Raw genomic sequence first — 71372 nt, 5'->3', positions numbered from 1 at the left:
CTTGATTTCTGTGGTCTGACGGTAGGAGAAGCAGCTAACGGGAGTTCTGTAAAATGAGTGTAGGAAACGCAGCTTATGGGTGTTCTGTGTCAGAGGTTTGGAAAGTAGCCGTTTACCAGAGATGCAGCTTGCGGGAGTTCCATATGCACTATGGAATGAAGCCGTTTACAATAATTCTGTAGCCTGGGAGTACGCATACGCAAGATGTGGGGTTTCTGTAGCCTGAGTGTAGCAAAAGCAGTTTACGGGTGTTCTGTAGCATGAGTTCTGTGAGAAGCAGCTTATGGGCGTTATGTATCAAAAGTGTGGAATGTAGCAGCTTATGGGAGATATGTATCATAAGTGTGGAACATAGCAGTTCACAAAGTTTCTGCAGACTAGCAGGAGGAATATGCCAGATGCCAGATTTCTGTAGCCTGAGTGTAGGAAACGCAGCTTACCGGAGTTCTGTAGCAGTAGTGTTGAGCGACACAGCTTACAGGAGCTCGGTATAGAAATATGGGACCTAGCACTTTCCACTAGTCTTCTGCCTGTGAGTAGGCAAACGCAGGATACTGGATTTTGTAGCCTGAGTGTAGCGAAAGCAGTTACAGGAGTTCCCTAACGTGAGTTCTGTGAGAAGCAGCTTAGTGGAGTTCTGTATCAGACGTGTGGAATGTAGCAGTTTACAAGAGTTCTTCAGCCTGGCAGTAGGCATACGCAAGATTCGGAATTTTTGTATCCTGAGTGTAGGAAATGCATCTTACAGGAGTTCTGTAACATGTGTTGTTGTGAGATGCAGCTGACGGGAGCTCTGTATGGAACTATGGGACATAGCAGTTTACAGTAGTTCTTCTGCCTGGGAGAAGGCATATGCAGTATGCTTGATTTCTGTGGTCTGACGGTAGGAGAAGCAGCTAACGGGAGTTCTGTAAAATGAGTGTAGGAAACGCAGCTTATGGGTGTTCTGTGTCAGAGGTTTGGAAAGTAGCCGTTTACCAGAGATGCAGCTTGCGGGAGTTCCATATGCACTATGGAATGAAGCCGTTTACAATAATTCTGTAGCCTGGGAGTACGCATACGCAAGATGTGGGGTTTCTGTAGCCTGAGTGTAGCAAAAGCAGTTTACGGGTGTTCTGTAGCATGAGTTCTGTGAGAAGCAGCTTATGGGCGTTATGTATCAGAAGTGTGGAATGTAGCAGCTTATGGGAGATATGTATCATAAGTGTGGAACATAGCAGTTCACAAAGTTTCTGCAGACTAGCAGGAGGAATATGCCAGATGCCAGATTTCTGTAGCCTGAGTGTAGGAAACGCAGCTTACCGGAGTTCTGTAGCAGTAGTGTTGAGCGACACAGCTTACAGGAGCTCGGTATAGAAATATGGGACCTAGCACTTTCCACTAGTCTTCTGCCTGTGAGTAGGCAAACGCAGGATACTGGATTTCTGTAGCCTGAGTGTAGCAAAAGCAGTTACAGGAGTTCCCTAACATGAGTTCTGTGAGAAGCAGCTTAGTGGAGTTCTGTATCAGACGTGTGGAATGTAGCAGTTTACAAGAGTTCTCCAGCCTGGCAGTAGGCATACACAAGATGTGGGATTTCGGTAGCCTGAGAGTAGGAAACACAGCTTACAGTATTTCTGTAACGTGAGCATAGTAGGACGCAGCTTATGACTATTCGTATGGAGGTATGGAATGAAGCAGTTTACGAGAGTTCTGCAGCCTGGCAGTAGGCATACGCAAGATGCGGGAATTCTGTTGCCTGAGTGTAGAAGAAATGGTTACGGGATTTCTGCAGTGTGAGTGTAGTTAGATGCAGCTTATGACTATTGTGTATGGAGGTATGGAATGAAGCAGTTTACGAGAGTTCTGCACCTGGCAGTAGGCATGCGCAAGATGCGGGATTACTGTACCCTGAGTGTAGGAAACCCAGCATATGGAGTTCTATAACGTGAGTGATGAGAGACGCAAGCTACGGGAGTTCTGTAGCGTGCTATGGAATGAAGCAGTTTACAAGAGTTCTTCAGCCTGGCGGTAGGCATAGGCAAGATGCGGAATTTCTGTAGCCTGAGTAGGAAACGCAGTTTACAGGAGTTCTGCAACATGAGTGCTGTGAGATGCAACTTACGGGAATTCTGTATGGATGTTTGGAATGAAGCAGTTGAAAAGAGTTCTTCAGCCTGGGAATAGGCAAACGCAGGATACTGGATTTTGTAGCCTGAGTGTAGCGAAAGCAGTTACAGGAGTTCCCTAACGTGAGTTCTGTGAGAAGCAGCTTAGTGGAGTTCTGTATCAGACGTGTGGAATGTAGCAGTTTACAAGAGTTCTTCAGCCTGGCAGTAGGCATACGCAAGATTCGGAATTTTTGTAATCCTGAGTGTAGGAAATGCACCTTACAGGAGTTCTGTAACATGTGTTGTTGTGAGATGCAGCTGACGGGAGCTCTGTATGGAACTATGGGACATAGCAGTTTACAGTAGTTCTTCTGCCTGGGAGAAGGCATATGCAGTATGCTTGATTTCTGTGGTCTGACGGTAGGAAAAGCAGCTAACGGGAGTTCTGTAAAATGAGTGTAGGAAACGCAGCTTATGGGTGTTCTGTGTCAGAGGTTTGGAAAGTAGCCGTTTACCAGAGATGCAGCTTGCGGGAGTTCCATATGCACTATGGAATGAAGCCGTTTACAATAATTCTGTAGCCTGGGAGTACGCATACGCAAGATGTGGGGTTTCTGTAGCCTGAGTGTAGCAAAAGCAGTTTACGGGTGTTCTGTAGCATGAGTTCTGTGAGAAGCAGCTTATGGGCGTTATGTATCAGAAGTGTGGAATGTAGCAGCTTATGGGAGATATGTATCATAAGTGTGGAACATAGCAGTTCACAAAGTTTCTGCAGACTAGCAGGAGGAATATGCCAGATGCCAGATTTCTGTAGCCTGAGTGTAGGAAACGCAGCTTACCGGAGTTCTGTAGCAGTAGTGTTGAGCGACACAGCTTACAGGAGCTCGGTATAGAAATATGGGACCTAGCACTTTCCACTAGTCTTCTGCCTGTGAGTAGGCAAACGCAGGATACTGGATTTCTGTAGCCTGAGTGTAGCAAAAGCAGTTACAGGAGTTCCCTAACATGAGTTCTGTGAGAAGCAGCTTAGTGGAGTTCTGTATCAGACGTGTGGAATGTAGCAGTTTACAAGAGTTCTCCAGCCTGGCAGTAGGCATACACAAGATGTGGGATTTCGGTAGCCTGAGAGTAGGAAACACAGCTTACAGTATTTCTGTAACGTGAGCATAGTAGGACGCAGCTTATGACTATTCGTATGGAGGTATGGAATGAAGCAGTTTACGAGAGTTCTGCAGCCTGGCAGTAGGCATACGCAAGATGCGGGAATTCTGTTGCCTGAGTGTAGAAGAAATGGTTACGGGATTTCTGCAGTGTGAGTGTAGTTAGATGCAGCTTATGACTATTGTGTATGGAGGTATGGAATGAAGCAGTTTACGAGAGTTCTGCACCTGGCAGTAGGCATGCGCAAGATGCGGGATTACTGTACCCTGAGTGTAGGAAACCCAGCATATGGAGTTCTATAACGTGAGTGATGAGAGACGCAAGCTACGGGAGTTCTGTAGCGTGCTATGGAATGAAGCAGTTTACAAGAGTTCTTCAGCCTGGCGGTAGGCATAGGCAAGATGCGGAATTTCTGTAGCCTGAGTAGGAAACGCAGTTTACAGGAGTTCTGCAACATGAGTGCTGTGAGATGCAACTTACGGGAATTCTGTATGGATGTTTGGAATGAAGCAGTTGAAAAGAGTTCTTCAGCCTGGGAATAGGCAAACGCAGGATACTGGATTTTGTAGCCTGAGTGTAGCGAAAGCAGTTACAGGAGTTCCCTAACGTGAGTTCTGTGAGAAGCAGCTTAGTGGAGTTCTGTATCAGACGTGTGGAATGTAGCAGTTTACAAGAGTTCTTCAGCCTGGCAGTAGGCATACGCAAGATTCGGAATTTTTGTAATCCTGAGTGTAGGAAATGCACCTTACAGGAGTTCTGTAACATGTGTTGTTGTGAGATGCAGCTGACGGGAGCTCTGTATGGAACTATGGGACATAGCAGTTTACAGTAGTTCTTCTGCCTGGGAGAAGGCATATGCAGTATGCTTGATTTCTGTGGTCTGACAGTAGGAAAAGCAGCTAACGGGAGTTCTGTAAAATGAGTGTAGGAAACGCAGCTTATGGGTGTTCTGTGTCAGAGGTTTGGAAAGTAGCCGTTTACCAGAGATGCAGCTTGCGGGAGTTCCATATGCACTATGGAATGAAGCCGTTTACAATAATTCTGTAGCCTGGGAGTACGCATACGCAAGATGTGGGGTTTCTGTAGCCTGAGTGTAGCAAAAGCAGTTTACGGGTGTTCTGTAGCATGAGTTCTGTGAGAAGCAGCTTATGGGCGTTATGTATCAGAAGTGTGGAATGTAGCAGCTTATGGGAGATATGTATCATAAGTGTGGAACATAGCAGTTCACAAAGTTTCTGCAGACTAGCAGGAGGAATATGCCAGATGCCAGATTTCTGTAGCCTGAGTGTAGGAAACGCAGCTTACCGGAGTTCTGTAGCAGTAGTGTTGAGCGACACAACTTACAGGAGCTCGGTATAGAAATATGGGACCTAGCACTTTCCACTAGTCTTCTGCCTGTGAGTAGGCAAACGCAGGATACTGGATTTCTGTAGCCTGAGTGTAGCAAAAGCAGTTACAGGAGTTCCCTAACATGAGTTCTGTGAGAAGCAGCTTAGTGGAGTTCTGTATCAGACGTGTGGAATGTAGCAGTTTACAAGAGTTCTCCAGCCTGGCAGTAGGCATACACAAGATGTGGGATTTCGGTAGCCTGAGAGTAGGAAACACAGCTTACAGTATTTCTGTAACGTGAGCATAGTAGGACGCAGCTTATGACTATTCGTATGGAGGTATGGAATGAAGCAGTTTACGAGAGTTCTGCAGCCTGGCAGTAGGCATACGCAAGATGCGGGAATTCTGTTGCCTGAGTGTAGAAGAAATGGTTACGGGATTTCTGCAGTGTGAGTGTAGTTAGATGCAGCTTATGACTATTGTGTATGGAGGTATGGAATGAAGCAGTTTACGAGAGTTCTGCACCTGGCAGTAGGCATGCGCAAGATGCGGGATTACTGTACCCTGAGTGTAGGAAACCCAGCATATGGAGTTCTATAACGTGAGTGATGAGAGACGCAAGCTACGGGAGTTCTGTAGCGTGCTATGGAATGAAGCAGTTTACAAGAGTTCTTCAGCCTGGCGGTAGGCATAGGCAAGATGCGGAATTTCTGTAGCCTGAGTAGGAAACGCAGTTTACAGGAGTTCTGCAACATGAGTGCTGTGAGATGCAACTTACGGGAATTCTGTATGGATGTTTGGAATGAAGCAGTTGAAAAGAGTTCTTCAGCCTGGGAATAGGCAAACGCAGGATACTGGATTTTGTAGCCTGAGTGTAGCGAAAGCAGTTACAGGAGTTCCCTAACGTGAGTTCTGTGAGAAGCAGCTTAGTGGAGTTCTGTATCAGACGTGTGGAATGTAGCAGTTTACAAGAGTTCTTCAGCCTGGCAGTAGGCATACGCAAGATTCGGAATTTTTGTAATCCTGAGTGTAGGAAATGCACCTTACAGGAGTTCTGTAACATGTGTTGTTGTGAGATGCAGCTGACGGGATCTCTGTATGGAACTATGGGACATAGCAGTTTACAGTAGTTCTTCTGCCTGGGAGAAGGCATATGCAGTATGCTTGATTTCTGTGGTCTGACGGTAGGAAAAGCAGCTAACGGGAGTTCTGTAAAATGAGTGTAGGAAACGCAGCTTATGGGTGTTCTGTGTCAGAGGTTTGGAAAGTAGCCGTTTACCAGAGATGCAGCTTGCGGGAGTTCCATATGCACTATGGAATGAAGCCGTTTACAATAATTCTGTAGCCTGGGAGTACGCATACGCAAGATGTGGGGTTTCTGTAGCCTGAGTGTAGCAAAAGCAGTTTACGGGTGTTCTGTAGCATGAGTTCTGTGAGAAGCAGCTTATGGGCGTTATGTATCAGAAGTGTGGAATGTAGCAGCTTATGGGAGATATGTATCATAAGTGTGGAACATAGCAGTTCACAAAGTTTCTGCAGACTAGCAGGAGGAATATGCCAGATGCCAGATTTCTGTAGCCTGAGTGTAGGAAACGCAGCTTACCGGAGTTCTGTAGCAGTAGTGTTGAGCGACACAGCTTACAGGAGCTCGGTATAGAAATATGGGACCTAGCACTTTCCACTAGTCTTCTGCCTGTGAGTAGGCAAACGCAGGATACTGGATTTTGTAGCCTGAGTGTAGCGAAAGCAGTTACAGGAGTTCCCTAACGTGAGTTCTGTGAGAAGCAGCTTAGTGGAGTTCTGTATCAGACGTGTGGAATGTAGCAGTTTACAAGAGTTCTTCAGCCTGGCAGTAGGCATACGCAAGATTCGGAATTTTTGTATCCTGAGTGTAGGAAATGCATCTTACAGGAGTTCTGTAACATGTGTCGTTGTGAGATGCAGCTGAAGGGAGCTCTGTATGGAACTATGGGACATAGCAGTTTACAGTAGTTCTTCTGCCTGGGAGAAGGCATATGCAGTATGCTTGATTTCTGTGGTCTGACGGTAGGAAAAGCAGCTAACGGGAGTTCTGTAAAATGAGTGTAGGAAACGCAGCTTATGGGTGTTCTGTGTCAGAGGCTTGGAAAGTAGCCGTTTACCAGAGATGCAGCTTGCGGGAGTTCCATATGCACTATGGAATGAAGCCGTTTACAATAATTCTGTAGCCTGGGAGTACGCATACGCAAGATGTGGGGTTTCTGTAGCCTGAGTGTAGCAAAAGCAGTTTACGGGTGTTCTGTAGCATGAGTTCTGTGAGAAGCAGCTTATGGGCGTTATGTATCAGAAGTGTGGAATGTAGCAGCTTATGGGAGATATGTATCATAAGTGTGGAACATAGCAGTTCACAAAGTTTCTGCAGACTAGCAGGAGGAATATGCCAGATGCCAGATTTCTGTAGCCTGAGTGTAGGAAACGCAGCTTACCGGAGTTCTGTAGCAGTAGTGTTGAGCGACACAGCTTACAGGAGCTCGGTATAGAAATATGGGACCTAGCACTTTCCACTAGTCTTCTGCCTGTGAGTAGGCAAACGCAGGATACTGGATTTCTGTAGCCTGAGTGTAGCAAAAGCAGTTACAGGAGTTCCCTAACATGAGTTCTGTGAGAAGCAGCTTAGTGGAGTTCTGTATCAGACGTGTGGAATGTAGCAGTTTACAAGAGTTCTCCAGCCTGGCAGTAGGCATACACAAGATGTGGGATTTCGGTAGCCTGAGAGTAGGAAACACAGCTTACAGTATTTCTGTAACGTGAGCATAGTAGGACGCAGCTTATGACTATTCGTATGGAGGTATGGAATGAAGCAGTTTACGAGAGTTCTGCAGCCTGGCAGTAGGCATACGCAAGATGCGGGAATTCTGTTGCCTGAGTGTAGAAGAAATGGTTACGGGATTTCTGCAGTGTGAGTGTAGTTAGATGCAGCTTATGACTATTGTGTATGGAGGTATGGAATGAAGCAGTTTACGAGAGTTCTGCACCTGGCAGTAGGCATGCGCAAGATGCGGGATTACTGTACCCTGAGTGTAGGAAACCCAGCATATGGAGTTCTATAACGTGAGTGATGAGAGACGCAAGCTACGGGAGTTCTGTAGCGTGCTATGGAATGAAGCAGTTTACAAGAGTTCTTCAGCCTGGCGGTAGGCATAGGCAAGATGCGGAATTTCTGTAGCCTGAGTAGGAAACGCAGTTTACAGGAGTTCTGCAACATGAGTGCTGTGAGATGCAACTTACGGGAATTCTGTATGGATGTTTGGAATGAAGCAGTTGAAAAGAGTTCTTCAGCCTGGGAATAGGCAAACGCAGGATACTGGATTTTGTAGCCTGAGTGTAGCGAAAGCAGTTACAGGAGTTCCCTAACGTGAGTTCTGTGAGAAGCAGCTTAGTGGAGTTCTGTATCAGACGTGTGGAATGTAGCAGTTTACAAGAGTTCTTCAGCCTGGCAGTAGGCATACGCAAGATTCGGAATTTTTGTAATCCTGAGTGTAGGAAATGCACCTTACAGGAGTTCTGTAACATGTGTTGTTGTGAGATGCAGCTGACGGGAGCTCTGTATGGAACTATGGGACATAGCAGTTTACAGTAGTTCTTCTGCCTGGGAGAAGGCATATGCAGTATGCTTGATTTCTGTGGTCTGACGGTAGGAAAAGCAGCTAACGGGAGTTCTGTAAAATGAGTGTAGGAAACGCAGCTTATGGGTGTTCTGTGTCAGAGGTTTGGAAAGTAGCCGTTTACCAGAGATGCAGCTTGCGGGAGTTCCATATGCACTATGGAATGAAGCCGTTTACAATAATTCTGTAGCCTGGGAGTACGCATACGCAAGATGTGGGGTTTCTGTAGCCTGAGTGTAGCAAAAGCAGTTTACGGGTGTTCTGTAGCATGAGTTCTGTGAGAAGCAGCTTATGGGCGTTATGTATCAGAAGTGTGGAATGTAGCAGCTTATGGGAGATATGTATCATAAGTGTGGAACATAGCAGTTCACAAAGTTTCTGCAGACTAGCAGGAGGAATATGCCAGATGCCAGATTTCTGTAGCCTGAGTGTAGGAAACGCAGCTTACCGGAGTTCTGTAGCAGTAGTGTTGAGCGACACAGCTTACAGGAGCTCGGTATAGAAATATGGGACCTAGCACTTTCCACTAGTCTTCTGCCTGTGAGTAGGCAAACGCAGGATACTGGATTTCTGTAGCCTGAGTGTAGCAAAAGCAGTTACAGGAGTTCCCTAACATGAGTTCTGTGAGAAGCAGCTTAGTGGAGTTCTGTATCAGACGTGTGGAATGTAGCAGTTTACAAGAGTTCTCCAGCCTGGCAGTAGGCATACACAAGATGTGGGATTTCGGTAGCCTGAGAGTAGGAAACACAGCTTACAGTATTTCTGTAACGTGAGCATAGTAGGACGCAGCTTATGACTATTCGTATGGAGGTATGGAATGAAGCAGTTTACGAGAGTTCTGCAGCCTGGCAGTAGGCATACGCAAGATGCGGGAATTCTGTTGCCTGAGTGTAGAAGAAATGGTTACGGGATTTCTGCAGTGTGAGTGTAGTTAGATGCAGCTTATGACTATTGTGTATGGAGGTATGGAATGAAGCAGTTTACGAGAGTTCTGCACCTGGCAGTAGGCATGCGCAAGATGCGGGATTACTGTACCCTGAGTGTAGGAAACCCAGCATATGGAGTTCTATAACGTGAGTGATGAGAGACGCAAGCTACGGGAGTTCTGTAGCGTGCTATGGAATGAAGCAGTTTACAAGAGTTCTTCAGCCTGGCGGTAGGCATAGGCAAGATGCGGAATTTCTGTAGCCTGAGTAGGAAACGCAGTTTACAGGAGTTCTGCAACATGAGTGCTGTGAGATGCAACTTACGGGAATTCTGTATGGATGTTTGGAATGAAGCAGTTGAAAAGAGTTCTTCAGCCTGGGAATAGGCAAACGCAGGATACTGGATTTTGTAGCCTGAGTGTAGCGAAAGCAGTTACAGGAGTTCCCTAACGTGAGTTCTGTGAGAAGCAGCTTAGTGGAGTTCTGTATCAGACGTGTGGAATGTAGCAGTTTACAAGAGTTCTTCAGCCTGGCAGTAGGCATACGCAAGATTCGGAATTTTTGTAATCCTGAGTGTAGGAAATGCACCTTACAGGAGTTCTGTAACATGTGTTGTTGTGAGATGCAGCTGACGGGATCTCTGTATGGAACTATGGGACATAGCAGTTTACAGTAGTTCTTCTGCCTGGGAGAAGGCATATGCAGTATGCTTGATTTCTGTGGTCTGACGGTAGGAGAAGCAGCTAACGGGAGTTCTGTAAAATGAGTGTAGGAAACGCAGCTTATGGGTGTTCTGTGTCAGAGGTTTGGAAAGTAGCCGTTTACCAGAGATGCAGCTTGCGGGAGTTCCATATGCACTATGGAATGAAGCCGTTTACAATAATTCTGTAGCCTGGGAGTACGCATACGCAAGATGTGGGGTTTCTGTAGCCTGAGTGTAGCAAAAGCAGTTTACGGGTGTTCTGTAGCATGAGTTCTGTGAGAAGCAGCTTATGGGCGTTATGTATCAGAAGTGTGGAATGTAGCAGCTTATGGGAGATATGTATCATAAGTGTGGAACATAGCAGTTCACAAAGTTTCTGCAGACTAGCAGGAGGAATATGCCAGATGCCAGATTTCTGTAGCCTGAGTGTAGGAAACGCAGCTTACCGGAGTTCTGTAGCAGTAGTGTTGAGCGACACAGCTTACAGGAGCTCGGTATAGAAATATGGGACCTAGCACTTTCCACTAGTCTTCTGCCTGTGAGTAGGCAAACGCAGGATACTGGATTTCTGTAGCCTGAGTGTAGCAAAAGCAGTTACAGGAGTTCCCTAACATGAGTTCTGTGAGAAGCAGCTTAGTGGAGTTCTGTATCAGACGTGTGGAATGTAGCAGTTTACAAGAGTTCTCCAGCCTGGCAGTAGGCATACACAAGATGTGGGATTTCGGTAGCCTGAGAGTAGGAAACACAGCTTACAGTATTTCTGTAACGTGAGCATAGTAGGACGCAGCTTATGACTATTCGTATGGAGGTATGGAATGAAGCAGTTTACGAGAGTTCTGCAGCCTGGCAGTAGGCATACGCAAGATGCGGGAATTCTGTTGCCTGAGTGTAGAAGAAATGGTTACGGGATTTCTGCAGTGTGAGTGTAGTTAGATGCAGCTTATGACTATTGTGTATGGAGGTATGGAATGAAGCAGTTTACGAGAGTTCTGCACCTGGCAGTAGGCATGCGCAAGATGCGGGATTACTGTACCCTGAGTGTAGGAAACCCAGCATATGGAGTTCTATAACGTGAGTGATGAGAGACGCAAGCTACGGGAGTTCTGTAGCGTGCTATGGAATGAAGCAGTTTACAAGAGTTCTTCAGCCTGGCGGTAGGCATAGGCAAGATGCGGAATTTCTGTAGCCTGAGTAGGAAACGCAGTTTACAGGAGTTCTGCAACATGAGTGCTGTGAGATGCAACTTACGGGAATTCTGTATGGATGTTTGGAATGAAGCAGTTGAAAAGAGTTCTTCAGCCTGGGAATAGGCAAACGCAGGATACTGGATTTTGTAGCCTGAGTGTAGCGAAAGCAGTTACAGGAGTTCCCTAACGTGAGTTCTGTGAGAAGCAGCTTAGTGGAGTTCTGTATCAGACGTGTGGAATGTAGCAGTTTACAAGAGTTCTTCAGCCTGGCAGTAGGCATACGCAAGATTCGGAATTTTTGTAATCCTGAGTGTAGGAAATGCACCTTACAGGAGTTCTGTAACATGTGTTGTTGTGAGATGCAGCTGACGGGATCTCTGTATGGAACTATGGGACATAGCAGTTTACAGTAGTTCTTCTGCCTGGGAGAAGGCATATGCAGTATGCTTGATTTCTGTGGTCTGACGGTAGGAGAAGCAGCTAACGGGAGTTCTGTAAAATGAGTGTAGGAAACGCAGCTTATGGGTGTTCTGTGTCAGAGGTTTGGAAAGTAGCCGTTTACCAGAGATGCAGCTTGCGGGAGTTCCATATGCACTATGGAATGAAGCCGTTTACAATAATTCTGTAGCCTGGGAGTACGCATACGCAAGATGTGGGGTTTCTGTAGCCTGAGTGTAGCAAAAGCAGTTTACGGGTGTTCTGTAGCATGAGTTCTGTGAGAAGCAGCTTATGGGCGTTATGTATCAGAAGTGTGGAATGTAGCAGCTTATGGGAGATATGTATCATAAGTGTGGAACATAGCAGTTCACAAAGTTTCTGCAGACTAGCAGGAGGAATATGCCAGATGCCAGATTTCTGTAGCCTGAGTGTAGGAAACGCAGCTTACCGGAGTTCTGTAGCAGTAGTGTTGAGCGACACAGCTTACAGGAGCTCGGTATAGAAATATGGGACCTAGCACTTTCCACTAGTCTTCTGCCTGTGAGTAGGCAAACGCAGGATACTGGATTTTGTAGCCTGAGTGTAGCGAAAGCAGTTACAGGAGTTCCCTAACGTGAGTTCTGTGAGAAGCAGCTTAGTGGAGTTCTGTATCAGACGTGTGGAATGTAGCAGTTTACAAGAGTTCTTCAGCCTGGCAGTAGGCATACGCAAGATTCGGAATTTTTGTATCCTGAGTGTAGGAAATGCACCTTACAGGAGTTCTGTAACATGTGTTGTTGTGAGATGCAGCTGACGGGAGCTCTGTATGGAACTATGGGACATAGCAGTTTACAGTAGTTCTTCTGCCTGGGAGAAGGCATATGCAGTATGCTTGATTTCTGTGGTCTGACGGTAGGAAAAGCAGCTAACGGGAGTTCTGTAAAATGAGTGTAGGAAACGCAGCTTATGGGTGTTCTGTGTCAGAGGTTTGGAAAGTAGCCGTTTACCAGAGATGCAGCTTGCGGGAGTTCCATATGCACTATGGAATGAAGCCGTTTACAATAATTCTGTAGCCTGGGAGTACGCATACGCAAGATGTGGGGTTTCTGTAGCCTGAGTGTAGCAAAAGCAGTTTACGGGTGTTCTGTAGCATGAGTTCTGTGAGAAGCAGCTTATGGGCGTTATGTATCAGAAGTGTGGAATGTAGCAGCTTATGGAAGATATGTATCATAAGTGTGGAACATAGCAGTTCACAAAGTTTCTGCAGACTAGCAGGAGGAATATGCCAGATGCCAGATTTCTGTAGCCTGAGTGTAGGAAACGCAGCTTACCGGAGTTCTGTAGCAGTAGTGTTGAGCGACACAGCTTACAGGAGCTCGGTATCGAAATATGGGACCTAGCACTTTCCACTAGTCTTCTGCCTGTGAGTAGGCAAACGCAAGATACTGGATTTCTGTAGCCTGAGTGTAGCAAAAGCAGTTACAGGAGTTCCCTAACATAAGTTCTGTGAGAAGCAGCTTAGTGGAGTTCTGTATCAGACGTGTGGAATGTAGCAGTTTACAAGAGTTCTCCAGCCTGGCAGTAGGCATACACAAGATGTGGGATTTCGGTAGCCTGAGAGTAGGAAACACAGCTTACAGTATTTCTGTAACGTGAGCATAGTAGGACGCAGCTTATGACTATTCGTATGGAGGTATGGAATGAAGCAGTTTACGAGAGTTCTGCAGCCTGGCAGTAGGCATACGCAAGATGCGGGAATTCTGTTGCCTGAGTGTAGAAGAAATGGTTACGGGATTTCTGCAGTGTGAGTGTAGTTAGATGCAGCTTATGACTATTGTGTATGGAGGTATGGAATGAAGCAGTTTACGAGAGTTCTGCACCTGGCAGTAGGCATGCGCAAGATGCGGGATTACTGTACCCTGAGTGTAGGAAACCCAGCATATGGAGTTCTATAACGTGAGTGATGAGAGACGCAAGCTACGGGAGTTCTGTAGCGTGCTATGGAATGAAGCAGTTTACAAGAGTTCTCCAGCCTGGCAGTAGGCATACACAAGATGTGGGATTTCGGTAGCCTGAGAGTAGGAAACACAGCTTACAGTATTTCTGTAATGTGAGCATAGTAGGACGCAGCTTAAGACTATTCGTATGGAGGTATGGAATGAAGCAGTTTACGAGAGTTCTGCAGCCTGGCAGTAGGCATACGCAAGATGCGGGAATTCTGTTGCCTGAGTGTAGAAGAAATGGTTACGGGATTTCTGCAGTGTGAGTGTAGTTAGATGCAGCTTATGACTATTGTGTATGGAGGTATGGAATGAAGCAGTTTACGAGAGTTCTGCACCTGGCAGTAGGCATGCGCAAGATGCGGGATTACTGTACCCTGAGTGTAGGAAACCCAGCATATGGAGTTCTATAACGTGAGTGATGAGAGACGCAAGCTACGGGAGTTCTGTAGCGTGCTATGGAATGAAGCAGTTTACAAGAGTTCTTCAGCCTGGCGGTAGGCATAGGCAAGATGCGGAATTTCTGTAGCCTGAGTAGGAAACGCAGTTTACAGGAGTTCTGCAACATGAGTGCTGTGAGATGCAACTTACGGGAATTCTGTATGGATGTTTGGAATGAAGCAGTTGAAAAGAGTTCTTCAGCCTGGGAATAGGCAAACGCAGGATACTGGATTTTGTAGCCTGAGTGTAGCGAAAGCAGTTACAGGAGTTCCCTAACGTGAGTTCTGTGAGAAGCAGCTTAGTGGAGTTCTGTATCAGACGTGTGGAATGTAGCAGTTTACAAGAGTTCTTCAGCCTGGCAGTAGGCATACGCAAGATTCGGAATTTTTGTAATCCTGAGTGTAGGAAATGCACCTTACAGGAGTTCTGTAACATGTGTTGTTGTGAGATGCAGCTGACGGGAGCTCTGTATGGAACTATGGGACATAGCAGTTTACAGTAGTTCTTCTGCCTGGGAGAAGGCATATGCAGTATGCTTGATTTCTGTGGTCTGACGGTAGGAAAAGCAGCTAACGGGAGTTCTGTAAAATGAGTGTAGGAAACGCAGCTTATGGGTGTTCTGTGTCAGAGGTTTGGAAAGTAGCCGTTTACCAGAGATGCAGCTTGCGGGAGTTCCATATGCACTATGGAATGAAGCCGTTTACAATAATTCTGTAGCCTGGGAGTACGCATACGCAAGATGTGGGGTTTCTGTAGCCTGAGTGTAGCAAAAGCAGTTTACGGGTGTTCTGTAGCATGAGTTCTGTGAGAAGCAGCTTATGGGCGTTATGTATCAGAAGTGTGGAATGTAGCAGCTTATGGGAGATATGTATCATAAGTGTGGAACATAGCAGTTCACAAAGTTTCTGCAGACTAGCAGGAGGAATATGCCAGATGCCAGATTTCTGTAGCCTGAGTGTAGGAAACGCAGCTTACCGGAGTTCTGTAGCAGTAGTGTTGAGCGACACAGCTTACAGGAGCTCGGTATAGAAATATGGGACCTAGCACTTTCCACTAGTCTTCTGCCTGTGAGTAGGCAAACGCAGGATACTGGATTTCTGTAGCCTGAGTGTAGCAAAAGCAGTTACAGGAGTTCCCTAACATGAGTTCTGTGAGAAGCAGCTTAGTGGAGTTCTGTATCAGACGTGTGGAATGTAGCAGTTTACAAGAGTTCTCCAGCCTGGCAGTAGGCATACACAAGATGTGGGATTTCGGTAGCCTGAGAGTAGGAAACACAGCTTACAGTATTTCTGTAACGTGAGCATAGTAGGACGCAGCTTATGACTATTCGTATGGAGGTATGGAATGAAGCAGTTTACGAGAGTTCTGCAGCCTGGCAGTAGGCATACGCAAGATGCGGGAATTCTGTTGCCTGAGTGTAGAAGAAATGGTTACGGGATTTCTGCAGTGTGAGTGTAGTTAGATGCAGCTTATGACTATTGTGTATGGAGGTATGGAATGAAGCAGTTTACGAGAGTTCTGCACCTGGCAGTAGGCATGCGCAAGATGCGGGATTACTGTACCCTGAGTGTAGGAAACCCAGCATATGGAGTTCTATAACGTGAGTGATGAGAGACGCAAGCTACGGGAGTTCTGTAGCGTGCTATGGAATGAAGCAGTTTACAAGAGTTCTTCAGCCTGGCGGTAGGCATAGGCAAGATGCGGAATTTCTGTAGCCTGAGTAGGAAACGCAGTTTACAGGAGTTCTGCAACATGAGTGCTGTGAGATGCAACTTACGGGAATTCTGTATGGATGTTTGGAATGAAGCAGTTGAAAAGAGTTCTTCAGCCTGGGAATAGGCAAACGCAGGATACTGGATTTTGTAGCCTGAGTGTAGCGAAAGCAGTTACAGGAGTTCCCTAACGTGAGTTCTGTGAGAAGCAGCTTAGTGGAGTTCTGTATCAGACGTGTGGAATGTAGCAGTTTACAAGAGTTCTTCAGCCTGGCAGTAGGCATACGCAAGATTCGGAATTTTTGTAATCCTGAGTGTAGGAAATGCACCTTACAGGAGTTCTGTAACATGTGTTGTTGTGAGATGCAGCTGACGGGATCTCTGTATGGAACTATGGGACATAGCAGTTTACAGTAGTTCTTCTGCCTGGGAGAAGGCATATGCAGTATGCTTGATTTCTGTGGTCTGACGGTAGGAGAAGCAGCTAACGGGAGTTCTGTAAAATGAGTGTAGGAAACGCAGCTTATGGGTGTTCTGTGTCAGAGGTTTGGAAAGTAGCCGTTTACCAGAGATGCAGCTTGCGGGAGTTCCATATGCACTATGGAATGAAGCCGTTTACAATAATTCTGTAGCCTGGGAGTACGCATACGCAAGATGTGGGGTTTCTGTAGCCTGAGTGTAGCAAAAGCAGTTTACGGGTGTTCTGTAGCATGAGTTCTGTGAGAAGCAGCTTATGGGCGTTATGTATCAAAAGTGTGGAATGTAGCAGCTTATGGGAGATATGTATCATAAGTGTGGAACATAGCAGTTCACAAAGTTTCTGCAGACTAGCAGGAGGAATATGCCAGATGCCAGATTTCTGTAGCCTGAGTGTAGGAAACGCAGCTTACCGGAGTTCTGTAGCAGTAGTGTTGAGCGACACAGCTTACAGGAGCTCGGTATAGAAATATGGGACCTAGCACTTTCCACTAGTCTTCTGCCTGTGAGTAGGCAAACGCAGGATACTGGATTTTGTAGCCTGAGTGTAGCGAAAGCAGTTACAGGAGTTCCCTAACGTGAGTTCTGTGAGAAGCAGCTTAGTGGAGTTCTGTATCAGACGTGTGGAATGTAGCAGTTTACAAGAGTTCTTCAGCCTGGCAGTAGGCATACGCAAGATTCGGAATTTTTGTATCCTGAGTGTAGGAAATGCATCTTACAGGAGTTCTGTAACATGTGTTGTTGTGAGATGCAGCTGACGGGAGCTCTGTATGGAACTATGGGACATAGCAGTTTACAGTAGTTCTTCTGCCTGGGAGAAGGCATATGCAGTATGCTTGATTTCTGTGGTCTGACGGTAGGAGAAGCAGCTAACGGGAGTTCTGTAAAATGAGTGTAGGAAACGCAGCTTATGGGTGTTCTGTGTCAGAGGTTTGGAAAGTAGCCGTTTACCAGAGATGCAGCTTGCGGGAGTTCCATATGCACTATGGAATGAAGCCGTTTACAATAATTCTGTAGCCTGGGAGTACGCATACGCAAGATGTGGGGTTTCTGTAGCCTGAGTGTAGCAAAAGCAGTTTACGGGTGTTCTGTAGCATGAGTTCTGTGAGAAGCAGCTTATGGGCGTTATGTATCAGAAGTGTGGAATGTAGCAGCTTATGGGAGATATGTATCATAAGTGTGGAACATAGCAGTTCACAAAGTTTCTGCAGACTAGCAGGAGGAATATGCCAGATGCCAGATTTCTGTAGCCTGAGTGTAGGAAACGCAGCTTACCGGAGTTCTGTAGCAGTAGTGTTGAGCGACACAGCTTACAGGAGCTCGGTATAGAAATATGGGACCTAGCACTTTCCACTAGTCTTCTGCCTGTGAGTAGGCAAACGCAGGATACTGGATTTCTGTAGCCTGAGTGTAGCAAAAGCAGTTACAGGAGTTCCCTAACATGAGTTCTGTGAGAAGCAGCTTAGTGGAGTTCTGTATCAGACGTGTGGAATGTAGCAGTTTACAAGAGTTCTCCAGCCTGGCAGTAGGCATACACAAGATGTGGGATTTCGGTAGCCTGAGAGTAGGAAACACAGCTTACAGTATTTCTGTAACGTGAGCATAGTAGGACGCAGCTTATGACTATTCGTATGGAGGTATGGAATGAAGCAGTTTACGAGAGTTCTGCAGCCTGGCAGTAGGCATACGCAAGATGCGGGAATTCTGTTGCCTGAGTGTAGAAGAAATGGTTACGGGATTTCTGCAGTGTGAGTGTAGTTAGATGCAGCTTATGACTATTGTGTATGGAGGTATGGAATGAAGCAGTTTACGAGAGTTCTGCACCTGGCAGTAGGCATGCGCAAGATGCGGGATTACTGTACCCTGAGTGTAGGAAACCCAGCATATGGAGTTCTATAACGTGAGTGATGAGAGACGCAAGCTACGGGAGTTCTGTAGCGTGCTATGGAATGAAGCAGTTTACAAGAGTTCTTCAGCCTGGCGGTAGGCATAGGCAAGATGCGGAATTTCTGTAGCCTGAGTAGGAAACGCAGTTTACAGGAGTTCTGCAACATGAGTGCTGTGAGATGCAACTTACGGGAATTCTGTATGGATGTTTGGAATGAAGCAGTTGAAAAGAGTTCTTCAGCCTGGGAATAGGCAAACGCAGGATACTGGATTTTGTAGCCTGAGTGTAGCGAAAGCAGTTACAGGAGTTCCCTAACGTGAGTTCTGTGAGAAGCAGCTTAGTGGAGTTCTGTATCAGACGTGTGGAATGTAGCAGTTTACAAGAGTTCTTCAGCCTGGCAGTAGGCATACGCAAGATTCGGAATTTTTGTAATCCTGAGTGTAGGAAATGCACCTTACAGGAGTTCTGTAACATGTGTTGTTGTGAGATGCAGCTGACGGGAGCTCTGTATGGAACTATGGGACATAGCAGTTTACAGTAGTTCTTCTGCCTGGGAGAAGGCATATGCAGTATGCTTGATTTCTGTGGTCTGACGGTAGGAAAAGCAGCTAACGGGAGTTCTGTAAAATGAGTGTAGGAAACGCAGCTTATGGGTGTTCTGTGTCAGAGGTTTGGAAAGTAGCCGTTTACCAGAGATGCAGCTTGCGGGAGTTCCATATGCACTATGGAATGAAGCCGTTTACAATAATTCTGTAGCCTGGGAGTACGCATACGCAAGATGTGGGGTTTCTGTAGCCTGAGTGTAGCAAAAGCAGTTTACGGGTGTTCTGTAGCATGAGTTCTGTGAGAAGCAGCTTATGGGCGTTATGTATCAGAAGTGTGGAATGTAGCAGCTTATGGGAGATATGTATCATAAGTGTGGAACATAGCAGTTCACAAAGTTTCTGCAGACTAGCAGGAGGAATATGCCAGATGCCAGATTTCTGTAGCCTGAGTGTAGGAAACGCAGCTTACCGGAGTTCTGTAGCAGTAGTGTTGAGCGACACAGCTTACAGGAGCTCGGTATAGAAATATGGGACCTAGCACTTTCCACTAGTCTTCTGCCTGTGAGTAGGCAAACGCAGGATACTGGATTTCTGTAGCCTGAGTGTAGCAAAAGCAGTTACAGGAGTTCCCTAACATGAGTTCTGTGAGAAGCAGCTTAGTGGAGTTCTGTATCAGACGTGTGGAATGTAGCAGTTTACAAGAGTTCTCCAGCCTGGCAGTAGGCATACACAAGATGTGGGATTTCGGTAGCCTGAGAGTAGGAAACACAGCTTACAGTATTTCTGTAACGTGAGCATAGTAGGACGCAGCTTATGACTATTCGTATGGAGGTATGGAATGAAGCAGTTTACGAGAGTTCTGCAGCCTGGCAGTAGGCATACGCAAGATGCGGGAATTCTGTTGCCTGAGTGTAGAAGAAATGGTTACGGGATTTCTGCAGTGTGAGTGTAGTTAGATGCAGCTTATGACTATTGTGTATGGAGGTATGGAATGAAGCAGTTTACGAGAGTTCTGCACCTGGCAGTAGGCATGCGCAAGATGCGGGATTACTGTACCCTGAGTGTAGGAAACCCAGCATATGGAGTTCTATAACGTGAGTGATGAGAGACGCAAGCTACGGGAGTTCTGTAGCGTGCTATGGAATGAAGCAGTTTACAAGAGTTCTTCAGCCTGGCGGTAGGCATAGGCAAGATGCGGAATTTCTGTAGCCTGAGTAGGAAACGCAGTTTACAGGAGTTCTGCAACATGAGTGCTGTGAGATGCAACTTACGGGAATTCTGTATGGATGTTTGGAATGAAGCAGTTGAAAAGAGTTCTTCAGCCTGGGAATAGGCAAACGCAGGATACTGGATTTTGTAGCCTGAGTGTAGCGAAAGCAGTTACAGGAGTTCCCTAACGTGAGTTCTGTGAGAAGCAGCTTAGTGGAGTTCTGTATCAGACGTGTGGAATGTAGCAGTTTACAAGAGTTCTTCAGCCTGGCAGTAGGCATACGCAAGATTCGGAATTTTTGTAATCCTGAGTGTAGGAAATGCACCTTACAGGAGTTCTGTAACATGTGTTGTTGTGAGATGCAGCTGACGGGAGCTCTGTATGGAACTATGGGACATAGCAGTTTACAGTAGTTCTTCTGCCTGGGAGAAGGCATATGCAGTATGCTTGATTTCTGTGGTCTGACAGTAGGAAAAGCAGCTAACGGGAGTTCTGTAAAATGAGTGTAGGAAACGCAGCTTATGGGTGTTCTGTGTCAGAGGTTTGGAAAGTAGCCGTTTACCAGAGATGCAGCTTGCGGGAGTTCCATATGCACTATGGAATGAAGCCGTTTACAATAATTCTGTAGCCTGGGAGTACGCATACGCAAGATGTGGGGTTTCTGTAGCCTGAGTGTAGCAAAAGCAGTTTACGGGTGTTCTGTAGCATGAGTTCTGTGAGAAGCAGCTTATGGGCGTTATGTATCAGAAGTGTGGAATGTAGCAGCTTATGGGAGATATGTATCATAAGTGTGGAACATAGCAGTTCACAAAGTTTCTGCAGACTAGCAGGAGGAATATGCCAGATGCCAGATTTCTGTAGCCTGAGTGTAGGAAACGCAGCTTACCGGAGTTCTGTAGCAGTAGTGTTGAGCGACACAACTTACAGGAGCTCGGTATAGAAATATGGGACCTAGCACTTTCCACTAGTCTTCTGCCTGTGAGTAGGCAAACGCAGGATACTGGATTTCTGTAGCCTGAGTGTAGCAAAAGCAGTTACAGGAGTTCCCTAACATGAGTTCTGTGAGAAGCAGCTTAGTGGAGTTCTGTATCAGACGTGTGGAATGTAGCAGTTTACAAGAGTTCTCCAGCCTGGCAGTAGGCATACACAAGATGTGGGATTTCGGTAGCCTGAGAGTAGGAAACACAGCTTACAGTATTTCTGTAACGTGAGCATAGTAGGACGCAGCTTATGACTATTCGTATGGAGGTATGGAATGAAGCAGTTTACGAGAGTTCTGCAGCCTGGCAGTAGGCATACGCAAGATGCGGGAATTCTGTTGCCTGAGTGTAGAAGAAATGGTTACGGGATTTCTGCAGTGTGAGTGTAGTTAGATGCAGCTTATGACTATTGTGTATGGAGGTATGGAATGAAGCAGTTTACGAGAGTTCTGCACCTGGCAGTAGGCATGCGCAAGATGCGGGATTACTGTACCCTGAGTGTAGGAAACCCAGCATATGGAGTTCTATAACGTGAGTGATGAGAGACGCAAGCTACGGGAGTTCTGTAGCGTGCTATGGAATGAAGCAGTTTACAAGAGTTCTTCAGCCTGGCGGTAGGCATAGGCAAGATGCGGAATTTCTGTAGCCTGAGTAGGAAACGCAGTTTACAGGAGTTCTGCAACATGAGTGCTGTGAGATGCAACTTACGGGAATTCTGTATGGATGTTTGGAATGAAGCAGTTGAAAAGAGTTCTTCAGCCTGGGAATAGGCAAACGCAGGATACTGGATTTTGTAGCCTGAGTGTAGCGAAAGCAGTTACAGGAGTTCCCTAACGTGAGTTCTGTGAGAAGCAGCTTAGTGGAGTTCTGTATCAGACGTGTGGAATGTAGCAGTTTACAAGAGTTCTTCAGCCTGGCAGTAGGCATACGCAAGATTCGGAATTTTTGTAATCCTGAGTGTAGGAAATGCACCTTACAGGAGTTCTGTAACATGTGTTGTTGTGAGATGCAGCTGACGGGATCTCTGTATGGAACTATGGGACATAGCAGTTTACAGTAGTTCTTCTGCCTGGGAGAAGGCATATGCAGTATGCTTGATTTCTGTGGTCTGACGGTAGGAAAAGCAGCTAACGGGAGTTCTGTAAAATGAGTGTAGGAAACGCAGCTTATGGGTGTTCTGTGTCAGAGGTTTGGAAAGTAGCCGTTTACCAGAGATGCAGCTTGCGGGAGTTCCATATGCACTATGGAATGAAGCCGTTTACAATAATTCTGTAGCCTGGGAGTACGCATACGCAAGATGTGGGGTTTCTGTAGCCTGAGTGTAGCAAAAGCAGTTTACGGGTGTTCTGTAGCATGAGTTCTGTGAGAAGCAGCTTATGGGCGTTATGTATCAGAAGTGTGGAATGTAGCAGCTTATGGGAGATATGTATCATAAGTGTGGAACATAGCAGTTCACAAAGTTTCTGCAGACTAGCAGGAGGAATATGCCAGATGCCAGATTTCTGTAGCCTGAGTGTAGGAAACGCAGCTTACCGGAGTTCTGTAGCAGTAGTGTTGAGCGACACAGCTTACAGGAGCTCGGTATAGAAATATGGGACCTAGCACTTTCCACTAGTCTTCTGCCTGTGAGTAGGCAAACGCAGGATACTGGATTTTGTAGCCTGAGTGTAGCGAAAGCAGTTACAGGAGTTCCCTAACGTGAGTTCTGTGAGAAGCAGCTTAGTGGAGTTCTGTATCAGACGTGTGGAATGTAGCAGTTTACAAGAGTTCTTCAGCCTGGCAGTAGGCATACGCAAGATTCGGAATTTTTGTATCCTGAGTGTAGGAAATGCATCTTACAGGAGTTCTGTAACATGTGTCGTTGTGAGATGCAGCTGAAGGGAGCTCTGTATGGAACTATGGGACATAGCAGTTTACAGTAGTTCTTCTGCCTGGGAGAAGGCATATGCAGTATGCTTGATTTCTGTGGTCTGACGGTAGGAAAAGCAGCTAACGGGAGTTCTGTAAAATGAGTGTAGGAAACGCAGCTTATGGGTGTTCTGTGTCAGAGGCTTGGAAAGTAGCCGTTTACCAGAGATGCAGCTTGCGGGAGTTCCATATGCACTATGGAATGAAGCCGTTTACAATAATTCTGTAGCCTGGGAGTACGCATACGCAAGATGTGGGGTTTCTGTAGCCTGAGTGTAGCAAAAGCAGTTTACGGGTGTTCTGTAGCATGAGTTCTGTGAGAAGCAGCTTATGGGCGTTATGTATCAGAAGTGTGGAATGTAGCAGCTTATGGGAGATATGTATCATAAGTGTGGAACATAGCAGTTCACAAAGTTTCTGCAGACTAGCAGGAGGAATATGCCAGATGCCAGATTTCTGTAGCCTGAGTGTAGGAAACGCAGCTTACCGGAGTTCTGTAGCAGTAGTGTTGAGCGACACAGCTTACAGGAGCTCGGTATAGAAATATGGGACCTAGCACTTTCCACTAGTCTTCTGCCTGTGAGTAGGCAAACGCAGGATACTGGATTTCTGTAGCCTGAGTGTAGCAAAAGCAGTTACAGGAGTTCCCTAACATGAGTTCTGTGAGAAGCAGCTTAGTGGAGTTCTGTATCAGACGTGTGGAATGTAGCAGTTTACAAGAGTTCTCCAGCCTGGCAGTAGGCATACACAAGATGTGGGATTTCGGTAGCCTGAGAGTAGGAAACACAGCTTACAGTATTTCTGTAACGTGAGCATAGTAGGACGCAGCTTATGACTATTCGTATGGAGGTATGGAATGAAGCAGTTTACGAGAGTTCTGCAGCCTGGCAGTAGGCATACGCAAGATGCGGGAATTCTGTTGCCTGAGTGTAGAAGAAATGGTTACGGGATTTCTGCAGTGTGAGTGTAGTTAGATGCAGCTTATGACTATTGTGTATGGAGGTATGGAATGAAGCAGTTTACGAGAGTTCTGCACCTGGCAGTAGGCATGCGCAAGATGCGGGATTACTGTACCCTGAGTGTAGGAAACCCAGCATATGGAGTTCTATAACGTGAGTGATGAGAGACGCAAGCTACGGGAGTTCTGTAGCGTGCTATGGAATGAAGCAGTTTACAAGAGTTCTTCAGCCTGGCGGTAGGCATAGGCAAGATGCGGAATTTCTGTAGCCTGAGTAGGAAACGCAGTTTACAGGAGTTCTGCAACATGAGTGCTGTGAGATGCAACTTACGGGAATTCTGTATGGATGTTTGGAATGAAGCAGTTGAAAAGAGTTCTTCAGCCTGGGAATAGGCAAACGCAGGATACTGGATTTTGTAGCCTGAGTGTAGCGAAAGCAGTTACAGGAGTTCCCTAACGTGAGTTCTGTGAGAAGCAGCTTAGTGGAGTTCTGTATCAGACGTGTGGAATGTAGCAGTTTACAAGAGTTCTTCAGCCTGGCAGTAGGCATACGCAAGATTCGGAATTTTTGTAATCCTGAGTGTAGGAAATGCACCTTACAGGAGTTCTGTAACATGTGTTGTTGTGAGATGCAGCTGACGGGAGCTCTGTATGGAACTATGGGACATAGCAGTTTACAGTAGTTCTTCTGCCTGGGAGAAGGCATATGCAGTATGCTTGATTTCTGTGGTCTGACGGTAGGAAAAGCAGCTAACGGGAGTTCTGTAAAATGAGTGTAGGAAACGCAGCTTATGGGTGTTCTGTGTCAGAGGTTTGGAAAGTAGCCGTTTACCAGAGATGCAGCTTGCGGGAGTTCCATATGCACTATGGAATGAAGCCGTTTACAATAATTCTGTAGCCTGGGAGTACGCATACGCAAGATGTGGGGTTTCTGTAGCCTGAGTGTAGCAAAAGCAGTTTACGGGTGTTCTGTAGCATGAGTTCTGTGAGAAGCAGCTTATGGGCGTTATGTATCAGAAGTGTGGAATGTAGCAGCTTATGGGAGATATGTATCATAAGTGTGGAACATAGCAGTTCACAAAGTTTCTGCAGACTAGCAGGAGGAATATGCCAGATGCCAGATTTCTGTAGCCTGAGTGTAGGAAACGCAGCTTACCGGAGTTCTGTAGCAGTAGTGTTGAGCGACACAGCTTACAGGAGCTCGGTATAGAAATATGGGACCTAGCACTTTCCACTAGTCTTCTGCCTGTGAGTAGGCAAACGCAGGATACTGGATTTCTGTAGCCTGAGTGTAGCAAAAGCAGTTACAGGAGTTCCCTAACATGAGTTCTGTGAGAAGCAGCTTAGTGGAGTTCTGTATCAGACGTGTGGAATGTAGCAGTTTACAAGAGTTCTCCAGCCTGGCAGTAGGCATACACAAGATGTGGGATTTCGGTAGCCTGAGAGTAGGAAACACAGCTTACAGTATTTCTGTAACGTGAGCATAGTAGGACGCAGCTTATGACTATTCGTATGGAGGTATGGAATGAAGCAGTTTACGAGAGTTCTGCAGCCTGGCAGTAGGCATACGCAAGATGCGGGAATTCTGTTGCCTGAGTGTAGAAGAAATGGTTACGGGATTTCTGCAGTGTGAGTGTAGTTAGATGCAGCTTATGACTATTGTGTATGGAGGTATGGAATGAAGCAGTTTACGAGAGTTCTGCACCTGGCAGTAGGCATGCGCAAGATGCGGGATTACTGTACCCTGAGTGTAGGAAACCCAGCATATGGAGTTCTATAACGTGAGTGATGAGAGACGCAAGCTACGGGAGTTCTGTAGCGTGCTATGGAATGAAGCAGTTTACAAGAGTTCTTCAGCCTGGCGGTAGGCATAGGCAAGATGCGGAATTTCTGTAGCCTGAGTAGGAAACGCAGTTTACAGGAGTTCTGCAACATGAGTGCTGTGAGATGCAACTTACGGGAATTCTGTATGGATGTTTGGAATGAAGCAGTTGAAAAGAGTTCTTCAGCCTGGGAATAGGCAAACGCAGGATACTGGATTTTGTAGCCTGAGTGTAGCGAAAGCAGTTACAGGAGTTCCCTAACGTGAGTTCTGTGAGAAGCAGCTTAGTGGAGTTCTGTATCAGACGTGTGGAATGTAGCAGTTTACAAGAGTTCTTCAGCCTGGCAGTAGGCATACGCAAGATTCGGAATTTTTGTAATCCTGAGTGTAGGAAATGCACCTTACAGGAGTTCTGTAACATGTGTTGTTGTGAGATGCAGCTGACGGGATCTCTGTATGGAACTATGGGACATAGCAGTTTACAGTAGTTCTTCTGCCTGGGAGAAGGCATATGCAGTATGCTTGATTTCTGTGGTCTGACGGTAGGAGAAGCAGCTAACGGGAGTTCTGTAAAATGAGTGTAGGAAACGCAGCTTATGGGTGTTCTGTGTCAGAGGTTTGGAAAGTAGCCGTTTACCAGAGATGCAGCTTGCGGGAGTTCCATATGCACTATGGAATGAAGCCGTTTACAATAATTCTGTAGCCTGGGAGTACGCATACGCAAGATGTGGGGTTTCTGTAGCCTGAGTGTAGCAAAAGCAGTTTACGGGTGTTCTGTAGCATGAGTTCTGTGAGAAGCAGCTTATGGGCGTTATGTATCAGAAGTGTGGAATGTAGCAGCTTATGGGAGATATGTATCATAAGTGTGGAACATAGCAGTTCACAAAGTTTCTGCAGACTAGCAGGAGGAATATGCCAGATGCCAGATTTCTGTAGCCTGAGTGTAGGAAACGCAGCTTACCGGAGTTCTGTAGCAGTAGTGTTGAGCGACACAGCTTACAGGAGCTCGGTATAGAAATATGGGACCTAGCACTTTCCACTAGTCTTCTGCCTGTGAGTAGGCAAACGCAGGATACTGGATTTCTGTAGCCTGAGTGTAGCAAAAGCAGTTACAGGAGTTCCCTAACATGAGTTCTGTGAGAAGCAGCTTAGTGGAGTTCTGTATCAGACGTGTGGAATGTAGCAGTTTACAAGAGTTCTCCAGCCTGGCAGTAGGCATACACAAGATGTGGGATTTCGGTAGCCTGAGAGTAGGAAACACAGCTTACAGTATTTCTGTAACGTGAGCATAGTAGGACGCAGCTTATGACTATTCGTATGGAGGTATGGAATGAAGCAGTTTACGAGAGTTCTGCAGCCTGGCAGTAGGCATACGCAAGATGCGGGAATTCTGTTGCCTGAGTGTAGAAGAAATGGTTACGGGATTTCTGCAGTGTGAGTGTAGTTAGATGCAGCTTATGACTATTGTGTATGGAGGTATGGAATGAAGCAGTTTACGAGAGTTCTGCACCTGGCAGTAGGCATGCGCAAGATGCGGGATTACTGTACCCTGAGTGTAGGAAACCCAGCATATGGAGTTCTATAACGTGAGTGATGAGAGACGCAAGCTACGGGAGTTCTGTAGCGTGCTATGGAATGAAGCAGTTTACAAGAGTTCTTCAGCCTGGCGGTAGGCATAGGCAAGATGCGGAATTTCTGTAGCCTGAGTAGGAAACGCAGTTTACAGGAGTTCTGCAACATGAGTGCTGTGAGATGCAACTTACGGGAATTCTGTATGGATGTTTGGAATGAAGCAGTTGAAAAGAGTTCTTCAGCCTGGGAATAGGCAAACGCAGGATACTGGATTTTGTAGCCTGAGTGTAGCGAAAGCAGTTACAGGAGTTCCCTAACGTGAGTTCTGTGAGAAGCAGCTTAGTGGAGTTCTGTATCAGACGTGTGGAATGTAGCAGTTTACAAGAGTTCTTCAGCCTGGCAGTAGGCATACGCAAGATTCGGAATTTTTGTAATCCTGAGTGTAGGAAATGCACCTTACAGGAGTTCTGTAACATGTGTTGTTGTGAGATGCAGCTGACGGGATCTCTGTATGGAACTATGGGACATAGCAGTTTACAGTAGTTCTTCTGCCTGGGAGAAGGCATATGCAGTATGCTTGATTTCTGTGGTCTGACGGTAGGAGAAGCAGCTAACGGGAGTTCTGTAAAATGAGTGTAGGAAACGCAGCTTATGGGTGTTCTGTGTCAGAGGTTTGGAAAGTAGCCGTTTACCAGAGATGCAGCTTGCGGGAGTTCCATATGCACTATGGAATGAAGCCATTTACAATAATTCTGTAGCCTGGGAGTACGCATACGCAAGATGTGGGGTTTCTGTAGCCTGAGTGTAGCAAAAGCAGTTTACGGGTGTTCTGTAGCATGAGTTCTGTGAGAAGCAGCTTATGGGCGTTATGTATCAGAAGTGTGGAATGTAGCAGCTTATGGGAGATATGTATCATAAGTGTGGAACATAGCAGTTCACAAAGTTTCTGCAGACTAGCAGGAGGAATATGCCAGATGCCAGATTTCTGTAGCCTGAGTGTAGGAAACGCAGCTTACCGGAGTTCTGTAGCAGTAGTGTTGAGCGACACAGCTTACAGGAGCTCGGTATAGAAATATGGGACCTAGCACTTTCCACTAGTCTTCTGCCTGTGAGTAGGCAAACGCAGGATACTGGATTTCTGTAGCCTGAGTGTAGCAAAAGCAGTTACAGGAGTTCCCTAACATGAGTTCTGTGAGAAGCAGCTTAGTGGAGTTCTGTATCAGACGTGTGGAATGTAGCAGTTTACAAGAGTTCTCCAGCCTGGCAGTAGGCATACACAAGATGTGGGATTTCGGTAGCCTGAGAGTAGGAAACACAGCTTACAGTATTTCTGTAACGTGAGCATAGTAGGACGCAGCTTATGACTATTCGTATGGAGGTATGGAATGAAGCAGTTTACGAGAGTTCTGCAGCCTGGCAGTAGGCATACGCAAGATGCGGGAATTCTGTTGCCTGAGTGTAGAAGAAATGGTTACGGGATTTCTGCAGTGTGAGTGTAGTTAGATGCAGCTTATGACTATTGTGTATGGAGGTATGGAATGAAGCAGTTTACGAGAGTTCTGCACCTGGCAGTAGGCATGCGCAAGATGCGGGATTACTGTACCCTGAGTGTAGGAAACCCAGCATATGGAGTTCTATAACGTGAGTGATGAGAGACGCAAGCTACGGGAGTTCTGTAGCGTGCTATGGAATGAAGCAGTTTACAAGAGTTCTTCAGCCTGGCGGTAGGCATAGGCAAGATGCGGAATTTCTGTAGCCTGAGTAGGAAACGCAGTTTACAGGAGTTCTGCAACATGAGTGCTGTGAGATGCAACTTACGGGAATTCTGTATGGATGTTTGGAATGAAGCAGTTGAAAAGAGTTCTTCAGCCTGGGAATAGGCAAACGCAGGATACTGGATTTTGTAGCCTGAGTGTAGCGAAAGCAGTTACAGGAGTTCCCTAACGTGAGTTCTGTGAGAAGCAGCTTAGTGGAGTTCTGTATCAGACGTGTGGAATGTAGCAGTTTACAAGAGTTCTTCAGCCTGGCAGTAGGCATACGCAAGATTCGGAATTTTTGTAATCCTGAGTGTAGGAAATGCACCTTACAGGAGTTCTGTAACATGTGTTGTTGTGAGATGCAGCTGACGGGATCTCTGTATGGAACTATGGGACATAGCAGTTTACAGTAGTTCTTCTGCCTGGGAGAAGGCATATGCAGTATGCTTGATTTCTGTGGTCTGACGGTAGGAGAAGCAGCTAACGGGAGTTCTGTAAAATGAGTGTAGGAAACGCAGCTTATGGGTGTTCTGTGTCAGAGGTTTGGAAAGTAGCCGTTTACCAGAGATGCAGCTTGCGGGAGTTCCATATGCACTATGGAATGAAGCCGTTTACAATAATTCTGTAGCCTGGGAGTACGCATACGCAAGATGTGGGGTTTCTGTAGCCTGAGTGTAGCAAAAGCAGTTTACGGGTGTTCTGTAGCATGAGTTCTGTGAGAAGCAGCTTATGGGCGTTATGTATCAGAAGTGTGGAATGTAGCAGCTTATGGGAGATATGTATCATAAGTGTGGAACATAGCAGTTCACAAAGTTTCTGCAGACTAGCAGGAGGAATATGCCAGATGCCAGATTTCTGTAGCCTGAGTGTAGGAAACGCAGCTTACCGGAGTTCTGTAGCAGTAGTGTTGAGCGACACAGCTTACAGGAGCTCGGTATAGAAATATGGGACCTAGCACTTTCCACTAGTCTTCTGCCTGTGAGTAGGCAAACGCAGGATACTGGATTTCTGTAGCCTGAGTGTAGCAAAAGCAGTTACAGGAGTTCCCTAACATGAGTTCTGTGAGAAGCAGCTTAGTGGAGTTCTGTATCAGACGTGTGGAATGTAGCAGTTTACAAGAGTTCTCCAGCCTGGCAGTAGGCATACACAAGATGTGGGATTTCGGTAGCCTGAGAGTAGGAAACACAGCTTACAGTATTTCTGTAACGTGAGCATAGTAGGACGCAGCTTATGACTATTCGTATGGAGGTATGGAATGAAGCAGTTTACGAGAGTTCTGCAGCCTGGCAGTAGGCATACGCAAGATGCGGGAATTCTGTTGCCTGAGTGTAGAAGAAATGGTTACGGGATTTCTGCAGTGTGAGTGTAGTTAGATGCAGCTTATGACTATTGTGTATGGAGGTATGGAATGAAGCAGTTTACGAGAGTTCTGCACCTGGCAGTAGGCATGCGCAAGATGCGGGATTACTGTACCCTGAGTGTAGGAAACCCAGCATATGGAGTTCTATAACGTGAGTGATGAGAGACGCAAGCTACGGGAGTTCTGTAGCGTGCTATGGAATGAAGCAGTTTACAAGAGTTCTTCAGCCTGGCGGTAGGCATAGGCAAGATGCGGAATTTCTGTAGCCTGAGTAGGAAACGCAGTTTACAGGAGTTCTGCAACATGAGTGCTGTGAGATGCAACTTACGGGAATTCTGTATGGATGTTTGGAATGAAGCAGTTGAAAAGAGTTCTTCAGCCTGGGAATAGGCAAACGCAGGATACTGGATTTTGTAGCCTGAGTGTAGCGAAAGCAGTTACAGGAGTTCCCTAACGTGAGTTCTGTGAGAAGCAGCTTAGTGGAGTTCTGTATCAGACGTGTGGAATGTAGCAGTTTACAAGAGTTCTTCAGCCTGGCAGTAGGCATACGCAAGATTCGGAATTTTTGTAATCCTGAGTGTAGGAAATGCACCTTACAGGAGTTCTGTAACATGTGTTGTTGTGAGATGCAGCTGACGGGATCTCTGTATGGAACTATGGGACATAGCAGTTTACAGTAGTTCTTCTGCCTGGGAGAAGGCATATGCAGTATGCTTGATTTCTGTGGTCTGACGGTAGGAGAAGCAGCTAACGGGAGTTCTGTAAAATGAGTGTAGGAAACGCAGCTTATGGGTGTTCTGTGTCAGAGGTTTGGAAAGTAGCCGTTTACCAGAGATGCAGCTTGCGGGAGTTCCATATGCACTATGGAATGAAGCCGTTTACAATAATTCTGTAGCCTGGGAGTACGCATACGCAAGATGTGGGGTTTCTGTAGCCTGAGTGTAGCAAAAGCAGTTTACGGGTGTTCTGTAGCATGAGTTCTGTGAGAAGCAGCTTATGGGCGTTATGTATCAGAAGTGTGGAATGTAGCAGCTTATGGGAGATATGTATCATAAGTGTGGAACATAGCAGTTCACAAAGTTTCTGCAGACTAGCAGGAGGAATATGCCAGATGCCAGATTTCTGTAGCCTGAGTGTAGGAAACGCAGCTTACCGGAGTTCTGTAGCAGTAGTGTTGAGCGACACAGCTTACAGGAGCTCGGTATAGAAATATGGGACCTAGCACTTTCCACTAGTCTTCTGCCTGTGAGTAGGCAAACGCAGGATACTGGATTTTGTAGCCTGAGTGTAGCGAAAGCAGTTACAGGAGTTCCCTAACGTGAGTTCTGTGAGAAGCAGCTTAGTGGAGTTCTGTATCAGACGTGTGGAATGTAGCAGTTTACAAGAGTTCTTCAGCCTGGCAGTAGGCATACGCAAGATTCGGAATTTTTGTATCCTGAGTGTAGGAAATGCATCTTACAGGAGTTCTGTAACATGTGTCGTTGTGAGATGCAGCTGAAGGGAGCTCTGTATGGAACTATGGGACATAGCAGTTTACAGTAGTTCTTCTGCCTGGGAGAAGGCATATGCAGTATGCTTGATTTCTGTGGTCTGACGGTAGGAAAAGCAGCTAACGGGAGTTCTGTAAAATGAGTGTAGGAAACGCAGCTTATGGGTGTTCTGTGTCAGAGGTTTGGAAAGTAGCCGTTTACCAGAGATGCAGCTTGCGGGAGTTCCATATGCACTATGGAATGAAGCCGTTTACAATAATTCTGTAGCCTGGGAGTACGCATACGCAAGATGTGGGGTTTCTGTAGCCTGAGTGTAGCAAAAGCAGTTTACGGGTGTTCTGTAGCATGAGTTCTGTGAGAAGCAGCTTATGGGCGTTATGTATCAGAAGTGTGGAATGTAGCAGCTTATGGGAGATATGTATCATAAGTGTGGAACATAGCAGTTCACAAAGTTTCTGCAGACTAGCAGGAGGAGTATGCCAGATGCCAGATTTCTGTAGCCTGAGTGTAGGAAACGCAGCTTACCGGAGTTCTGTAGCAGTAGTGTTGAGCGACACAGCTTACAGGAGCTCGGTATAGAAATATGGGACCTAGCACTTTCCACTAGTCTTCTGCCTGTGAGTAGGCAAACGCAGGATACTGGATTTCTGTAGCCTGAGTGTAGCAAAAGCAGTTACAGGAGTTCCCTAACATGAGTTCTGTGAGAAGCAGCTTAGTGGAGTTCTGTATCAGACGTGTGGAATGTAGCAGTTTACAAGAGTTCTCCAGCCTGGCAGTAGGCATACACAAGATGTGGGATTTCGGTAGCCTGAGAGTAGGAAACACAGCTTACAGTATTTCTGTAACGTGAGCATAGTAGGACGCAGCTTATGACTATTCGTATGGAGGTATGGAATGAAGCAGTTTACGAGAGTTCTGCAGCCTGGCAGTAGGCATACGCAAGATGCGGGAATTCTGTTGCCTGAGTGTAGAAGAAATGGTTACGGGATTTCTGCAGTGTGAGTGTAGTTAGATGCAGCTTATGACTATTGTGTATGGAGGTATGGAATGAAGCAGTTTACGAGAGTTCTGCACCTGGCAGTAGGCATGCGCAAGATGCGGGATTACTGTACCCTGAGTGTAGGAAACCCAGCATATGGAGTTCTATAACGTGAGTGATGAGAGACGCAAGCTACGGGAGTTCTGTAGCGTGCTATGGAATGAAGCAGTTTACAAGAGTTCTCCAGCCTGGCAGTAGGCATACACAAGATGTGGGATTTCGGTAGCCTGAGAGTAGGAAACACAGCTTACAGTATTTCTGTAACGTGAGCATAGTAGGACGCAGCTTAAGACTATTCGTATGGAGGTATGGAATGAAGCAGTTTACGAGAGTTCTGCAGCCTGGCAGTAGGCATACGCAAGATGCGGGAATTCTGTTGCCTGAGTGTAGAAGAAATGGTTACGGGATTTCTGCAGTGTGAGTGTAGTTAGATGCAGCTTATGACTATTGTGTATGGAGGTATGGAATGAAGCAGTTTACGAGAGTTCTGCACCTGGCAGTAGGCATGCGCAAGATGCGGGATTACTGTACCCTGAGTGTAGGAAACCCAGCATATGGAGTTCTATAACGTGAGTGATGAGAGACGCAAGCTACGGGAGTTCTGTAGCGTGCTATGGAATGAAGCAGTTTACAAGAGTTCTTCAGCCTGGCGGTAGGCATAGGCAAGATGCGGAATTTCTGTAGCCTGAGTAGGAAACGCAGTTTACAGGAGTTCTGCAACATGAGTGCTGTGAGATGCAACTTACGGGAATTCTGTATGGATGTTTGGAATGAAGCAGTTGAAAAGAGTTCTTCAGCCTGGGAATAGGCAAACGCAGGATACTGGATTTTGTAGCCTGAGTGTAGCGAAAGCAGTTACAGGAGTTCCCTAACGTGAGTTCTGTGAGAAGCAGCTTAGTGGAGTTCTGTATCAGACGTGTGGAATGTAGCAGTTTACAAGAGTTCTTCAGCCTGGCAGTAGGCATACGCAAGATTCGGAATTTTTGTAATCCTGAGTGTAGGAAATGCACCTTACAGGAGTTCTGTAACATGTGTTGTTGTGAGATGCAGCTGACGGGAGCTCTGTATGGAACTATGGGACATAGCAGTTTACAGTAGTTCTTCTGCCTGGGAGAAGGCATATGCAGTATGCTTGATTTCTGTGGTCTGACGGTAGGAAAAGCAGCTAACGGGAGTTCTGTAAAATGAGTGTAGGAAACGCAGCTTATGGGTGTTCTGTGTCAGAGGTTTGGAAAGTAGCCGTTTACCAGAGATGCAGCTTGCGGGAGTTCCATATGCACTATGGAATGAAGCCGTTTACAATAATTCTGTAGCCTGGGAGTACGCATACGCAAGATGTGGGGTTTCTGTAGCCTGAGTGTAGCAAAAGCAGTTTACGGGTGTTCTGTAGCATGAGTTCTGTGAGAAGCAGCTTATGGGCGTTATGTATCAGAAGTGTGGAATGTAGCAGCTTATGGGAGATATGTATCATAAGTGTGGAACATAGCAGTTCACAAAGTTTCTGCAGACTAGCAGGAGGAATATGCCAGATGCCAGATTTCTGTAGCCTGAGTGTAGGAAACGCAGCTTACCGGAGTTCTGTAGCAGTAGTGTTGAGCGACACAGCTTACAGGAGCTCGGTATAGAAATATGGGACCTAGCACTTTCCACTAGTCTTCTGCCTGTGAGTAGGCAAACGCAGGATACTGGATTTTGTAGCCTGAGTGTAGCGAAAGCAGTTACAGGAGTTCCCTAACGTGAGTTCTGTGAGAAGCAGCTTAGTGGAGTTCTGTATCAGACGTGTGGAATGTAGCAGTTTACAAGAGTTCTTCAGCCTGGCAGTAGGCATACGCAAGATTCGGAATTTTTGTATCCTGAGTGTAGGAAATGCATCTTACAGGAGTTCTGTAACATGTGTCGTTGTGAGATGCAGCTGAAGGGAGCTCTGTATGGAACTATGGGACATAGCAGTTTACAGTAGTTCTTCTGCCTGGGAGAAGGCATATGCAGTATGCTTGATTTCTGTGGTCTGATGGTAGGAAAAGCAGCTAACGGGAGTTCTGTAAAATGAGTGTAGGAAACGCAGCTTATGGGTGTTCTGTGTCAGAGGTTTGGAAAGTAGCCGTTTACCAGAGATGCAGCTTGCGGGAGTTCCATATGCACTATGGAATGAAGCCGTTTACAATAATTCTGTAGCCTGGGAGTACGCATACGCAAGATGTGGGGTTTCTGTAGCCTGAGTGTAGCAAAAGCAGTTTACGGGTGTTCTGTAGCATGAGTTCTGTGAGAAGCAGCTTATGGGCGTTATGTATCAGAAGTGTGGAATGTAGCAGCTTATGGGAGATATGTATCATAAGTGTGGAACATAGCAGTTCACAAAGTTTCTGCAGACTAGCAGGAGGAATATGCCAGATGCCAGATTTCTGTAGCCTGAGTGTAGGAAACGCAGCTTACCGGAGTTCTGTAGCAGTAGTGTTGAGCGACACAGCTTACAGGAGCTCGGTATAGAAATATGGGACCTAGCACTTTCCACTAGTCTTCTGCCTGTGAGTAGGCAAACGCAAGATACTGGATTTCTGTAGCCTGAGTGTAGCAAAAGCAGTTACAGGAGTTCCCTAACATGAGTTCTGTGAGAAGCAGCTTAGTGGAGTTCTGTATCAGACGTGTGGAATGTAGCAGTTTACAAGAGTTCTCCAGCCTGGCAGTAGGCATACACAAGATGTGGGATTTCGGTAGCCTGAGAGTAGGAAACACAGCTTACAGTATTTCTGTAACGTGAGCATAGTAGGACGCAGCTTATGACTATTCGTATGGAGGTATGGAATGAAGCAGTTTACGAGAGTTCTGCAGCCTGGCAGTAGGCATACGCAAGATGCGGGAATTCTGTTGCCTGAGTGTAGAAGAAATGGTTACGGGATTTCTGCAGTGTGAGTGTAGTTAGATGCAGCTTATGACTATTGTGTATGGAGGTATGGAATGAAGCAGTTTACGAGAGTTCTGCACCTGGCAGTAGGCATGCGCAAGATGCGGGATTACTGTACCCTGAGTGTAGGAAACCCAGCATATGGAGTTCTATAACGTGAGTGATGAGAGACGCAAGCTACGGGAGTTCTGTAGCGTGCTATGGAATGAAGCAGTTTACAAGAGTTCTTCAGCCTGGCGGTAGGCATAGGCAAGATGCGGAATTTCTGTAGCCTGAGTAGGAAACGCAGTTTACAGGAGTTCTGCAACATGAGTGCTGTGAGATGCAACTTACGGGAATTCTGTATGGATGTTTGGAATGAAGCAGTTGAAAAGAGTTCTTCAGCCTGGGAATAGGCAAACGCAGGATACTGGATTTTGTAGCCTGAGTGTAGCGAAAGCAGTTACAGGAGTTCCCTAACGTGAGTTCTGTGAGAAGCAGCTTAGTGGAGTTCTGTATCAGACGTGTGGAATGTAGCAGTTTACAAGAGTTCTTCAGCCTGGCAGTAGGCATACGCAAGATTCGGAATTTTTGTAATCCTGAGTGTAGGAAATGCACCTTACAGGAGTTCTGTAACATGTGTTGTTGTGAGATGCAGCTGACGGGATCTCTGTATGGAACTATGGGACATAGCAGTTTACAGTAGTTCTTCTGCCTGGGAGAAGGCATATGCAGTATGCTTGATTTCTGTGGTCTGACAGTAGGAAAAGCAGCTAACGGGAGTTCTGTAAAATGAGTGTAGGAAACGCAGCTTATGGGTGTTCTGTGTCAGAGGTTTGGAAAGTAGCCGTTTACCAGAGATGCAGCTTGCGGGAGTTCCATATGCACTATGGAATGAAGCCGTTTACAATAATTCTGTAGCCTGGGAGTACGCATACGCAAGATGTGGGGTTTCTGTAGCCTGAGTGTAGCAAAAGCAGTTTACGGGTGTTCTGTAGCATGAGTTCTGTGAGAAGCAGCTTATGGGCGTTATGTATCAGAAGTGTGGAATGTAGCAGCTTATGGGAGATATGTATCATAAGTGTGGAACATAGCAGTTCACAAAGTTTCTGCAGACTAGCAGGAGGAATATGCCAGATGCCAGATTTCTGTAGCCTGAGTGTAGGAAACGCAGCTTACCGGAGTTCTGTAGCAGTAGTGTTGAGCGACACAGCTTACAGGAGCTCGGTATAGAAATATGGGACCTAGCACTTTCCACTAGTCTTCTGCCTGTGAGTAGGCAAACGCAGGATACTGGATTTTGTAGCCTGAGTGTAGCGAAAGCAGTTACAGGAGTTCCCTAACGTGAGTTCTGTGAGAAGCAGCTTAGTGGAGTTCTGTATCAGACGTGTGGAATGTAGCAGTTTACAAGAGTTCTTCAGCCTGGCAGTAGGCATACGCAAGATTCGGAATTTTTGTATCCTGAGTGTAGGAAATGCATCTTACAGGAGTTCTGTAACATGTGTCGTTGTGAGATGCAGCTGAAGGGAGCTCTGTATGGAACTATGGGACATAGCAGTTTACAGTAGTTCTTCTGCCTGGGAGAAGGCATATGCAGTATGCTTGATTTCTGTGGTCTGACGGTAGGAAAAGCAGCTAACGGGAGTTCTGTAAAATGAGTGTAGGAAACGCAGCTTATGGGTGTTCTGTGTCAGAGGTTTGGAAAGTAGCCGTTTACCAGAGATGCAGCTTGCGGGAGTTCCATATGCACTATGGAATGAAGCCGTTTACAATAATTCTGTAGCCTGGGAGTACGCATACGCAAGATGTGGGGTTTCTGTAGCCTGAGTGTAGCAAAAGCAGTTTACGGGTGTTCTGTAGCATGAGTTCTGTGAGAAGCAGCTTATGGGCGTTATGTATCAGAAGTGTGGAATGTAGCAGCTTATGGGAGATATGTATCATAAGTGTGGAACATAGCAGTTCACAAAGTTTCTGCAGACTAGCAGGAGGAATATGCCAGATGCCAGATTTCTGTAGCCTGAGTGTAGGAAACGCAGCTTACCGGAGTTCTGTAGCAGTAGTGTTGAGCGACACAGCTTACAGGAGCTCGGTATAGAAATATGGGACCTAGCACTTTCCACTAGTCTTCTGCCTGTGAGTAGGCAAACGCAGGATACTGGATTTCTGTAGCCTGAGTGTAGCAAAAGCAGTTACAGGAGTTCCCTAACATGAGTTCTGTGAGAAGCAGCTTAGTGGAGTTCTGTATCAGACGTGTGGAATGTAGCAGTTTACAAGAGTTCTCCAGCCTGGCAGTAGGCATACACAAGATGTGGGATTTCGGTAGCCTGAGAGTAGGAAACACAGCTTACAGTATTTCTGTAACGTGAGCATAGTAGGACGCAGCTTATGACTATTCGTATGGAGGTATGGAATGAAGCAGTTTACGAGAGTTCTGCAGCCTGGCAGTAGGCATACGCAAGATGCGGGAATTCTGTTGCCTGAGTGTAGAAGAAATGGTTACGGGATTTCTGCAGTGTGAGTGTAGTTAGATGCAGCTTATGACTATTGTGTATGGAGGTATGGAATGAAGCAGTTTACGAGAGTTCTGCACCTGGCAGTAGGCATGCGCAAGATGCGGGATTACTGTACCCTGAGTGTAGGAAACCCAGCATATGGAGTTCTATAACGTGAGTGATGAGAGACGCAAGCTACGGGAGTTCTGTAGCGTGCTATGGAATGAAGCAGTTTACAAGAGTTCTTCAGCCTGGCGGTAGGCATAGGCAAGATGCGGAATTTCTGTAGCCTGAGTAGGAAACGCAGTTTACAGGAGTTCTGCAACATGAGTGCTGTGAGATGCAACTTACGGGAATTCTGTATGGATGTTTGGAATGAAGCAGTTGAAAAGAGTTCTTCAGCCTGGGAATAGGCAAACGCAGGATACTGGATTTTGTAGCCTGAGTGTAGCGAAAGCAGTTACAGGAGTTCCCTAACGTGAGTTCTGTGAGAAGCAGCTTAGTGGAGTTCTGTATCAGACGTGTGGAATGTAGCAGTTTACAAGAGTTCTTCAGCCTGGCAGTAGGCATACGCAAGATTCGGAATTTTTGTAATCCTGAGTGTAGGAAATGCACCTTACAGGAGTTCTGTAACATGTGTTGTTGTGAGATGCAGCTGACGGGAGCTCTGTATGGAACTATGGGACATAGCAGTTTACAGTAGTTCTTCTGCCTGGGAGAAGGCATATGCAGTATGCTTGATTTCTGTGGTCTGACGGTAGGAAAAGCAGCTAACGGGAGTTCTGTAAAATGAGTGTAGGAAACGCAGCTTATGGGTGTTCTGTGTCAGAGGTTTGGAAAGTAGCCGTTTACCAGAGATGCAGCTTGCGGGAGTTCCATATGCACTATGGAATGAAGCCGTTTACAATAATTCTGTAGCCTGGGAGTACGCATACGCAAGATGTGGGGTTTCTGTAGCCTGAGTGTAGCAAAAGCAGTTTACGGGTGTTCTGTAGCATGAGTTCTGTGAGAAGCAGCTTATGGGCGTTATGTATCAGAAGTGTGGAATGTAGCAGCTTATGGGAGATATGTATCATAAGTGTGGAACATAGCAGTTCACAAAGTTTCTGCAGACTAGCAGGAGGAATATGCCAGATGCCAGATTTCTGTAGCCTGAGTGTAGGAAACGCAGCTTACCGGAGTTCTGTAGCAGTAGTGTTGAGCGACACAGCTTACAGGAGCTCGGTATAGAAATATGGGACCTAGCACTTTCCACTAGTCTTCTGCCTGTGAGTAGGCAAACGCAGGATACTGGATTTTGTAGCCTGAGTGTAGCGAAAGCAGTTACAGGAGTTCCCTAACGTGAGTTCTGTGAGAAGCAGCTTAGTGGAGTTCTGTATCAGACGTGTGGAATGTAGCAGTTTACAAGAGTTCTTCAGCCTGGCAGTAGGCATACGCAAGATTCGGAATTTTTGTATCCTGAGTGTAGGAAATGCATCTTACAGGAGTTCTGTAACATGTGTCGTTGTGAGATGCAGCTGAAGGGAGCTCTGTATGGAACTATGGGACATAGCAGTTTACAGTAGTTCTTCTGCCTGGGAGAAGGCATATGCAGTATGCTTGATTTCTGTGGTCTGATGGTAGGAAAAGCAGCTAACGGGAGTTCTGTAAAATGAGTGTAGGAAACGCAGCTTATGGGTGTTCTGTGTCAGAGGTTTGGAAAGTAGCCGTTTACCAGAGATGCAGCTTGCGGGAGTTCCATATGCACTATGGAATGAAGCCGTTTACAATAATTCTGTAGCCTGGGAGTACGCATACGCAAGATGTGGGGTTTCTGTAGCCTGAGTGTAGCAAAAGCAGTTTACGGGTGTTCTGTAGCATGAGTTCTGTGAGAAGCAGCTTATGGGCGTTATGTATCAGAAGTGTGGAATGTAGCAGCTTATGGGAGATATGTATCATAAGTGTGGAACATAGCAGTTCACAAAGTTTCTGCAGACTAGCAGGAGGAATATGCCAGATGCCAGATTTCTGTAGCCTGAGTGTAGGAAACGCAGCTTACCGGAGTTCTGTAGCAGTAGTGTTGAGCGACACAGCTTACAGGAGCTCGGTATAGAAATATGGGACCTAGCACTTTCCACTAGTCTTCTGCCTGTGAGTAGGCAAACGCAAGATACTGGATTTCTGTAGCCTGAGTGTAGCAAAAGCAGTTACAGGAGTTCCCTAACATGAGTTCTGTGAGAAGCAGCTTAGTGGAGTTCTGTATCAGACGTGTGGAATGTAGCAGTTTACAAGAGTTCTCCAGCCTGGCAGTAGGCATACACAAGATGTGGGATTTCGGTAGCCTGAGAGTAGGAAACACAGCTTACAGTATTTCTGTAACGTGAGCATAGTAGGACGCAGCTTATGACTATTCGTATGGAGGTATGGAATGAAGCAGTTTACGAGAGTTCTGCAGCCTGGCAGTAGGCATACGCAAGATGCGGGAATTCTGTTGCCTGAGTGTAGAAGAAATGGTTACGGGATTTCTGCAGTGTGAGTGTAGTTAGATGCAGCTTATGACTATTGTGTATGGAGGTATGGAATGAAGCAGTTTACGAGAGTTCTGCACCTGGCAGTAGGCATGCGCAAGATGCGGGATTACTGTACCCTGAGTGTAGGAAACCCAGCATATGGAGTTCTATAACGTGAGTGATGAGAGACGCAAGCTACGGGAGTTCTGTAGCGTGCTATGGAATGAAGCAGTTTACAAGAGTTCTTCAGCCTGGCGGTAGGCATAGGCAAGATGCGGAATTTCTGTAGCCTGAGTAGGAAACGCAGTTTACAGGAGTTCTGCAACATGAGTGCTGTGAGATGCAACTTACGGGAATTCTGTATGGATGTTTGGAATGAAGCAGTTGAAAAGAGTTCTTCAGCCTGGGAATAGGCAAACGCAGGATACTGGATTTTGTAGCCTGAGTGTAGCGAAAGCAGTTACAGGAGTTCCCTAACGTGAGTTCTGTGAGAAGCAGCTTAGTGGAGTTCTGTATCAGACGTGTGGAATGTAGCAGTTTACAAGAGTTCTTCAGCCTGGCAGTAGGCATACGCAAGATTCGGAATTTTTGTATCCTGAGTGTAGGAAATGCACCTTACAGGAGTTCTGTAACATGTGTTGTTGTGAAATGCAGCTGACGGGAGCTCTGTATGGAACTATGGGACATAGCAGTTTACAGTAGTTCTTCTGCCTGGGAGAAGGCATATGCAGTATGCTTGATTTCTGTGGTCTGACGGTAGGAAAAGCAGCTAACGGGAGTTCTGTAAAATGAGTGTAGGAAACGCAGCTTATGGGTGTTCTGTGTCAGAGGTTTGGAAAGTAGCCGTTTACCAGAGATGCAGCTTGCGGGAGTTCCATATGCACTATGGAATGAAGCCGTTTACAATAATTCTGTAGCCTGGGAGTACGCATACGCAAGATGTGGGGTTTCTGTAGCCTGAGTGTAGCAAAAGCAGTTTACGGGTGTTCTGTAGCATGAGTTCTGTGAGAAGCAGCTTATGGGCGTTATGTATCAGAAGTGTGGAATGTAGCAGCTTATGGGAGATATGTATCATAAGTGTGGAACATAGCAGTTCACAAAGTTTCTGCAGACTAGCAGGAGGAATATGCCAGATGCCAGATTTCTGTAGCCTGAGTGTAGGAAACGCAGCTTACCGGAGTTCTGTAGCAGTAGTGTTGAGCGACACAGCTTACAGGAGCTCGGTATAGAAATATGGGACCTAGCACTTTCCACTAGTCTTCTGTCTGTGAGTAGGCAAACGCAGGATACTGGATTTTGTAGCCTGAGTGCAGCGAAAGCAGTTACAGGAGTTCCCTAACGTGAGTTCTGTGAGAAGCAGCTTAGTGGAGTTCTGTATCAGACGTGTGGAATGTAGCAGTTTACAAGAGTTCTTCAGCCTGGCAGTAGGCATACGCAAGATTCGGAATTTTTGTATCCTGAGTGTAGGAAATGCACCTTACAGGAGTTCTGTAACATGTGTTGTTGTGAGATGCAGCTGACGGGAGCTCTGTATGGAACTATGGGACATAGCAGTTTACAGTAGTTCTTCTGCCTGGGAGAAGGCATATGCAGTATGCTTGATTTCTGTGGTCTGACGGTAGGAAAAGCAGCTAACGGGAGTTCTGTAAAATGAGTGTAGGAAACGCAGCTTATGGGTGTTCTGTGTCAGAGGTTTGGAAAGTAGCCGTTTACCAGAGATGCAGCTTGCGGGAGTTCCATATGCACTATGGAATGAAGCCGTTTACAATAATTCTGTAGCCTGGGAGTACGCATACGCAAGATGTGGGGTTTCTGTAGCCTGAGTGTAGCAAAAGCAGTTTACGGGTGTTCTGTAGCATGAGTTCTGTGAGAAGCAGCTTATGGGCGTTATGTATCAGAAGTGTGGAATGTAGCAGCTTATGGGAGATATGTATCATAAGTGTGGAACATAGCAGTTCACAAAGTTTCTGCAGACTAGCAGGAGGAATATGCCAGATGCCAGATTTCTGTAGCCTGAGTGTAGGAAACGCAGCTTACCGGAGTTCTGTAGCAGTAGTGTTGAGCGACACAGCTTACAGGAGCTCGGTATAGAAATATGGGACCTAGCACTTTCCACTAGTCTTCTGTCTGTGAGTAGGCAAACGCAGGATACTGGATTTTGTAGCCTGAGTGTAGCGAAAGCAGTTACAGGAGTTCCCTAACGTGAGTTCTGTGAGAAGCAGCTTAGTGGAGTTCTGTATCAGACGTGTGGAATGTAGCAGTTTACAAGAGTTCTTCAGCCTGGCAGTAGGCATACGCAAGATTCGGAATTTTTGTATCCTGAGTGTAGGAAATGCACCTTACAGGAGTTCTGTAACATGTGTTGTTGTGAGATGCAGCTGACGGGAGCTCTGTATGGAACTATGGGACATAGCAGTTTACAGTAGTTCTTCTGCCTGGGAGAAGGCATATGCAGTATGCTTGATTTCTGTGGTCTGACGGTAGGAAAAGCAGCTAACGGGAGTTCTGTAAAATGAGTGTAGGAAACGCAGCTTATGGGTGTTCTGTGTCAGAGGTTTGGAAAGTAGCCGTTTACCAGAGATGCAGCTTGCGGGAGTTCCATATGCACTATGGAATGAAGCCGTTTACAATAATTCTGTAGCCTGGGAGTACGCATACGCAAGATGTGGGGTTTCTGTAGCCTGAGTGTAGCAAAAGCAGTTTACGGGTGTTCTGTAGCATGAGTTCTGTGAGAAGCAGCTTATGGGCGTTATGTATCAGAAGTGTGGAATGTAGCAGCTTATGGGAGATATGTATCATAAGTGTGGAACATAGCAGTTCACAAAGTTTCTGCAGACTAGCAGGAGGAATATGCCAGATGCCAGATTTCTGTAGCCTGAGTGTAGGAAACGCAGCTTACCGGAGTTCTGTAGCAGTAGTGTTGAGCGACACAGCTTACAGGAGCTCGGTATAGAAATATGGGACCTAGCACTTTCCACTAGTCTTCTGCCTGTGAGTAGGCAAACGCAAGATACTGGATTTCTGTAGCCTGAGTGTAGCAAAAGCAGTTACAGGAGTTCCCTAACATGAGTTCTGTGAGAAGCAGCTTAGTGGAGTTCTGTATCAGACGTGTGGAATGTAGCAGTTTACAAGAGTTCTCCAGCCTGGCAGTAGGCATACACAAGATGTGGGATTTCGGTAGCCTGAGAGTAGGAAACACAGCTTCCAGGATTTCTGTAACGTGAGCGTAGTAGGACGCAGCTTATGACTATTCGTATGGAGGTATGGAATGAAGCAGTTTACGAGAGTTCTGCAGCCTGGCAGTAGGCATACGCAAGATGCGGGAATTCTGTTGCCTGAGTGTAGAAGAAATGGTTACGGGATTTCTGCAGTGTGAGTGTAGTTAGATGCAGCTTATGACTATTGTGTATGGAGGTATGGAATGAAGCAGTTTACGAGAGTTCTGCACCTGGCAGTAGGCATGCGCAAGATGCGGGATTACTGTACCCTGAGTGTAGGAAACCCAGCATATGGAGTTCTATAACGTGAGTGATGAGAGACGCAAGCTACGGGAGTTCTGTAGCGTGCTATGGAATGAAGCAGTTTACAAGAGTTCTTCAGCCTGGCGGTAGGCATAGGCAAGATGCGGAATTTCTGTAGCCTGAGTAGGAAACGCAGTTTACAGGAGTTCTGCAACATGAGTGCTGTGAGATGCAACTTACGGGAATTCTGTATGGATGTTTGGAATGAAGCAGTTGAAAAGAGTTCTTCAGCCTGGGAATAGGCAAACGCAGGATACTGGATTTTGTAGCCTGAGTGTAGCGAAAGCAGTTACAGGAGTTCCCTAACGTGAGTTCTGTGAGAAGCAGCTTAGTGGAGTTCTGTATCAGACGTGTGGAATGTAGCAGTTTACAAGAGTTCTTCAGCCTGGCAGTAGGCATACGCAAGATTCGGAAATTTTGTATCCTGAGTGTAGGAAATGCACCTTACAGGAGTTCTGTAACATGTGTTGTTGTGAGATGCAGCTGACGGGAGCTCTGTATGGAACTATGGGACATAGCAGTTTACAGTAGTTCTTCTGCCTGGGAGAAGGCATATGCAGTATGCTTGATTTCTGTGGTCTGACGGTAGGAAAAGCAGCTAACGGGAGTTCTGTAAAATGAGTGTAGGAAACGCAGCTTATGGGTGTTCTGTGTCAGAGGTTTGGAAAGTAGCCGTTTACCAGAGATGCAGCTTGCGGGAGTTCCATATGCACTATGGAATGAAGCCGTTTACAATAATTCTGTAGCCTGGGAGTACGCATACGCAAGATGTGGGGTTTCTGTAGCCTGAGTGTAGCAAAAGCAGTTTACGGGTGTTCTGTAGCATGAGTTCTGTGAGAAGCAGCTTATGGGCGTTATGTATCAGAAGTGTGGAATGTAGCAGCTTATGGGAGATATGTATCATAAGTGTGGAACATAGCAGTTCACAAAGTTTCTGCAGACTAGCAGGAGGAATATGCCAGATGCCAGATTTCTGTAGCCTGAGTGTAGGAAACGCAGCTTACCGGAGTTCTGTAGCAGTAGTGTTGAGCGACACAGCTTACAGGAGCTCGGTATAGAAATATGGGACCTAGCACTTTCCACTAGTCTTCTGCCTGTGAGTAGGCAAACGCAGGATACTGGATTTTGTAGCCTGAGTGTAGCGAAAGCAGTTACAGGAGTTCCCTAACGTGAGTTCTGTGAGAAGCAGCTTAGTGGAGTTCTGTATCAGACGTGTGGAATGTAGCAGTTTACAAGAGTTCTTCAGCCTGGCAGTAGGCATACGCAAGATTCGGAATTTTTGTATCCTGAGTGTAGGAAATGCACCTTACAGGAGTTCTGTAACATGTGTCGTTGTGAGATGCAGCTGACGGGAGCTCTGTATGGAACTATGGGACATAGCAGTTTACAGTAGTTCTTCTGCCTGGGAGAAGGCATATGCAGTATGCTTGATTTCTGTGGTCTGACGGTAGGAAAAGCAGCTAACGGGAGTTCTGTAAAATGAGTGTAGGAAACGCAGCTTATGGGTGTTCTGTGTCAGAGGTTTGGAAAGTAGCCGTTTACCAGAGATGCAGCTTGCGGGAGTTCCATATGCACTATGGAATGAAGCCGTTTACAATAATTCTGTAGCCTGGGAGTACGCATACGCAAGATGTGGGGTTTCTGTAGCCTGAGTGTAGCAAAAGCAGTTTACGGGTGTTCTGTAGCATGAGTTCTGTGAGAAGCAGCTTATGGGCGTTATGTATCAGAAGTGTGGAATGTAGCAGCTTATGGGAGATATGTATCATAAGTGTGGAACATAGCAGTTCACAAAGTTTCTGCAGACTAGCAGGAGGAATATGCCAGATGCCAGATTTCTGTAGCCTGAGTGTAGGAAACGCAGCTTACCGGAGTTCTGTAGCAGTAGTGTTGAGCGACACAGCTTACAGGAGCTCGGTATAGAAATATGGGACCTAGCACTTTCCACTAGTCTTCTGCCTGTGAGTAGGCAAACGCAGGATACTGGATTTTGTAGCCTGAGTGTAGCGAAAGCAGTTACAGGAGTTCCCTAACGTGAGTTCTGTGAGAAGCAGCTTAGTGGAGTTCTGTATCAGACGTGTGGAATGTAGCAGTTTACAAGAGTTCTTCAGCCTGGCAGTAGGCATACGCAAGATTCGGAATTTTTGTATCCTGAGTGTAGGAAATGCACCTTACAGGAGTTCTGTAACATGTGTTGTTGTGAGATGCAGCTGACGGGAGCTCTGTATGGAACTATGGGACATAGCAGTTTACAGTAGTTCTTCTGCCTGGGAGAAGGCATATGCAGTATGCTTGATTTCTGTGGTCTGACGGTAGGAAAAGCAGCTAACGGGAGTTCTGTAAAATGAGTGTAGGAAACGCAGCTTATGGGTGTTCTGTGTCAGAGGTTTGGAAAGTAGCCGTTTACCAGAGATGCAGCTTGCGGGAGTTCCATATGCACTATGGAATGAAGCCGTTTACAATAATTCTGTAGCCTGGGAGTACGCATACGCAAGATGTGGGGTTTCTGTAGCCTGAGTGTAGCAAAAGCAGTTTACGGGTGTTCTGTAGCATGAGTTCTGTGAGAAGCAGCTTATGGGCGTTATGTATCAGAAGTGTGGAATGTAGCAGCTTATGGGAGATATGTATCATAAGTGTGGAACATAGCAGTTCACAAAGTTTCTGCAGACTAGCAGGAGGAATATGCCAGATGCCAGATTTCTGTAGCCTGAGTGTAGGAAACGCAGCTTACCGGAGTTCTGTAGCAGTAGTGTTGAGCGACACAGCTTACAGGAGCTCGGTATAGAAATATGGGACCTAGCACTTTCCACTAGTCTTCTGCCTGTGAGTAGGCAAACGCAAGATACTGGATTTCTGTAGCCTGAGTGTAGCAAAAGCAGTTACAGGAGTTCCCTAACATGAGTTCTGTGAGAAGCAGCTTAGTGGAGTTCTGTATCAGACGTGTGGAATGTAGCAGTTTACAAGAGTTCTCCAGCCTGGCAGTAGGCATACACAAGATGTGGGATTTCGGTAGCCTGAGAGTAGGAAACACAGCTTACAGTATTTCTGTAACGTGAGCATAGTAGGACGCAGCTTATGACTATTCGTATGGAGGTATGGAATGAAGCAGTTTACGAGAGTTCTGCAGCCTGGCAGTAGGCATACGCAAGATGCGGGAATTCTGTTGCCTGAGTGTAGAAGAAATGGTTACGGGATTTCTGCAGTGTGAGTGTAGTTAGATGCAGCTTATGACTATTGTGTATGGAGGTATGGAATGAAGCAGTTTACGAGAGTTCTGCACCTGGCAGTAGGCATGCGCAAGATGCGGGATTACTGTACCCTGAGTGTAGGAAACCCAGCATATGGAGTTCTATAACGTGAGTGATGAGAGACGCAAGCTACGGGAGTTCTGTAGCGTGCTATGGAATGAAGCAGTTTACAAGAGTTCTTCAGCCTGGCGGTAGGCATAGGCAAGATGCGGAATTTCTGTAGCCTGAGTAGGAAACGCAGTTTACAGGAGTTCTGCAACATGAGTGCTGTGAGATGCAACTTACGGGAATTCTGTATGGATGTTTGGAATGAAGCAGTTGAAAAGAGTTCTTCAGCCTGGGAATAGGCAAACGCAGGATACTGGATTTTGTAGCCTGAGTGTAGCGAAAGCAGTTACAGGAGTTCCCTAACGTGAGTTCTGTGAGAAGCAGCTTAGTGGAGTTCTGTATCAGACGTGTGGAATGTAGCAGTTTACAAGAGTTCTTCAGCCTGGCAGTAGGCATACGCAAGATTCGGAATTTTTGTATCCTGAGTGTAGGAAATGCACCTTACAGGAGTTCTGTAACATGTGTTGTTGTGAAATGCAGCTGACGGGAGCTCTGTATGGAACTATGGGACATAGCAGTTTACAGTAGTTCTTCTGCCTGGGAGAAGGCATATGCAGTATGCTTGATTTCTGTGGTCTGACGGTAGGAAAAGCAGCTAACGGGAGTTCTGTAAAATGAGTGTAGGAAACGCAGCTTATGGGTGTTCTGTGTCAGAGGTTTGGAAAGTAGCCGTTTACCAGAGATGCAGCTTGCGGGAGTTCCATATGCACTATGGAATGAAGCCGTTTACAATAATTCTGTAGCCTGGGAGTACGCATACGCAAGATGTGGGGTTTCTGTAGCCTGAGTGTAGCAAAAGCAGTTTACGGGTGTTCTGTAGCATGAGTTCTGTGAGAAGCAGCTTATGGGCGTTATGTATCAGAAGTGTGGAATGTAGCAGCTTATGGGAGATATGTATCATAAGTGTGGAACATAGCAGTTCACAAAGTTTCTGCAGACTAGCAGGAGGAATATGCCAGATGCCAGATTTCTGTAGCCTGAGTGTAGGAAACGCAGCTTACCGGAGTTCTGTAGCAGTAGTGTTGAGCGACACAGCTTACAGGAGCTCGGTATAGAAATATGGGACCTAGCACTTTCCACTAGTCTTCTGTCTGTGAGTAGGCAAACGCAGGATACTGGATTTTGTAGCCTGAGTGTAGCGAAAGCAGTTACAGGAGTTCCCTAACATGAGTTCTGTGAGAAGCAGCTTAGTGGAGTTCTGTATCAGACGTGTGGAATGTAGCAGTTTACAAGAGTTCTTCAGCCTGGCAGTAGGCATACGCAAGATTCGGAATTTTTGTATCCTGAGTGTAGGAAATGCATCTTACAGGAGTTCTGTAACATGTGTCGTTGTGAGATGCAGCTGAAGGGAGCTCTGTATGGAACTATGGGACATAGCAGTTTACAGTAGTTCTTCTGCCTGGGAGAAGGCATATGCAGTATGCTTGATTTCTGTGGTCTGACGGTAGGAAAAGCAGCTAACGGGAGTTCTGTAAAATGAGTGTAGGAAACGCAGCTTATGGGTGTTCTGTGTCAGAGGTTTGGAAAGTAGCCGTTTACCAGAGATGCAGCTTGCGGGAGTTCCATATGCACTATGGAATGAAGCCGTTTACAATAATTCTGTAGCCTGGGAGTACGCATACGCAAGATGTGGGGTTTCTGTAGCCTGAGTGTAGCAAAAGCAGTTTACGGGTGTTCTGTAGCATGAGTTCTGTGAGAAGCAGCTTATGGGCGTTATGTATCAGAAGTGTGGAATGTAGCAGCTTATGGGAGATATGTATCATAAGTGTGGAACATAGCAGTTCACAAAGTTTCTGCAGACTAGCAGGAGGAATATGCCAGATGCCAGATTTCTGTAGCCTGAGTGTAGGAAACGCAGCTTACCGGAGTTCTGTAGCAGTAGTGTTGAGCGACACAGCTTACAGGAGCTCGGTATAGAAATATGGGACCTAGCACTTTCCACTAGTCTTCTGCCTGTGAGTAGGCAAACGCAAGATACTGGATTTCTGTAGCCTGAGTGTAGCAAAAGCAGTTACAGGAGTTCCCTAACATGAGTTCTGTGAGAAGCAGCTTAGTGGAGTTCTGTATCAGACGTGTGGAATGTAGCAGTTTACAAGAGTTCTCCAGCCTGGCAGTAGGCATACACAAGATGTGGGATTTCGGTAGCCTGAGAGTAGGAAACACAGCTTACAGTATTTCTGTAACGTGAGCATAGTAGGACGCAGCTTATGACTATTCGTATGGAGGTATGGAATGAAGCAGTTTACGAGAGTTCTGCAGCCTGGCAGTAGGCATACGCAAGATGCGGGAATTCTGTTGCCTGAGTGTAGAAGAAATGGTTACGGGATTTCTGCAGTGTGAGTGTAGTTAGATGCAGCTTATGACTATTGTGTATGGAGGTATGGAATGAAGCAGTTTACGAGAGTTCTGCACCTGGCAGTAGGCATGCGCAAGATGCGGGATTACTGTACCCTGAGTGTAGGAAACCCAGCATATGGAGTTCTATAACGTGAGTGATGAGAGACGCAAGCTACGGGAGTTCTGTAGCGTGCTATGGAATGAAGCAGTTTACAAGAGTTCTTCAGCCTGGCGGTAGGCATAGGCAAGATGCGGAATTTCTGTAGCCTGAGTAGGAAACGCAGTTTACAGGAGTTCTGCAACATGAGTGCTGTGAGATGCAACTTACGGGAATTCTGTATGGATGTTTGGAATGAAGCAGTTGAAAAGAGTTCTTCAGCCTGGGAATAGGCAAACGCAGGATACTGGATTTTGTAGCCTGAGTGTAGCGAAAGCAGTTACAGGAGTTCCCTAACGTGAGTTCTGTGAGAAGCAGCTTAGTGGAGTTCTGTATCAGACGTGTGGAATGTAGCAGTTTACAAGAGTTCTTCAGCCTGGCAGTAGGCATACGCAAGATTCGGAATTTTTGTATCCTGAGTGTAGGAAATGCACCTTACAGGAGTTCTGTAACATGTGTTGTTGTGAAATGCAGCTGACGGGAGCTCTGTATGGAACTATGGGACATAGCAGTTTACAGTAGTTCTTCTGCCTGGGAGAAGGCATATGCAGTATGCTTGATTTCTGTGGTCTGACGGTAGGAAAAGCAGCTAACGGGAGTTCTGTAAAATGAGTGTAGGAAACGCAGCTTATGGGTGTTCTGTGTCAGAGGTTTGGAAAGTAGCCGTTTACCAGAGATGCAGCTTGCGGGAGTTCCATATGCACTATGGAATGAAGCCGTTTACAATAATTCTGTAGCCTGGGAGTACGCATACGCAAGATGTGGGGTTTCTGTAGCCTGAGTGTAGCAAAAGCAGTTTACGGGTGTTCTGTAGCATGAGTTCTGTGAGAAGCAGCTTATGGGCGTTATGTATCAGAAGTGTGGAATGTAGCAGCTTATGGGAGATATGTATCATAAGTGTGGAACATAGCAGTTCACAAAGTTTCTGCAGACTAGCAGGAGGAATATGCCAGATGCCAGATTTCTGTAGCCTGAGTGTAGGAAACGCAGCTTACCGGAGTTCTGTAGCAGTAGTGTTGAGCGACACAGCTTACAGGAGCTCGGTATAGAAATATGGGACCTAGCACTTTCCACTAGTCTTCTGTCTGTGAGTAGGCAAACGCAGGATACTGGATTTTGTAGCCTGAGTGTAGCGAAAGCAGTTACAGGAGTTCCCTAACGTGAGTTCTGTGAGAAGCAGCTTAGTGGAGTTCTGTATCAGACGTGTGGAATGTAGCAGTTTACAAGAGTTCTTCAGCCTGGCAGTAGGCATACGCAAGATTCGGAATTTTTGTATCCTGAGTGTAGGAAATGCACCTTACAGGAGTTCTGTAACATGTGTTGTTGTGAAATGCAGCTGACGGGAGCTCTGTATGGAACTATGGGACATAGCAGTTTACAGTAGTTCTTCTGCCTGGGAGAAGGCATATGCAGTATGCTTGATTTCTGTGGTCTGACGGTAGGAAAAGCAGCTAACGGGAGTTCTGTAAAATGAGTGTAGGAAACGCAGCTTATGGGTGTTCTGTGTCAGAGGTTTGGAAAGTAGCCGTTTACCAGAGATGCAGCTTGCGGGAGTTCCATATGCACTATGGAATGAAGCCGTTTACAATAATTCTGTAGCCTGGGAGTACGCATACGCAAGATGTGGGGTTTCTGTAGCCTGAGTGTAGCAAAAGCAGTTTACGGGTGTTCTGTAGCATGAGTTCTGTGAGAAGCAGCTTATGGGCGTTATGTATCAGAAGTGTGGAATGTAGCAGCTTATGGGAGATATGTATCATAAGTGTGGAACATAGCAGTTCACAAAGTTTCTGCAGACTAGCAGGAGGAATATGCCAGATGCCAGATTTCTGTAGCCTGAGTGTAGGAAACGCAGCTTACCGGAGTTCTGTAGCAGTAGTGTTGAGCGACACAGCTTACAGGAGCTCGGTATAGAAATATGGGACCTAGCACTTTCCACTAGTCTTCTGTCTGTGAGTAGGCAAACGCAGGATACTGGATTTTGTAGCCTGAGTGTAGCGAAAGCAGTTACAGGAGTTCCCTAACGTGAGTTCTGTGAGAAGCAGCTTAGTGGAGTTCTGTATCAGACGTGTGGAATGTAGCAGTTTACAAGAGTTCTTCAGCCTGGCAGTAGGCATACGCAAGATTCGGAATTTTTGTATCCTGAGTGTAGGAAATGCACCTTACAGGAGTTCTGTAACATGTGTTGTTGTGAGATGCAGCTGACGGGAGCTCTGTATGGAACTATGGGACATAGCAGTTTACAGTAGTTCTTCTGCCTGGGAGAAGGCATATGCAGTATGCTTGATTTCTGTGGTCTGACGGTAGGAAAAGCAGCTAACGGGAGTTCTGTAAAATGAGTGTAGGAAACGCAGCTTATGGGTGTTCTGTGTCAGAGGTTTGGAAAGTAGCCGTTTACCAGAGATGCAGCTTGCGGGAGTTCCATATGCACTATGGAATGAAGCCGTTTACAATAATTCTGTAGCCTGGGAGTACGCATACGCAAGATGTGGGGTTTCTGTAGCCTGAGTGTAGCAAAAGCAGTTTACGGGTGTTCTGTAGCATGAGTTCTGTGAGAAGCAGCTTATGGGCGTTATGTATCAGAAGTGTGGAATGTAGCAGCTTATGGGAGATATGTATCATAAGTGTGGAACATAGCAGTTCACAAAGTTTCTGCAGACTAGCAGGAGGAATATGCCAGATGCCAGATTTCTGTAGCCTGAGTGTAGGAAACGCAGCTTACCGGAGTTCTGTAGCAGTAGTGTTGAGCGACACAGCTTACAGGAGCTCGGTATAGAAATATGGGACCTAGCACTTTCCACTAGTCTTCTGCCTGTGAGTAGGCAAACGCAAGATACTGGATTTCTGTAGCCTGAGTGTAGCAAAAGCAGTTACAGGAGTTCCCTAACATGAGTTCTGTGAGAAGCAGCTTAGTGGAGTTCTGTATCAGACGTGTGGAATGTAGCAGTTTACAAGAGTTCTCCAGCCTGGCAGTAGGCATACACAAGATGTGGGATTTCGGTAGCCTGAGAGTAGGAAACACAGCTTCCAGGATTTCTGTAACGTGAGCGTAGTAGGACGCAGCTTATGACTATTCGTATGGAGGTATGGAATGAAGCAGTTTACGAGAGTTCTGCAGCCTGGCAGTAGGCATACGCAAGATGCGGGAATTCTGTTGCCTGAGTGTAGAAGAAATGGTTACGGGATTTCTGCAGTGTGAGTGTAGTTAGATGCAGCTTATGACTATTGTGTATGGAGGTATGGAATGAAGCAGTTTACGAGAGTTCTGCACCTGGCAGTAGGCATGCGCAAGATGCGGGATTACTGTACCCTGAGTGTAGGAAACCCAGCATATGGAGTTCTATAACGTGAGTGATGAGAGACGCAAGCTACGGGAGTTCTGTAGCGTGCTATGGAATGAAGCAGTTTACAAGAGTTCTTCAGCCTGGCGGTAGGCATAGGCAAGATGCGGAATTTCTGTAGCCTGAGTAGGAAACGCAGTTTACAGGAGTTCTGCAACATGAGTGCTGTGAGATGCAACTTACGGGAATTCTGTATGGATGTTTGGAATGAAGCAGTTGAAAAGAGTTCTTCAGCCTGGGAATAGGCAAACGCAGGATACTGGATTTTGTAGCCTGAGTGTAGCGAAAGCAGTTACAGGAGTTCCCTAACGTGAGTTCTGTGAGAAGCAGCTTAGTGGAGTTCTGTATCAGACGTGTGGAATGTAGCAGTTTACAAGAGTTCTTCAGCCTGGCAGTAGGCATACGCAAGATTCGGAATTTTTGTATCCTGAGTGTAGGAAATGCACCTTACAGGAGTTCTGTAACATGTGTCGTTGTGAGATGCAGCTGACGGGAGCTCTGTATGGAACTATGGGACATAGCAGTTTACAGTAGTTCTTCTGCCTGGGAGAAGGCATATGCAGTATGCTTGATTTCTGTGGTCTGACGGTAGGAAAAGCAGCTAACGGGAGTTCTGTAAAATGAGTGTAGGAAACGCAGCTTATGGGTGTTCTGTGTCAGAGGTTTGGAAAGTAGCCGTTTACCAGAGATGCAGCTTGCGGGAGTTCCATATGCACTATGGAATGAAGCCGTTTACAATAATTCTGTAGCCTGGGAGTACGCATACGCAAGATGTGGGGTTTCTGTAGCCTGAGTGTAGCAAAAGCAGTTTACGGGTGTTCTGTAGCATGAGTTCTGTGAGAAGCAGCTTATGGGCGTTATGTATCAGAAGTGTGGAATGTAGCAGCTTATGGGAGATATGTATCATAAGTGTGGAACATAGCAGTTCACAAAGTTTCTGCAGACTAGCAGGAGGAATATGCCAGATGCCAGATTTCTGTAGCCTGAGTGTAGGAAACGCAGCTTACCGGAGTTCTGTAGCAGTAGTGTTGAGCGACACAGCTTACAGGAGCTCGGTATAGAAATATGGGACCTAGCACTTTCCACTAGTCTTCTGCCTGTGAGTAGGCAAACGCAGGATACTGGATTTTGTAGCCTGAGTGTAGCGAAAGCAGTTACAGGAGTTCCCTAACGTGAGTTCTGTGAGAAGCAGCTTAGTGGAGTTCTGTATCAGACGTGTGGAATGTAGCAGTTTACAAGAGTTCTTCAGCCTGGCAGTAGGCATACGCAAGATTCGGAATTTTTGTATCCTGAGTGTAGGAAATGCACCTTACAGGAGTTCTGTAACATGTGTCGTTGTGAGATGCAGCTGACGGGAGCTCTGTATGGAACTATGGGACATAGCAGTTTACAGTAGTTCTTCTGCCTGGGAGAAGGCATATGCAGTATGCTTGATTTCTGTGGTCTGACGGTAGGAAAAGCAGCTAACGGGAGTTCTGTAAAATGAGTGTAGGAAACGCAGCTTATGGGTGTTCTGTGTCAGAGGTTTGGAAAGTAGCCGTTTACCAGAGATGCAGCTTGCGGGAGTTCCATATGCACTATGGAATGAAGCCGTTTACAATAATTCTGTAGCCTGGGAGTACGCATACGCAAGATGTGGGGTTTCTGTAGCCTGAGTGTAGCAAAAGCAGTTTACGGGTGTTCTGTAGCATGAGTTCTGTGAGAAGCAGCTTATGGGCGTTATGTATCAGAAGTGTGGAATGTAGCAGCTTATGGGAGATATGTATCATAAGTGTGGAACATAGCAGTTCACAAAGTTTCTGCAGACTAGCAGGAGGAATATGCCAGATGCCAGATTTCTGTAGCCTGAGTGTAGGAAACGCAGCTTACCGGAGTTCTGTAGCAGTAGTGTTGAGCGACACAGCTTACAGGAGCTCGGTATAGAAATATGGGACCTAGCACTTTCCACTAGTCTTCTGCCTGTGAGTAGGCAAACGCAGGATACTGGATTTTGTAGCCTGAGTGTAGCGAAAGCAGTTACAGGAGTTCCCTAACGTGAGTTCTGTGAGAAGCAGCTTAGTGGAGTTCTGTATCAGACGTGTGGAATGTAGCAGTTTACAAGAGTTCTTCAGCCTGGCAGTAGGCATACGCAAGATTCGGAATTTTTGTATCCTGAGTGTAGGAAATGCACCTTACAGGAGTTCTGTAACATGTGTTGTTGTGAGATGCAGCTGACGGGAGCTCTGTATGGAACTATGGGACATAGCAGTTTACAGTAGTTCTTCTGCCTGGGAGAAGGCATATGCAGTATGCTTGATTTCTGTGGTCTGACGGTAGGAAAAGCAGCTAACGGGAGTTCTGTAAAATGAGTGTAGGAAACGCAGCTTATGGGTGTTCTGTGTCAGAGGTTTGGAAAGTAGCCGTTTACCAGAGATGCAGCTTGCGGGAGTTCCATATGCACTATGGAATGAAGCCGTTTACAATAATTCTGTAGCCTGGGAGTACGCATACGCAAGATGTGGGGTTTCTGTAGCCTGAGTGTAGCAAAAGCAGTTTACGGGTGTTCTGTAGCATGAGTTCTGTGAGAAGCAGCTTATGGGCGTTATGTATCAGAAGTGTGGAATGTAGCAGCTTATGGAAGATATGTATCATAAGTGTGGAACATAGCAGTTCACAAAGTTTCTGCAGACTAGCAGGAGGAATATGCCAGATGCCAGATTTCTGTAGCCTGAGTGTAGGAAACGCAGCTTACCGGAGTTCTGTAGCAGTAGTGTTGAGCGACACAGCTTACAGGAGCTCGGTATAGAAATATGGGACCTAGCACTTTCCACTAGTCTTCTGCCTGTGAGTAGGCAAACGCAAGATACTGGATTTCTGTAGCCTGAGTGTAGCAAAAGCAGTTACAGGAGTTCCCTAACATAAGTTCTGTGAGAAGCAGCTTAGTGGAGTTCTGTATCAGACGTGTGGAATGTAGCAGTTTACAAGAGTTCTCCAGCCTGGCAGTAGGCATACACAAGATGTGGGATTTCGGTAGCCTGAGAGTAGGAAACACAGCTTACAGTATTTCTGTAACGTGAGCATAGTAGGACGCAGCTTATGACTATTCGTATGGAGGTATGGAATGAAGCAGTTTACGAGAGTTCTGCAGCCTGGCAGTAGGCATACGCAAGATGCGGGAATTCTGTTGCCTGAGTGTAGAAGAAATGGTTACGGGATTTCTGCAGTGTGAGTGTAGTTAGATGCAGCTTATGACTATTGTGTATGGAGGTATGGAATGAAGCAGTTTACGAGAGTTCTGCACCTGGCAGTAGGCATGCGCAAGATGCGGGATTACTGTACCCTGAGTGTAGGAAACCCAGCATATGGAGTTCTATAACGTGAGTGATGAGAGACGCAAGCTACGGGAGTTCTGTAGCGTGCTATGGAATGAAGCAGTTTACAAGAGTTCTCCAGCCTGGCAGTAGGCATACACAAGATGTGGGATTTCGGTAGCCTGAGAGTAGGAAACACAGCTTACAGTATTTCTGTAACGTGAGCATAGTAGGACGCAGCTTAAGACTATTCGTATGGAGGTATGGAATGAAGCAGTTTACGAGAGTTCTGCAGCCTGGCAGTAGGCATACGCAAGATGCGGGAATTCTGTTGCCTGAGTGTAGAAGAAATGGTTACGGGATTTCTGCAGTGTGAGTGTAGTTAGATGCAGCTTATGACTATTGTGTATGGAGGTATGGAATGAAGCAGTTTACGAGAGTTCTGCACCTGGCAGTAGGCATGCGCAAGATGCGGGATTACTGTACCCTGAGTGTAGGAAACCCAGCATATGGAGTTCTATAACGTGAGTGATGAGAGACGCAAGCTACGGGAGTTCTGTAGCGTGCTATGGAATGAAGCAGTTTACAAGAGTTCTTCAGCCTGGCGGTAGGCATAGGCAAGATGCGGAATTTCTGTAGCCTGAGTAGGAAACGCAGTTTACAGGAGTTCTGCAACATGAGTGCTGTGAGATGCAACTTACGGGAATTCTGTATGGATGTTTGGAATGAAGCAGTTGAAAAGAGTTCTTCAGCCTGGGAATAGGCAAACGCAGGATACTGGATTTTGTAGCCTGAGTGTAGCGAAAGCAGTTACAGGAGTTCCCTAACGTGAGTTCTGTGAGAAGCAGCTTAGTGGAGTTCTGTATCAGACGTGTGGAATGTAGCAGTTTACAAGAGTTCTTCAGCCTGGCAGTAGGCATACGCAAGATTCGGAATTTTTGTATCCTGAGTGTAGGAAATGCACCTTACAGGAGTTCTGTAACATGTGTTGTTGTGAGATGCAGCTGACGGGAGCTCTGTATGGAACTATGGGACATAGCAGTTTACAGTAGTTCTTCTGCCTGGGAGAAGGCATATGCAGTATGCTTGATTTCTGTGGTCTGACGGTAGGAAAAGCAGCTAACGGGAGTTCTGTAAAATGAGTGTAGGAAACGCAGCTTATGGGTGTTCTGTGTCAGAGGTTTGGAAAGTAGCCGTTTACCAGAGATGCAGCTTGCGGGAGTTCCATATGCACTATGGAATGAAGCCGTTTACAATAATTCTGTAGCCTGGGAGTACGCATACGCAAGATGTGGGGTTTCTGTAGCCTGAGTGTAGCAAAAGCAGTTTACGGGTGTTCTGTAGCATGAGTTCTGTGAGAAGCAGCTTATGGGCGTTATGTATCAGAAGTGTGGAATGTAGCAGCTTATGGGAGATATGTATCATAAGTGTGGAACATAGCAGTTCACAAAGTTTCTGCAGACTAGCAGGAGGAATATGCCAGATGCCAGATTTCTGTAGCCTGAGTGTAGGAAACGCAGCTTACCGGAGTTCTGTAGCAGTAGTGTTGAGCGACACAGCTTACAGGAGCTCGGTATAGAAATATGGGACCTAGCACTTTCCACTAGTCTTCTGCCTGTGAGTAGGCAAACGCAAGATACTGGATTTCTGTAGCCTGAGTGTAGCAAAAGCAGTTACAGGAGTTCCCTAACATGAGTTCTGTGAGAAGCAGCTTAGTGGAGTTCTGTATCAGACGTGTGGAATGTAGCAGTTTACAAGAGTTCTCCAGCCTGGCAGTAGGCATACACAAGATGTGGGATTTCGGTAGCCTGAGAGTAGGAAACACAGCTTCCAGGATTTCTGTAACGTGAGCGTAGTAGGACGCAGCTTATGACTATTCGTATGGAGGTATGGAATGAAGCAGTTTACGAGAGTTCTGCAGCCTGGCAGTAGGCATACGCAAGATGCGGGAATTCTGTTGCCTGAGTGTAGAAGAAATGGTTACGGGATTTCTGCAGTGTGAGTGTAGTTAGATGCAGCTTATGACTATTGTGTATGGAGGTATGGAATGAAGCAGTTTACGAGAGTTCTGCACCTGGCAGTAGGCATGCGCAAGATGCGGGATTACTGTACCCTGAGTGTAGGAAACCCAGCATATGGAGTTCTATAACGTGAGTGATGAGAGACGCAAGCTACGGGAGTTCTGTAGCGTGCTATGGAATGAAGCAGTTTACAAGAGTTCTTCAGCCTGGCGGTAGGCATAGGCAAGATGCGGAATTTCTGTAGCCTGAGTAGGAAACGCAGTTTACAGGAGTTCTGCAACATGAGTGCTGTGAGATGCAACTTACGGGAATTCTGTATGGATGTTTGGAATGAAGCAGTTGAAAAGAGTTCTTCAGCCTGGGAATAGGCAAACGCAGGATACTGGATTTTGTAGCCTGAGTGTAGCGAAAGCAGTTACAGGAGTTCCCTAACGTGAGTTCTGTGAGAAGCAGCTTAGTGGAGTTCTGTATCAGACGTGTGGAATGTAGCAGTTTACAAGAGTTCTTCAGCCTGGCAGTAGGCATACGCAAGATTCGGAAATTTTGTATCCTGAGTGTAGGAAATGCACCTTACAGGAGTTCTGTAACATGTGTCGTTGTGAGATGCAGCTGACGGGAGCTCTGTATGGAACTATGGGACATAGCAGTTTACAGTAGTTCTTCTGCCTGGGAGAAGGCATATGCAGTATGCTTGATTTCTGTGGTCTGACGGTAGGAAAAGCAGCTAACGGGAGTTCTGTAAAATGAGTGTAGGAAACGCAGCTTATGGGTGTTCTGTGTCAGAGGTTTGGAAAGTAGCCGTTTACCAGAGATGCAGCTTGCGGGAGTTCCATATGCACTATGGAATGAAGCCGTTTACAATAATTCTGTAGCCTGGGAGTACGCATACGCAAGATGTGGGGTTTCTGTAGCCTGAGTGTAGCAAAAGCAGTTTACGGGTGTTCTGTAGCATGAGTTCTGTGAGAAGCAGCTTATGGGCGTTATGTATCAGAAGTGTGGAATGTAGCAGCTTATGGGAGATATGTATCATAAGTGTGGAACATAGCAGTTCACAAAGTTTCTGCAGACTAGCAGGAGGAATATGCCAGATGCCAGATTTCTGTAGCCTGAGTGTAGGAAACGCAGCTTACCGGAGTTCTGTAGCAGTAGTGTTGAGCGACACAGCTTACAGGAGCTCGGTATAGAAATATGGGACCTAGCACTTTCCACTAGTCTTCTGCCTGTGAGTAGGCAAACGCAGGATACTGGATTTTGTAGCCTGAGTGTAGCGAAAGCAGTTACAGGAGTTCCCTAACGTGAGTTCTGTGAGAAGCAGCTTAGTGGAGTTCTGTATCAGACGTGTGGAATGTAGCAGTTTACAAGAGTTCTTCAGCCTGGCAGTAGGCATACGCAAGATTCGGAATTTTTGTATCCTGAGTGTAGGAAATGCACCTTACAGGAGTTCTGTAACATGTGTCGTTGTGAGATGCAGCTGACGGGAGCTCTGTATGGAACTATGGGACATAGCAGTTTACAGTAGTTCTTCTGCCTGGGAGAAGGCATATGCAGTATGCTTGATTTCTGTGGTCTGACGGTAGGAAAAGCAGCTAACGGGAGTTCTGTAAAATGAGTGTAGGAAATGCAGCTTATGGGTGTTCTGTGTCAGAGGTTTGGAAAGTAGCCGTTTACCAGAGATGCAGCTTGCGGGAGTTCCATATGCACTATGGAATGAAGCCGTTTACAATAATTCTGTAGCCTGGGAGTACGCATACGCAAGATGTGGGGTTTCTGTAGCCTGAGTGTAGCAAAAGCAGTTTACGGGTGTTCTGTAGCATGAGTTCTGTGAGAAGCAGCTTATGGGCGTTATGTATCAGAAGTGTGGAATGTAGCAGCTTATGGGAGATATGTATCATAAGTGTGGAACATAGCAGTTCACAAAGTTTCTGCAGACTAGCAGGAGGAATATGCCAGATGCCAGATTTCTGTAGCCTGAGTGTAGGAAACGCAGCTTACCGGAGTTCTGTAGCAGTAGTGTTGAGCGACACAGCTTACAGGAGCTCGGTATAGAAATATGGGACCTAGCACTTTCCACTAGTCTTCTGCCTGTGAGTAGGCAAACGCAGGATACTGGATTTCTGTAGCCTGAGTGTAGCAAAAGCAGTTACAGGAGTTCCCTAACATGAGTTCTGTGAGAAGCAGCTTAGTGGAGTTCTGTATCAGACGTGTGGAATGTAGCAGTTTACAAGAGTTCTCCAGCCTGGCAGTAGGCATACACAAGATGTGGGATTTCGGTAGCCTGAGAGTAGGAAACACAGCTTACAGTATTTCTGTAACGTGAGCATAGTAGGACGCAGCTTATGACTATTCGTATGGAGGTATGGAATGAAGCAGTTTACGAGAGTTCTGCAGCCTGGCAGTAGGCATACGCAAGATGCGGGAATTCTGTTGCCTGAGTGTAGAAGAAATGGTTACGGGATTTCTGCAGTGTGAGTGTAGTTAGATGCAGCTTATGACTATTGTGTATGGAGGTATGGAATGAAGCAGTTTACGAGAGTTCTGCACCTGGCAGTAGGCATGCGCAAGATGCGGGATTACTGTACCCTGAGTGTAGGAAACCCAGCATATGGAGTTCTATAACGTGAGTGATGAGAGACGCAAGCTACGGGAGTTCTGTAGCGTGCTATGGAATGAAGCAGTTTACAAGAGTTCTCCAGCCTGGCAGTAGGCATACACAAGATGTGGGATTTCGGTAGCCTGAGAGTAGGAAACACAGCTTACAGTATTTCTGTAACGTGAGCATAGTAGGACGCAGCTTAAGACTATTCGTATGGAGGTATGGAATGAAGCAGTTTACGAGAGTTCTGCAGCCTGGCAGTAGGCATACGCAAGATGCGGGAATTCTGTTGCCTGAGTGTAGAAGAAATGGTTACGGGATTTCTGCAGTGTGAGTGTAGTTAGATGCAGCTTATGACTATTGTGTATGGAGGTATGGAATGAAGCAGTTTACGAGAGTTCTGCACCTGGCAGTAGGCATGCGCAAGATGCGGGATTACTGTACCCTGAGTGTAGGAAACCCAGCATATGGAGTTCTATAACGTGAGTGATGAGAGACGCAAGCTACGGGAGTTCTGTAGCGTGCTATGGAATGAAGCAGTTTACAAGAGTTCTTCAGCCTGGCGGTAGGCATAGGCAAGATGCGGAATTTCTGTAGCCTGAGTAGGAAACGCAGTTTACAGGAGTTCTGCAACATGAGTGCTGTGAGATGCAACTTACGGGAATTCTGTATGGATGTTTGGAATGAAGCAGTTGAAAAGAGTTCTTCAGCCTGGGAATAGGCAAACGCAGGATACTGGATTTTGTAGCCTGAGTGTAGCGAAAGCAGTTACAGGAGTTCCCTAACGTGAGTTCTGTGAGAAGCAGCTTAGTGGAGTTCTGTATCAGACGTGTGGAATGTAGCAGTTTACAAGAGTTCTTCAGCCTGGCAGTAGGCATACGCAAGATTCGGAATTTTTGTATCCTGAGTGTAGGAAATGCACCTTACAGGAGTTCTGTAACATGTGTTGTTGTGAGATGCAGCTGACGGGAGCTCTGTATGGAACTATGGGACATAGCAGTTTACAGTAGTTCTTCTGCCTGGGAGAAGGCATATGCAGTATGCTTGATTTCTGTGGTCTGACGGTAGGAAAAGCAGCTAACGGGAGTTCTGTAAAATGAGTGTAGGAAACGCAGCTTATGGGTGTTCTGTGTCAGAGGTTTGGAAAGTAGCCGTTTACCAGAGATGCAGCTTGCGGGAGTTCCATATGCACTATGGAATGAAGCCGTTTACAATAATTCTGTAGCCTGGGAGTACGCATACGCAAGATGTGGGGTTTCTGTAGCCTGAGTGTAGCAAAAGCAGTTTACGGGTGTTCTGTAGCATGAGTTCTGTGAGAAGCAGCTTATGGGCGTTATGTATCAGAAGTGTGGAATGTAGCAGCTTATGGGAGATATGTATCATAAGTGTGGAACATAGCAGTTCACAAAGTTTCTGCAGACTAGCAGGAGGAATATGCCAGATGCCAGATTTCTGTAGCCTGAGTGTAGGAAACGCAGCTTACCGGAGTTCTGTAGCAGTAGTGTTGAGCGACACAGCTTACAGGAGCTCGGTATAGAAATATGGGACCTAGCACTTTCCACTAGTCTTCTGCCTGTGAGTAGGCAAACGCAAGATACTGGATTTCTGTAGCCTGAGTGTAGCAAAAGCAGTTACAGGAGTTCCCTAACATGAGTTCTGTGAGAAGCAGCTTAGTGGAGTTCTGTATCAGACGTGTGGAATGTAGCAGTTTACAAGAGTTCTCCAGCCTGGCAGTAGGCATACACAAGATGTGGGATTTCGGTAGCCTGAGAGTAGGAAACACAGCTTCCAGGATTTCTGTAACGTGAGCGTAGTAGGACGCAGCTTATGACTATTCGTATGGAGGTATGGAATGAAGCAGTTTACGAGAGTTCTGCAGCCTGGCAGTAGGCATACGCAAGATGCGGGAATTCTGTTGCCTGAGTGTAGAAGAAATGGTTACGGGATTTCTGCAGTGTGAGTGTAGTTAGATGCAGCTTATGACTATTGTGTATGGAGGTATGGAATGAAGCAGTTTACGAGAGTTCTGCACCTGGCAGTAGGCATGCGCAAGATGCGGGATTACTGTACCCTGAGTGTAGGAAACCCAGCATATGGAGTTCTATAACGTGAGTGATGAGAGACGCAAGCTACGGGAGTTCTGTAGCGTGCTATGGAATGAAGCAGTTTACAAGAGTTCTTCAGCCTGGCGGTAGGCATAGGCAAGATGCGGAATTTCTGTAGCCTGAGTAGGAAACGCAGTTTACAGGAGTTCTGCAACATGAGTGCTGTGAGATGCAACTTACGGGAATTCTGTATGGATGTTTGGAATGAAGCAGTTGAAAAGAGTTCTTCAGCCTGGGAATAGGCAAACGCAGGATACTGGATTTTGTAGCCTGAGTGTAGCGAAAGCAGTTACAGGAGTTCCCTAACGTGAGTTCTGTGAGAAGCAGCTTAGTGGAGTTCTGTATCAGACGTGTGGAATGTAGCAGTTTACAAGAGTTCTTCAGCCTGGCAGTAGGCATACGCAAGATTCGGAAATTTTGTATCCTGAGTGTAGGAAATGCACCTTACAGGAGTTCTGTAACATGTGTCGTTGTGAGATGCAGCTGACGGGAGCTCTGTATGGAACTATGGGACATAGCAGTTTACAGTAGTTCTTCTGCCTGGGAGAAGGCATATGCAGTATGCTTGATTTCTGTGGTCTGACGGTAGGAAAAGCAGCTAACGGGAGTTCTGTAAAATGAGTGTAGGAAACGCAGCTTATGGGTGTTCTGTGTCAGAGGTTTGGAAAGTAGCCGTTTACCAGAGATGCAGCTTGCGGGAGTTCCATATGCACTATGGAATGAAGCCGTTTACAATAATTCTGTAGCCTGGGAGTACGCATACGCAAGATGTGGGGTTTCTGTAGCCTGAGTGTAGCAAAAGCAGTTTACGGGTGTTCTGTAGCATGAGTTCTGTGAGAAGCAGCTTATGGGCGTTATGTATCAGAAGTGTGGAATGTAGCAGCTTATGGGAGATATGTATCATAAGTGTGGAACATAGCAGTTCACAAAGTTTCTGCAGACTAGCAGGAGGAATATGCCAGATGCCAGATTTCTGTAGCCTGAGTGTAGGAAACGCAGCTTACCGGAGTTCTGTAGCAGTAGTGTTGAGCGACACAGCTTACAGGAGCTCGGTATAGAAATATGGGACCTAGCACTTTCCACTAGTCTTCTGCCTGTGAGTAGGCAAACGCAGGATACTGGATTTTGTAGCCTGAGTGTAGCGAAAGCAGTTACAGGAGTTCCCTAACGTGAGTTCTGTGAGAAGCAGCTTAGTGGAGTTCTGTATCAGACGTGTGGAATGTAGCAGTTTACAAGAGTTCTTCAGCCTGGCAGTAGGCATACGCAAGATTCGGAATTTTTGTATCCTGAGTGTAGGAAATGCACCTTACAGGAGTTCTGTAACATGTGTCGTTGTGAGATGCAGCTGACGGGAGCTCTGTATGGAACTATGGGACATAGCAGTTTACAGTAGTTCTTCTGCCTGGGAGAAGGCATATGCAGTATGCTTGATTTCTGTGGTCTGACGGTAGGAAAAGCAGCTAACGGGAGTTCTGTAAAATGAGTGTAGGAAACGCAGCTTATGGGTGTTCTGTGTCAGAGGTTTGGAAAGTAGCCGTTTACCAGAGATGCAGCTTGCGGGAGTTCCATATGCACTATGGAATGAAGCCGTTTACAATAATTCTGTAGCCTGGGAGTACGCATACGCAAGATGTGGGGTTTCTGTAGCCTGAGTGTAGCAAAAGCAGTTTACGGGTGTTCTGTAGCATGAGTTCTGTGAGAAGCAGCTTATGGGCGTTATGTATCAGAAGTGTGGAATGTAGCAGCTTATGGGAGATATGTATCATAAGTGTGGAACATAGCAGTTCACAAAGTTTCTGCAGACTAGCAGGAGGAATATGCCAGATGCCAGATTTCTGTAGCCTGAGTGTAGGAAACGCAGCTTACCGGAGTTCTGTAGCAGTAGTGTTGAGCGACACAGCTTACAGGAGCTCGGTATAGAAATATGGGACCTAGCACTTTCCACTAGTCTTCTGCCTGTGAGTAGGCAAACGCAGGATACTGGATTTTGTAGCCTGAGTGTAGCGAAAGCAGTTACAGGAGTTCCCTAACGTGAGTTCTGTGAGAAGCAGCTTAGTGGAGTTCTGTATCAGACGTGTGGAATGTAGCAGTTTACAAGAGTTCTTCAGCCTGGCAGTAGGCATACGCAAGATTCGGAATTTTTGTATCCTGAGTGTAGGAAATGCACCTTACAGGAGTTCTGTAACATGTGTTGTTGTGAGATGCAGCTGACGGGAGCTCTGTATGGAACTATGGGACATAGCAGTTTACAGTAGTTCTTCTGCCTGGGAGAAGGCATATGCAGTATGCTTGATTTCTGTGGTCTGACGGTAGGAAAAGCAGCTAACGGGAGTTCTGTAAAATGAGTGTAGGAAACGCAGCTTATGGGTGTTCTGTGTCAGAGGTTTGGAAAGTAGCCGTTTACCAGAGATGCAGCTTGCGGGAGTTCCATATGCACTATGGAATGAAGCCGTTTACAATAATTCTGTAGCCTGGGAGTACGCATACGCAAGATGTGGGGTTTCTGTAGCCTGAGTGTAGCAAAAGCAGTTTACGGGTGTTCTGTAGCATGAGTTCTGTGAGAAGCAGCTTATGGGCGTTATGTATCAGAAGTGTGGAATGTAGCAGCTTATGGAAGATATGTATCATAAGTGTGGAACATAGCAGTTCACAAAGTTTCTGCAGACTAGCAGGAGGAATATGCCAGATGCCAGATTTCTGTAGCCTGAGTGTAGGAAACGCAGCTTACCGGAGTTCTGTAGCAGTAGTGTTGAGCGACACAGCTTACAGGAGCTCGGTATAGAAATATGGGACCTAGCACTTTCCACTAGTCTTCTGCCTGTGAGTAGGCAAACGCAAGATACTGGATTTCTGTAGCCTGAGTGTAGCAAAAGCAGTTACAGGAGTTCCCTAACATAAGTTCTGTGAGAAGCAGCTTAGTGGAGTTCTGTATCAGACGTGTGGAATGTAGCAGTTTACAAGAGTTCTCCAGCCTGGCAGTAGGCATACACAAGATGTGGGATTTCGGTAGCCTGAGAGTAGGAAACACAGCTTACAGTATTTCTGTAACGTGAGCATAGTAGGACGCAGCTTATGACTATTCGTATGGAGGTATGGAATGAAGCAGTTTACGAGAGTTCTGCAGCCTGGCAGTAGGCATACGCAAGATGCGGGAATTCTGTTGCCTGAGTGTAGAAGAAATGGTTACGGGATTTCTGCAGTGTGAGTGTAGTTAGATGCAGCTTATGACTATTGTGTATGGAGGTATGGAATGAAGCAGTTTACGAGAGTTCTGCACCTGGCAGTAGGCATGCGCAAGATGCGGGATTACTGTACCCTGAGTGTAGGAAACCCAGCATATGGAGTTCTATAACGTGAGTGATGAGAGACGCAAGCTACGGGAGTTCTGTAGCGTGCTATGGAATGAAGCAGTTTACAAGAGTTCTCCAGCCTGGCAGTAGGCATACACAAGATGTGGGATTTCGGTAGCCTGAGAGTAGGAAACACAGCTTACAGTATTTCTGTAACGTGAGCATAGTAGGACGCAGCTTAAGACTATTCGTATGGAGGTATGGAATGAAGCAGTTTACGAGAGTTCTGCAGCCTGGCAGTAGGCATACGCAAGATGCGGGAATTCTGTTGCCTGAGTGTAGAAGAAATGGTTACGGGATTTCTGCAGTGTGAGTGTAGTTAGATGCAGCTTATGACTATTGTGTATGGAGGTATGGAATGAAGCAGTTTACGAGAGTTCTGCACCTGGCAGTAGGCATGCGCAAGATGCGGGATTACTGTACCCTGAGTGTAGGAAACCCAGCATATGGAGTTCTATAACGTGAGTGATGAGAGACGCAAGCTACGGGAGTTCTGTAGCGTGCTATGGAATGAAGCAGTTTACAAGAGTTCTTCAGCCTGGCGGTAGGCATAGGCAAGATGCGGAATTTCTGTAGCCTGAGTAGGAAACGCAGTTTACAGGAGTTCTGCAACATGAGTGCTGTGAGATGCAACTTACGGGAATTCTGTATGGATGTTTGGAATGAAGCAGTTGAAAAGAGTTCTTCAGCCTGGGAATAGGCAAACGCAGGATACTGGATTTTGTAGCCTGAGTGTAGCGAAAGCAGTTACAGGAGTTCCCTAACGTGAGTTCTGTGAGAAGCAGCTTAGTGGAGTTCTGTATCAGACGTGTGGAATGTAGCAGTTTACAAGAGTTCTTCAGCCTGGCAGTAGGCATACGCAAGATTCGGAATTTTTGTAATCCTGAGTGTAGGAAATGCACCTTACAGGAGTTCTGTAACATGTGTTGTTGTGAGATGCAGCTGACGGGATCTCTGTATGGAACTATGGGACATAGCAGTTTACAGTAGTTCTTCTGCCTGGGAGAAGGCATATGCAGTATGCTTGATTTCTGTGGTCTGACGGTAGGAGAAGCAGCTAACGGGAGTTCTGTAAAATGAGTGTAGGAAACGCAGCTTATGGGTGTTCTGTGTCAGAGGTTTGGAAAGTAGCCGTTTACCAGAGATGCAGCTTGCGGGAGTTCCATATGCACTATGGAATGAAGCCGTTTACAATAATTCTGTAGCCTGGGAGTACGCATACGCAAGATGTGGGGTTTCTGTAGCCTGAGTGTAGCAAAAGCAGTTTACGGGTGTTCTGTAGCATGAGTTCTGTGAGAAGCAGCTTATGGGCGTTATGTATCAGAAGTGTGGAATGTAGCAGCTTATGGGAGATATGTATCATAAGTGTGGAACATAGCAGTTCACAAAGTTTCTGCAGACTAGCAGGAGGAATATGCCAGATGCCAGATTTCTGTAGCCTGAGTGTAGGAAACGCAGCTTACCGGAGTTCTGTAGCAGTAGTGTTGAGCGACACAGCTTACAGGAGCTCGGTATAGAAATATGGGACCTAGCACTTTCCACTAGTCTTCTGCCTGTGAGTAGGCAAACGCAGGATACTGGATTTCTGTAGCCTGAGTGTAGCAAAAGCAGTTACAGGAGTTCCCTAACATGAGTTCTGTGAGAAGCAGCTTAGTGGAGTTCTGTATCAGACGTGTGGAATGTAGCAGTTTACAAGAGTTCTCCAGCCTGGCAGTAGGCATACACAAGATGTGGGATTTCGGTAGCCTGAGAGTAGGAAACACAGCTTACAGTATTTCTGTAACGTGAGCATAGTAGGACGCAGCTTATGACTATTCGTATGGAGGTATGGAATGAAGCAGTTTACGAGAGTTCTGCAGCCTGGCAGTAGGCATACGCAAGATGCGGGAATTCTGTTGCCTGAGTGTAGAAGAAATGGTTACGGGATTTCTGCAGTGTGAGTGTAGTTAGATGCAGCTTATGACTATTGTGTATGGAGGTATGGAATGAAGCAGTTTACGAGAGTTCTGCACCTGGCAGTAGGCATGCGCAAGATGCGGGATTACTGTACCCTGAGTGTAGGAAACCCAGCATATGGAGTTCTATAACGTGAGTGATGAGAGACGCAAGCTACGGGAGTTCTGTAGCGTGCTATGGAATGAAGCAGTTTACAAGAGTTCTTCAGCCTGGCGGTAGGCATAGGCAAGATGCGGAATTTCTGTAGCCTGAGTAGGAAACGCAGTTTACAGGAGTTCTGCAACATGAGTGCTGTGAGATGCAACTTACGGGAATTCTGTATGGATGTTTGGAATGAAGCAGTTGAAAAGAGTTCTTCAGCCTGGGAATAGGCAAACGCAGGATACTGGATTTTGTAGCCTGAGTGTAGCGAAAGCAGTTACAGGAGTTCCCTAACGTGAGTTCTGTGAGAAGCAGCTTAGTGGAGTTCTGTATCAGACGTGTGGAATGTAGCAGTTTACAAGAGTTCTTCAGCCTGGCAGTAGGCATACGCAAGATTCGGAATTTTTGTAATCCTGAGTGTAGGAAATGCACCTTACAGGAGTTCTGTAACATGTGTTGTTGTGAGATGCAGCTGACGGGATCTCTGTATGGAACTATGGGACATAGCAGTTTACAGTAGTTCTTCTGCCTGGGAGAAGGCATATGCAGTATGCTTGATTTCTGTGGTCTGACGGTAGGAGAAGCAGCTAACGGGAGTTCTGTAAAATGAGTGTAGGAAACGCAGCTTATGGGTGTTCTGTGTCAGAGGTTTGGAAAGTAGCCGTTTACCAGAGATGCAGCTTGCGGGAGTTCCATATGCACTATGGAATGAAGCCGTTTACAATAATTCTGTAGCCTGGGAGTACGCATACGCAAGATGTGGGGTTTCTGTAGCCTGAGTGTAGCAAAAGCAGTTTACGGGTGTTCTGTAGCATGAGTTCTGTGAGAAGCAGCTTATGGGCGTTATGTATCAGAAGTGTGGAATGTAGCAGCTTATGGGAGATATGTATCATAAGTGTGGAACATAGCAGTTCACAAAGTTTCTGCAGACTAGCAGGAGGAATATGCCAGATGCCAGATTTCTGTAGCCTGAGTGTAGGAAACGCAGCTTACCGGAGTTCTGTAGCAGTAGTGTTGAGCGACACAGCTTACAGGAGCTCGGTATAGAAATATGGGACCTAGCACTTTCCACTAGTCTTCTGCCTGTGAGTAGGCAAACGCAGGATACTGGATTTTGTAGCCTGAGTGTAGCGAAAGCAGTTACAGGAGTTCCCTAACGTGAGTTCTGTGAGAAGCAGCTTAGTGGAGTTCTGTATCAGACGTGTGGAATGTAGCAGTTTACAAGAGTTCTTCAGCCTGGCAGTAGGCATACGCAAGATGTGGGATTTCGGTAGCCTGAGAGTAGGAAACACAGCTTACAGGATTTCTGTAACGTGAGCATAGTAGGACGCAGCTTATGACTATTCGTATGGAGGTATGGAATGAAGCAGTTTACGAGAGTTCTGCAGCCTGGCAGTAGGCATACGCAAGATGCGGGAATTCTGTTGCCTGAGTGTAGAAGAAATGGTTACGGGATTTCTGCAGTGTGAGTGTAGTTAGATGCAGCTTATGACTATTGTGTATGGAGGTATGGAATGAAGCAGTTTACGAGAGTTCTGCACCTGGCAGTAGGCATGCGCAAGATGCGGGATTACTGTACCCTGAGTGTAGGAAACCCAGCATATGGAGTTCTATAACGTGAGTGATGAGAGACGCAAGCTACGGGAGTTCTGTAGCGTGCTATGGAATGAAGCAGTTTACAAGAGTTCTTCAGCCTGGCGGTAGGCATAGGCAAGATGCGGAATTTCTGTAGCCTGAGTAGGAAACGCAGTTTACAGGAGTTCTGCAACATGAGTGCTGTGAGATGCAACTTACGGGAATTCTGTATGGATGTTTGGAATGAAGCAGTTGAAAAGAGTTCTTCAGCCTGGGAATAGGCAAACGCAGGATACTGGATTTTGTAGCCTGAGTGTAGCGAAAGCAGTTACAGGAGTTCCCTAACGTGAGTTCTGTGAGAAGCAGCTTAGTGGAGTTCTGTATCAGACGTGTGGAATGTAGCAGTTTACAAGAGTTCTTCAGCCTGGCAGTAGGCATACGCAAGATTCGGAATTTTTGTAATCCTGAGTGTAGGAAATGCACCTTACAGGAGTTCTGTAACATGTGTTGTTGTGAGATGCAGCTGACGGGAGCTCTGTATGGAACTATGGGACATAGCAGTTTACAGTAGTTCTTCTGCCTGGGAGAAGGCATATGCAGTATGCTTGATTTCTGTGGTCTGACGGTAGGAGAAGCAGCTAACGGGAGTTCTGTAAAATGAGTGTAGGAAACGCAGCTTATGGGTGTTCTGTGTCAGAGGTTTGGAAAGTAGCCGTTTACCAGAGATGCAGCTTGCGGGAGTTCCATATGCACTATGGAATGAAGCCGTTTACAATAATTCTGTAGCCTGGGAGTACGCATACGCAAGATGTGGGGTTTCTGTAGCCTGAGTGTAGCAAAAGCAGTTTACGGGTGTTCTGTAGCATGAGTTCTGTGAGAAGCAGCTTATGGGCGTTATGTATCAGAAGTGTGGAATGTAGCAGCTTATGGGAGATATGTATCATAAGTGTGGAACATAGCAGTTCACAAAGTTTCTGCAGACTAGCAGGAGGAGTATGCCAGATGCCAGATTTCTGTAGCCTGAGTGTAGGAAACGCAGCTTACCGGAGTTCTGTAGCAGTAGTGTTGAGCGACACAGCTTACAGGAGCTCGGTATAGAAATATGGGACCTAGCACTTTCCACTAGTCTTCTGCCTGTGAGTAGGCAAACGCAGGAT

Source organism: Lepus europaeus, chromosome 19 (assembly GCF_033115175.1).
Source record: "Lepus europaeus isolate LE1 chromosome 19, mLepTim1.pri, whole genome shotgun sequence".
Taxonomy (NCBI): Eukaryota; Metazoa; Chordata; class Mammalia; order Lagomorpha; family Leporidae; genus Lepus; species Lepus europaeus.
Note: the sequence above shows the minus strand (reverse complement) of the source record.